Here is a 72,089-nt window from a genome sequence, read left to right on the forward strand (position 1 = left end):
CGGTGAAGGGCCATAGGAAGAATGAAAGCAGGATAGTCGCAAATACATGTGGCCAGATGGCTTAACATGAATCGTTCTGTTTCTCGGATGTGGCGACAGTTTATAGAAACGCAAACTGCACCCCGAAGACCAGGGCAGGGTAGACCAAATGTGGCATCAGAAAGAGAGGACCATTATTTGGTTGTAAGGGCACGATGGTACTGCCTTGGTACTGCGCAGCAGTTGCAATCGGACCTCGCAGCACCCACTGGACGTGTTGTACTGAGACAAAGGGTGTAGAGAAGGCTTTTACAGAGGGTCGTTTACTGTCGGAGACCTGCTGTATGTGTTCCTCGGTCGCGTCTTCACAGAAGGGAATGTCCAAAGTGGAGTCGTCAACATTCCACCTGGATATGCTAAGAGTAGAACGATGGTCTTTTCACAGGTAAGTCACGATTTGGCTTGGAGAGTGATTCGCGACGGATTTGCATGTGAAGAAAATGTGGACCACGATTTCGAGACGCGAACATCGTGAAAAGAGACCGATATCGAGGAGCATTAGAGATTACGTTGACTACTCGAACGCCTGCTCATGAATTTGTATGGGTGATTTGAAAAGGTTTTGAGCCGTGTGAGGCTCGCGTTCATGCCGTTTGTTCTTTGGAATTTTGTCACATCTAGTGGCGTCTTGTGTCTTCCTTACTTACTGGTGTAACGAAGTAGCTGGCTTGCCTCCCTGAGTGGCATCAGCAGCGCTTATCGATACAAGCACTGTCGTACTATCTTTGGTGCGACAGCTAATATTTCCGGGTGGTGGTGGTGAGTGTGGTGGTCAGTCGGTTGGGATGGAGCAGGGAGGAAGTCTCTGTGGAACGTGCCCAGGCTGGGATCGCAGGTGGCGTGCACGAGCTGTCGGATTGTGATGTGCTAGCAGCGAGAGCGACGAAGTTTGTTGCCCAACGAACCTGGACTCTGAAGTTGAATGATCAGTTAACCTATTATGAAACCTCAATTACTGTGACATCTCTTCGTTCATTTACGAGTTGTTGCTCCCTGGGCCATTCGGGCTAGCAGCAACGTATGATGTGTTGGAGTCGGTGTAATCTTGCAGCCGTCTTCCTATATTGTGATTAATTATTAAATTGACTGTTACTTGCCAGTGAAGTGCACCAGCGGCATTTTCTACCCTATGGCCATTAACGCCCCAGTTACCTGCCCTGGTCATGAGTGTAGATTTCCAGCAGTGTGCCTTTCCTCGTCATGTTGATGCTCTCCAGCACGGTGTGTAGTTCGACAGCCATTTAAGATGTTTGGTTCATCTTTCGCTTAGAGTGATTATTGTTGCCTTGGCTGTTTTTAGATGCCAATTTCTGGAAACGTAGTGCTGTTCGTATCCTCGTCCTCGGCCGATATTTTCCATCGTTGTGCCGTTGGTCGGGCGGAAGGGAATTGGTTCAATTGTTGGTCGGTCCTTGGGCTGTCCCTAGTTTGGGTTGCCATCCGATTATTTCTACTCTTGGCTGCCTGCCTCACCTCACCTTACATTTGAGCTACCTTCACTGGTCAACGCTTGGAACACTTCTGAGCACCACTTGTTCTGATTTTCGTTTTAGTTTGAAGTATTATGCGAGGCTTTTGGCCATGTATTAATTCAGTTCATGTTTTTAAAAATTTTACGTAAAGGCCTTCGGCCTTGTTAAATTAAAATTTTGGAGATTAGTTTTATTTAAAAAAAAAAAGAAATTATTTTTTCTTAAAATTTTTTGTATCTGAAATTATTTGTAACCCAGCCCCTAAGCCGTTAGTTGTTCGATCTGTTATGTGTGGCCGTCAGCCAAGGATTTACGTGAACCCCTTTTCATAAGGCCTTCAGCCCTGTGTATTCTATAATGGAGAATTTTTATAAGAAGGAAGGGGTTTATTTTAGATTGTTTGTCTGACTTGGTGTTCAGGCCTTCAGCCATTGTTTCAAATTTGTTTGTGGCCTTCAGCCGTGCAATAAGTTAATATTTCATTAATTAGGCTTTCGGCCATTATTAATGTATTTTAATTATAGTTCAGACATGTAGTGTAGGCCTTCAGCCGCTAATTGTTTTCAATTGCATGTTTTTTTTAATTTTTTTCCTTCTATTTTTAATTGCTTTTGATTTCTAAGCCAGGCCTTTAGCTGTTCTCGTTTTTGATGTGGTTTGGGGCTTCAGCCCAGAAAGCATCTCAAGTTTTCTTTAATTAGGCCTTCAGCCATATTGTCTAACTGTGATCTTTTAAAGCAATATGTAAAAATGTGGTTCTCAGAAAAATAAAGTTGTGTGTTTGATTGTGCAACTCACAGTAACTGTTTAGGGTCACATCCACAATCTTAACCTTATCCTGTGCGCACTCTGAGTGCCTACCAACCAGGTTTCAGGTTGAACTGCTGTCAGATATCGTGAGAAGGTAGTGGGGCCTCATGTGCAGTTGTTGCGAGGTGCTGTTGGCCCAGACGTCGTACTGATGGGCGGCAGTGCTCGATCTCATACAGAACGAGTGGTTGATGTTTTCTTAGAAACGGAAGATAATGCACGCATGGCGTGGCCAGTCCGCTGTCCCTATATGAATCCCATAGAGCATGTCTGGAGTGCACTAGGGAGACAAGCTGCATCACGTCAATATCCACCAACCACGCTTGAAGACTTGCGTGCAGCTCCGCGGGAAGAATGGACACTATTGCCTCAAAATGAGATTGTGACGTTATTCGGAGCACGATCCATCGTTGTCGGGCCTGTATTGCTGTCAGAGGTGGTCACACTCCACAGTGAGCAAATCAACGAGTTGTCGCAATGCGTGTGGAAATCTGGTAAGTTGGAAAAATACTAAGAACATTTTCGTCTACTGTTTTTACGTTGCAGCTATTTACACTATGTATTCTTGACGTTGTTTCTACTTTTCTGTCACCTGTTTACACTATTTTCTAGCAGAGTAAACACAATCTTGCAGAATTTCCGTTTGCTGCTTCAATTCTGGACACTAGTGTATTATTATTGAAGGTAGCTCCCACCATATATTGGCCATTGAAGTATTTATTTAAGTGAATCCTTTTCCCAAGTATTCTATAAGTTCATGTAGACGTAAAATTCTGACTCTTACAATCAATCAACAGTGGACACTCATGAGCAACAAGATTAGAAACCCATATCTACATGATAATTACATTTTCTTTTACCTTGACCTCAGAAATACTGTGGAACCACCATGGTCCATAACTACCATCCCGCACCCAATTCTCTCAGAGATCGGTCCACGAAGAGAAAAACTGTCTGTACACAGTAGAATTAAGCTGAGGTAATCCACACCAACAGTCTCAAACATTTCATTACGATTCTAAAGACAACAGTGGATGTAGTAACAGCTTACTAGAATCAGTTGCGTCAACATCCAATTTCATCCGATGTGCCATGTCCGCCATTACGATGCTTGTGGTTCCAATATACCCTAAATTAACATCAGCTTTGGCGGAGTACAGCGTCTGTCCAGGCTATAAGCTACTCGTCTCGAGCACCCGAAGGATGCCTTAACGGTGACGCCTGTCAGAGCAGTTGCAACCTCTGGTATGTCTCCGTATCGGTGTATTGTTTTGGCACTATATAAAGTGAAAGTGAAGTGACTGCTCAGCCTCAGAGATGTAGTTTCCACAGTAGGTTTTTTTCGATATTGCTTAGTGTCTTCAACATCCTATATACAACTGTTATTTCAATAGTAAAGATACACACAATTTACGTAAATAGCGCTGATCAATCTGTTAACACAGAATGAAGGCAATGATTTTTATCAACGAACAGAAATTAATTATATGAAAGCAAAAACTACTTTGATATTCGGTGAAAATGACCTTAGGGTTATTTAGTACCGTAGCAGGATAACAAATAATGTAAACAAGTGAATTGTATACCTTCGTCCGTCACATATAGTTTTTTAACAAACAAATGTTAACATTTTAAAAGCTTTTTGTTGTAGACATTATTATTTATGTGTGCCATTTGCGACAAAGCCTGCGCAGGGTCAAATCGAACAGCACTTGCCACACGTATCTACAATAATTTAAATGCAATTTTCTTTATTGTAGGGCACGCATTTGTTTCACTTTACAAATTACTCGAGATAGTTGCATATGTTTCCTTGTTTAATGCAGAGAGGTTTGAAAAATTTTATTGCAGCTATAATTTATTTTTGCTTGTGAAACATTGATTTCCGGTGAAATACTGTGCCGCAGTTTCGTCTGATATGGGCGTCGAAAATCCGTGTGAGTTTGGCAGAGTGATAAGCAAAGAAGATATTTCAACGGAGCAATTCAGCTTGACTATGGTTCTCAACGCCGATTTGAATTTTTCTTAGTATAGTCTGTGATCACATAACGTAGTTTGCTGTTCTGTTCCGTAAACTACCTATAGTCAGGACGAATCAGAAAAACTTTTATCATGCAATACGTGAAAGTAGAATGAACTGCGAGTCGACAATAGCTTCTGAAATTTCATCATATTTTGAACTAAGTAATGTATCCACACGAATAAAAAACCACTGATGTGAAACAGACAAGTGGAAGAAAGGAAAGATAAAACTTGAATTACAGCGTAACTCCACGAAATTTTTATCATCAGTGGGCTCTAACCAACGATTTGAGGCATATAATGATTGAATTCGTAATTACGGAGGACGAGAGAAATAGTACAATTAGCCGTAGAGGATTGGAAAAAGAGCACAACCAAATACAGAGGAATAGAGAAAACTCCTACCAAATGGGACACTGACAAATAAATAAAATCAGCGGTCTATGTAAAACCAGAGCAGCGATGTAGCTTAAAGTGCTTGGTACTAAGGAACCAGTAATTAATGACTCCTGTAGAAATAGCAGAATTGGAAAATAATGTGGACATCTGAAACTTCAAATACGTCATACGCAGGATAGAGAAACTATTCACCTCTAAAAAGATGCTATATGCTGCAAGTAAGAAATAAATTTGCTCGTCATTCACCCCATGAAGTGAATTTGAGCACAGGAGAAAAGCAAATATATAACAATAATGCATCTAACGGTGATGTAACTGAGAAGGGTATGTACTAGCATAGCAGCGAAGAGATGAGGTAGTGAAGAAATATAGATTTGCAATACAAAAAAGAAGGCAAATTTCTGAAGTACACTGCTGCAAAACTATCGGAAACTCTGGGTCAATAATAATAAGAAAGCAGTTTTACGCCACGTAAACGAAAATAATCGATTAAATTTATCCGAGACATATAAAGGCAAACACAGAAAGTTTGAAAGCTTGAAAACTACGGTATCAGTGTTCAGATCAATCACGTGCTGTAAAGCAGTATTCTAATATCCTGAAGCTAAACTACTGAACGAATTTCAGGGACATGAGTTGGAAATATTAGAGCGTTTCGCAAGGGTTATGCGCAACTATGATGAACTCACAAACCTGTTTGCTATTTAAACGACATGAAAGGATCCCGTTATCCTAGTTCAACCTTCACACGTCAGCAAGAAACGTTACTGCTAATTGGCAACGTACCGGTCGGTCAAAAAAGGGAAGATGGTTTGCTATTTATGGAACAGGAGCGCATCATTGAGACGGAGGAACTGAAACATTATGTTCGCTTAACTGACTGCGGAAGTAGTAACTGATTTGGCCAGTACGGTGTGCATTTATCCAAATAAATTTTGAAGTGCAGTAGATTATATGCTGCCCAATACGTGAACGCAATGTACAATTAATCGATACAATGTCAGGATATGCAATATTTTTCCAACACTAATCTCCAGGAGCAAATTTGTGGTGTCCTCAAAGTTTCGAAGGTAGAGTCCGAAAACAGTCTGTTAGAGATAAAACTAAAATTAGAGGGTAACAAAAAGTTCTCAGAAAATTCAAAATATGGAAATTTTGACATATTTTGAGAAAAAATGCAACTTCACACGGTTCTAAAACATTTTGTGGAATGTAGAACGTCCATTTGCGATAGGACACTCAATACTAAACACAAATGTCACGTACACGTAGGTTGTTGTATGGGGGAATTCGGGGCTGACCGGCATACCTATTGTTAAACAATTTTTGTAAAAAAAGAAGCACAGGGAAACACACCTTGAACATATAAAAAATGGTCACCTTGTAGTATGACCTAACGTACCTTAAAATCACACAAACCTGTATGTTGTGTTTTTTATAAATTTTTTCAAAGAAGTTCTTGCGTAATTCCACTTATGCCCCCCCCCCCCCCCGTTCCCCACCCACACACACGGAGCATAATGGGATATGGCAGTTTTTGTGAAATTATTGCATAAACGTTGAAATTACTGGAAATATTTATTTAATGACTTGTTTAAACTAAGGAAAAGCCGGCCGGTGTGCGCCAGTGGTTCTAGGCTCTTCAGTCTGGAACCGCGCCACCGCTACGGTCGCAGGTTCGAATCCTGCCTCCGGCATGGATGTGTGTGCTGTCCTTATGTTAGTTATGTTTAACTAGTTCTAAGTTCTAGGAGACTGATGACCTCAGATGTTAAGTCCCATAGTGCTCAGAGCCATTTGAACCATTTGAAACAATGGAATATGGAATCTTCCAAATAACCGTTAACAATAAGAAAATATTTTAATATGATTTTGAAAAATGTACAATTGTTATTAGTGCTTAATATCAAGTAAATGTTCTGTTATTGTTACCTTATTGAGTGCCATCGTTCGTGCATTAGGTGTATTTTCTAGCATGCGAGTGGATCAATAGTTCTAAATTCTAGAATCGAGTCTGGCCTATCTAGACAAGTTTTTGTTAAACCTGTGTGGCAAGCCGTTTCTTTCTTCTAGCTTATAGGATGATGATCCGACGATGACATGTTTCACTGTTGGGTCAAAAAGCCTGCTCTTCATTGGCGTCAGGTACGCTACCAGCTATGTCTTTCTGTTCACCAGTGAACACATTTTCTTAAAATTTCCAATCTGTTTCGTCACCTCAGTAGTTGGGAAGGTTCTATGCTTCAAGAACCTATCATTGCAATGTTGATTTTAGTACGTCCTACTCCTTTTATGCTTTTAAAATTGCATATTTCAGGTCAACAATTTTTTTGGAGCATAGTAATTGATGCATTGAAACTCATTGTATAACTAACGTATACCGAATGCCATGCACTTTAAGATTGTAACTCATTTAATGGCGTACAATTAATAATTGATTTTACTTTTACATTCACAGGAAGTTACAAGAACACAACCTGAAAGACAATCGTTCGCCATCTCGTAAATGACGTGAGAACGGCTGTCGCACCTTCTCTTTCTCTGAGAGATATTATTACATGGCACTACAATATGACCCAGTATTCTCCAGTCTAGAAAACAGCACAATCCCATTAAGCCCCACGATCCCTTTCCTCCCGAGCTCTACTTCTTGTACCGTCTTAATACAAATTACGAAGAACTATATTGCTTGAAAGATTCGAAATTAATCGCCGTTATATTCTGACTACTGTAAAGTTGACCTACTTGTCTTGATAATAAATCAATTCCTGCAGGAGATTTTCTTGGATACCTCCAGGATTGAATTTTTAGCATATGCAGTACAACGCATACGGGTATGATTTTTCTTAGTCTGTTTTTAAATCCTGTGGCATGTCAAGGATATCCTCATGGATCTCAAAAGTATTTGCTAAATTGTCGTTTCCATTACAGCCCGCTAAATTCCGACGTCGCTATTACAACTCACATTCCATGAGTTCCGATCATCCAGTTTCCCAAATGGCTTTTTACTACCTGACAGTAATTTTGCATTCCCTTCCCGTTCACGTTTATTGGTACATAAATTCTTGACTGGGTTCTGTAACTGCACATATCCGTTGCAGGGGGCCAGTTTGTGTTATCTTGAGCTGGCAGTTTCTTAGCAGGTAAGTTACCTTGTTTGACGACTCCCGTCTTTCCGATGTCCTTTCGGACAGTTTTCGACGTCAACCCTACCGTTCAACAACTATCCCTTTAAACTCAGTAACTGAGAGACTTTGGAATGGGTTTGTGTAAAGGGTAACCCAAGCATCTCCAGTTTGGCATTTCAGTTCTTTGGGTTTCGTTCCTTAGTCGGAAAATTGGAGCCCTTATTGGATAACATGTGTGTGACCGTCTGTTAAGGCCCTTTCTTTCAGGGATATGTGAAGGTACCAAGTCGAATTTTTATGTCAAACATTTACGTCTAAGGTGTCTTGGCAGTGTAAAACATTTACACTACTGGCCATTAAAATTGCTACACCAAGAAGAAATGCAGACGATATACGGGTATGCATTGGACAAATATATTATACTAGAACTGACATGTGATTACATTATCACTCAATTTGGGTGCATGGATACTGAGAAATCAGTACCCAGAAAAAACCACCTCTGGCCGTAATTACGGCCTTGATACGCCTTGGGACTGATACAAACAGAAATTGGATGGCGTGTACAGATACAGCTGCCCATGCATCTTCAACACGATACCACAGTTCATCAAGAGTAGTGAATGGCGTATTGTCACGAGTCAGTTGCTCGTCCACCATCGACCAGACGTTTTCAGTTGGTGAGAGATCTGGAGAATGTGCTGGCCAGGCCAGCAGTCGAACATTTTCTATATCCAGAAAGGCCCGTACAGGACCTGCAACATGCGGTCGTGCATTACCCTGCTGAAATGTAGGATTTCGCAGGGAGCGAATGAAAGGTAGAGCCATGGGTCGTAACACATCTGAAATGTAACGTCACTGTTCAAAGTGCCGTCAATGCGATCAAGAGGTAACCGAGACGTGTAACCAATGGCACCCCATGCCATCACGATAAGTGATACGCCAGTACGGCGATGACGAATATACGCTTACAATGGCCGGCCGGTGTGGCTGTGCGGTTCTAGGCGCTTCAGTCTGGAACCGCATGACCACTACGGTAGCAGGTTCGAATCCTGCCTCGGGCATGGATGTGTGTGATGTCCGTAGGCTAGTTAGGTTTAAGTAGTTCTAAGTTCTAGGGGACTGATGACCACCGATGTTAAGTCCCATAGTGCTCAGAGCCATTTGAACGATTTTTGAACACTCTTCCAATGTGCGTTCACCGCGATGTCGCCAAACACGGATGCGACCATCATGATGCTGTAAACAGAACCTGGATTCATACGAAAAATGACGTTTTGCCATTCGTGCACCCAGGTTCGTCGTTGAGCACACCATCGCAGATGCTCCTGATGCAGCGTCAAGGGTAACCGCAGCCATGGTCTCCGAGCTGATAGTCCATGCTACTGCAAACGTCGTCGAACTGTTCGTGCAGATGGTTGTTCTCTTGCAAACGTCCCCATCTGTTGACTCAGGGATCGAGACGTCGCTGCACAATCCATTACAGCCACGCGGATAAGATGCCTGTCGTCTCGACTGCTAGTGATTACGAGGCCTTTGGGATCCAGCACGGCGTTCCGTATTACCATCCTGAACCCACCGATTCCATATTCTGCTAACAGTCATTGGATCTCAACCACCGCGATCAGCAATGTCGTGATACGATAAACCGCAATCGCGATAGGCTACAATCCGACCATTAACAAAGTCGGAAACGTGATGGTACGTATTTCTGCTCCTTATACGAGGCATCACAGCAACGTTTCACCAGGCAACGCCGGTCAACTGCTGTTTGTGTATGAGAAATCGGTTGGACACTTTCCGGATTCGGCACGTTGTTGGTGTCGCTACCGGCACCAACCTTGTGTGAAAGCTCCGAAAAGCTAAGCATTTTCATATCACAGCATCTTCTTCCTGTCGGTTAAATTTCGCGTCTGTAGCACGTCATCTTCGTGGTGAAGCAATTTTAATAGCCAGTAGTGTAAATTGTAAGGTGTCAGGCAAATCCAGCACTTTCTATGAAAGCCCTGACATGATAAGCAAATCCAGTAGTATGTCACATAGCTCCGAATAAATCGTGACTCATTACTTTGTCCTTTCCTCCTGCATTCGTTGTGCATGCCTCTGGTAATTCATCTTCCTCGTCAGTATTCTCCCAATTAATTTCGACCCAACACGATATTGTTATTTTCCTGTCTTCGTTTTCATCTGGTCCCTGCAGGATTTGTTTCTTCCTTCTTCTCTTCTCGTGATAAGGTATTTACTTCTGTGTTCAAGGTGCTGCAATTGTCCTGGGTCGGTGCGTCATTCTCTTTGGCATGCGCGCTTAGCTGTCAGTTCCAACGTTTATCGGGGTTTGGTGGTCTTACCTCCACCTCTTCTATCAGTATTCTCTTTTCTTGCTCCTCTTGTTGATATTGGTTTCTTTGTTGATAATTTGTCGGTCTATTGGTTCTCCAGTACCCGTTCCGGTTGTCGTTATTCCCTCTGTAATAGTTGTTGCCGTTCCTGGGTGAAATGAGCTATTTGAGATGGAAACCAGGGAAAGCGAATTCAATGAGGATAATGCGCAGTCGACAGAAGGTGAAAATAAGTTACTAGTGAGCACACAACCCAACGTATATAATGAAGGAAGTTATGAAGCGATAATCAGAGCATTTAGATGCAATTATGTGGAAGTAGCGACGAAGAAGGAGAAGATAGACGAGGATGAGGAAAAAGTACAGGATGTTGAAGAAAGCGTAAATGAAGGAAGAAATAGAGAAGAGGAAATAAAAGAGAGAGAAGTAGCAGTCGAAGCTTATCCTACAGAAAGTTCGAATTCACAAAGGGAAATTCCTGAAAACACTCATGTATGATTCAGTGAAGGATTCGTTGGTGCAAGAAGAAGAAGAACCGAAGCAACCCTTTCAAATTCAACCAATTGTGAAGGCCATGGTAAAGTATATCCCAGCCAATAATGTAATTGATAGCAGATGTGAACTGACTGCGATCTCAGAAAATTTATTCATGCAGTGTAATGCCAATCAGGAGTAGCCAGTTCTGAAAACACCTAAGATTAAAGTAAGAGGTCCTATTAGGAACATTGCTGCGGAAGTTACGAGACAAACAAGGTTAACTCTTTCGTGTCAAGGTCAAAAGATCGAAGCCAACTTCGTGATTATACCTAAACTAACTGTAGATTTGTTTATAGGTGCAGATTTTTTAAACGAGAAACGAGCGATAATAGATATGGGGAAAGGTAGCGTAACATTCGGAAATGTCACACTTTTCCTTGAGCAAAAGCTAAAATTAGAAGAAATACCAGTTATAAACAAACAATTAAGAATGACGCGAGATGCAGAGGTTGAAGAATTAGAATGGTTTGCACAAAAGGGGGAATCGCCTCAACTCATGTTAGAAGTCTATAAAGAAATCGACGAAAAATTGCAAGAAGTTCAATGTATTTCAGAACACAGTAAAAGAGAATTAGAGGGTATTTTAAGAGATAAAGCAGAGGTATTTTTACCTGAGACTGGCAGTAATAAACACTTTCAGTACAAGTTTGAAGTAAAACAGCACAAACCATTTAGAGTGCCACCCTATACAATCCCATTAAGCTACAGGAATAAAGTTTTCCAGGAGATATCTGAAATGATAGAGGACGATATTATTGAACCAGCTACCTCCACATATAACAGCCCGCTCCATATTGTACAAATACGAGATGGGAACATCAGCCTAGTGCCTGATTCCACACAGATCAAACATAATCACTGAGACAGATCGCCCAGAAAAATTAGAGGAATTGATACGAAACTTCCTCGGTGCTAAGATATTTTCATCAATTGATTTATGGAGTAGTTTCTGGCAAATAGAATTGGCCCCAGAATGTAGAAAATTTACAGCATTTATCGTATTCGATAGATGTTACCAGTTTAAACGATTGCCTCTTCGTTTAAACATATCCTCAGCAGCGTTTATTAGGGGATTTAATACTATACTGAGTCCTGAAATTTTTTAAAAAATTACTTGTTATGTTGATGATGTGATTATAGCAGAACCCTCTTGGCAACATCACAACGACACATTAAATCAGTTTTTACAGATCATGAAAGAGCATGGGGTCACAGTAAATATAACGAAATCCAAATTTGGAAGGCGAGAGGTCAAATTTCTACGACACATAATTTCAGAGAAAGGGGTAATGCCCGACCCAGAAAAAGTAACAGCAATAAAAGAATTCTGTACTCCATATAATAAGAAAACTCTCAGAGGATTTCTAGGTCTCACCGGATTCTATAAAAAATTTATTTGAATCGACTCTCTCGCAACACCACGCTTATGTGCATTGACAGGAAAAAACACGCCATGGGTATGGGATCAACAAGCCAATGAAGAATTTTTAAAAGTGAAAAACGCACTAACAACAGCACCGATTTTAGCACATCCTGATCTAACACAAAATTTTTGTATTGCCACTGATAGCGCGAAAACAGGTTCAGGAGTTGTTTTATTCCAAGAATACGAACAGGCAGGGCTAAGATCATATAGAACAATTGCATTTGCCAGTCGGGTACTCACAGAAAGCGAGAAAAACTATTCAGTCACGGAGCTGGAAGCATTGGCCATTGTATGGGGCTTCCAACGTTTTCGATACTTCCTATTCGGAAGAAAAACAAAAGTATACGCTGACCACAAAGCATTAGAATTTCTGTTATCCGCCAAACTAACTCATGGGAGGTTAGCCCGATGGATGTTAATACTATAAGAATTTGACTTCACTATTACACACATACCAGGACCAGCGAATGTATTAGCAGATGCTTTATCACAATGTCCACAGGGTGCATCCAATAACATAGGTTTGGAAGCAGCAGAAGACCAGTTTACAATGTACTATATGAAGCAAGTACTTTTCGAAAACTACATTACGACAGCACTGAAAAACATAGGCAAAGAACAGGACAAGGATCCCGAAATACTAGGAATCAAACACAAGTGGAGAAGTAAGGATTTTCCAGACATTCGACAGCACTATCTCGTAAAAAGCAATTAATAAGTACATATGGTATACACGTTTAAGTAAGGGCCACTTTGGACCAAAGAAATGCTTTTTAAAAATAAAACAAACAAGCATTTTTCCTAATATGGAAAGACGAATTAGGACAGTATTAGTAAAATGCAAAAATGTATGAGGGCTAAACATGGCACTTACCAAACCAAACCACCTATGTTTCCAATAATCCCTAAAAAATTAAAACAAATAGCTGCAACAGATTTGATGGGGCCCCTCCCATGCACAAAAAATGGATATACTTTCATATTTGTCGTTTTGGAACTTACTTCTAAATATGTTACCTTGACACCATTAAAATGGGCAACAGGTCTTACTATAAGTAAAGCATTTAGACAAGATTTTCTCAGACAAGTAGGTCGAGTGGAATAAATAATTTCGGATAATGGCCCACAATACAAATCAGTGCAATGGCAGAACATGTTAAAACAACACAAAACAAAACCCATCTACATATCTAAGTACAAACCTAGCGTAAATCCAGCAGAACGATCTATAAAGGACATAGGCACTTTATGTCGATTATATGCAGGCAAAAGACACAACACTTAGGATATATACCTTAAAGATTTTCACGAAGTAATAAATGAAATGCCACATAGCACTACACTACTACCTCCAGTTACTGTACTTAAAAATATTGAACCCCCAAAAATAACCAGATTGTTATGTTACCACGTAGACAGCACAAACAAGTCATAGCAACAACACTCTCCAACATCAGAAAGGCAGCCTTTAAATGAAAAAGAGAAGATAGAACAGCAATTAAAAGAACATCCTCAGTAGGCCAGAAAGTATTTGTAAAAACACACCATCTCTCCAGCAAACAGAAACACAAAATACATAAGTTTTACACTGCATACAAAGGACCTGTCATAATTAGCCGAATTGCTCATGATAATGCTGTGGAACTAATGAACCCAAAAACAGGCAATTCACCATGTGAGCCATATCAAAAAGTTTGAAAATTAATTTTATTACTGGTAAACAATCAGCACAACATTTCAAGATTATGTTGCAGATAAGATCGTCAGGAGAAAGAAGAATGAAGTGAGAGGAAGGTGGGAAAAAGAAAGTAGTTTCAATAAAAACAAAAACAAAAATAACACCAATAGTACCATAGATTAAGGTGAAGGGATAAAACGTAGATAGTCTAACAGCATGAAATACTAAAATGCTACACACCAGGACACTACACAAAAATAAAAAACGATTTTGAGGATTCTTGTAGAAGTTAAGACCCAAAATATCTTAGAATTGTAACATGGAAAGGGTGCCGAAATTTGTAAAGCTTTTTAAGAAGGCGTAAAACAATGTAGGTACTAAACATATGTTAGATGATTATAAGTAAAACTTTTTGTAGGAACCATTGTAAAAACTCCAGCAAAGACCAGATGCAACGACCCACAAGTTGCAACGTGAGAAGTATCAAGAAAGAAAAGGACGTAATTAGCAAGACACGATTCCTACAAGGCAGATGCGTCGAGAGAAGGGAAAGGACAGCGAGACCAACAGAGGGCCCTTCTTATTGTAGAAGTGGGCAGTAACTCTGTGAACCACAGGGTGGCGGAACCCTGCTGGGACAGAACATGGAACCACAGAGTGAGTGTCTTGGAGCACCCCGACTCAGTGGAGCGAGCAAAAAACGGCCCGACGAGAAGACCACTTGGGCAAGACACCCCTGGCAAAAAAATATGTGTAAAAGTCACAATACTGCTATTAAAGAGCACGCTGATGCATGAAACTGAAGAAAACTTCCACAAAGTAAAAATGACACGCCCAAATAATTTATCAAACTGTTACTAAGAGGAGAACATCAAAGCGACTAGTTATCAATAAATATTTCGATAACCTGCCCAGAGGAGAAACAAGAAGCAAGTAAGAAGCAGAGAAAAAGCAGGAAGAACAGAAGTTGAAGATTCACAAGGTTGAGACCAAGAAAGAAGATGGGCGAAGAATAGACGACATACCTTCCCAAATCCCTATCCTACTGTAAACTAGTCGTCTGCGAAGTATTACAACGAGAAACGACCGCTTTCAGCGACACATAACGATGACTTTCACACATACAAAGCCAGTAAACCATGGGATTCTGCACTCACAGCTCCATTCCATTATGGGACCTCTACAACAGCAACACACTGTTACAAAGCCAACAAGGGATGACAAACAAAGCTGTACATCAAATACTTGCCCACATCCATCTCCTCAAGTCCATCACCTTCGTGTAAAAACATTCGCCAACCTCATGCTTAAACATTCATAGGATTGTGTGAATGTGTGAAATCAAATTATGTGATGTAGGAATTGTGCAAAAGAAAGGTGTGAAAAACTAAATAAGTTAAGCACACCAGACAGCTAATAAACTACAAAATAACAGTCATCGACTGTAGACTTAAGTAAAAAATAGACTGTCGATATAAATAAGTCATTAGTTCTGAAATGGACAGTATATAAAGAATAAAAGTAAGGTATAATAAACACTAAAACTATATGCCACTTATTTTCTCCTCATAAAAATAAAAGAATAACTATATTTTACTTATTTTCTCCTTATAAAAACAAAGAGTAAAAAATTATCTTGTTGGATGTTTTCCCTTTTTTTTAACATTTGTACGATTTGTTAGGATAATATCTCAACACCTGTGTATGTATATTTCTTTGTCAAAGCAATTCTTGGAAATAATTCTTATTTGTTAGTGTAACAATGTTGAAATGAGTGCCTAGAAACAAAAACATTTTACTTGTACATGATATTTAGAAAATGTGTTAGGAATAGATTTTACTTAATTACTACATTGATAAAAAAACAATTCTAAGAAAATCGATGTGAAAGACTCCTCACTTTTGATAACAAACTTCTTAAAAAAACAAACTTCACACTTAAATAAAGAAAGAAAGTAATTAAAAAATAATAATAATAATAGAATAAAAATATTCTTCTCTTTTCAATATAAACATATTTTTGAGAATAATGTGAAAGAATATAAAAATATAAATTAGTTATACAAACTAGCATAGAACCAGAATAACATAGCTGAACAGTAGGCAACATAATTTAGATAAAGGAATAATTTTTGGCTGGCTTAGACAACAATTCAATCATTGCCTAACTTCAGTGCAAAAATTAAGTTCGAAGGGTGGTGATATGTAAGGTGTCAGGCAAATCCAACACCTTCCATGAAAACCCTGCCATGATAAGCAAATCCAGTAGTATGTCACATAGCTCCGAATAAATCGTGACATTAAATTAAGCAAAGTAATACGAGTAATGAGTGAGCAAATGGAATACCACAGACTAACACAAGAAGGCACAAATGCATGTCATACCTTCCCACTGTGAGACAGACGCAGTTCCGAGGGGAGAAATGAGAACAGAAGCCGATAGCAGAACCGTGTTAAGCTAGAAGGCCCTATGATAAGGGACGGACACCCACGTCGCCCGCTAACCGACAGGTCCCTGGTTCAAACTATTCAATTCTCTAAAAAAACATGCTCAGAGCGTCGTTGGGCGAAAGTGGTAGGGAGACACGACTTAGAACAGACAGAAACCATGCAGAATGTTAGAAAATTCAACACAGTCAGAAGGTACGGCCGCTTAGGTCACGTTTTTTGACACGCGCGAACTCGCTCATCGAAACCTATGAGGTACTTTCAGTTGACCTAGGATCATGACATTTGGTAAGAAGAAAGGTTTCACATTAAATGTATATGGGAAAGAGCTTAAAATTGTAACTTTGTATTTACATCACGTAAAACGTATTTTTTTCCCATTTGATATCCATCTGTCATCAACATTTTTTTTCCATTTGTTATCCATCTGTCAACCTCTCCGACTGTTAAAACTCCTTTTTCCCAACAATGGCTGCAGGTATCAAATTGACACCTATATCAAATACTACAATCTGCGGTGTAAAAAAGTTAATAATGCAATCAACATATATTGGCACATATTTCATACATTTTGATACTCGCACTCCAATTCGGCAAAACCTAACGACGAATTTTCTTTAAACATAATGAAGATTGTACAGAACCCTCAGAGAGCAAGTCCTACAAGCATTCGTCCATATTTTAGAAATATGTGTAAAATTGTATGTTCTTTCTATATGTTATTATTATAGAGACATCATTTAATAGCTAATTTGATAATGTAGAACAAAATACTTTTATTCGTAGGAAGCATTTTTTGCCACGTTCCACACAGATTCGCATAGAGTACATGTACAGATGTACTCTTGGGATGCTGGACAACAAAAACAACCTGTGAGCAGCAGTATGGACAAAATTAACTCAGTGCTATGTGGTACACAAGCCAATGCAACAAACATGACACCCAAGGCACATCTACAGTCACACAGGTCATCATGGACGAATGAACGCCGTCTGTGGCGGCACTGGATGCTCAATATGTTCAAAGAAGTTACCTCAGCGTAGTGGTATGCGTTGGCATACTCTAAAGGCAGAGGCACGCGTACGTCGAAAACCAAAAATGAATTCCAGTTGCCAACGGGCAACTCTCATGCTGGTGGTGGAGATACGCTAGTCTGAAGATACAGTGGTCCTCCGAGTCGTCTGTCAACTTCTCCTATTAACAAGTGTGATAGAACTTCACTTTTTGATGATATGGGGAAAACAGAAGATAGATCTTTGCAGATGCAGTAAGAGCATGACTCCTACAGGTGTCACAATAGCTCCAGGAGCGCTTCAGGAATGATGAAGAAATTGAAGAAATGTATGATGAAATCAAAGAAGTTATTCAGATAGTGAAGGGAGACGAAAATTTAATAGTGATGGGTGATTGGAATTCAGTAGTAGGAAAAGGGAGAGAAGGAAACGTAGTAGGTGAATATGGATTGGGGCTAAGAAATGAAAGTGGAAGCGACCTGGTAGAATTTTGCACAGAGCACAACTTAATAATAGCTAACACTTGGTTCAAGAATCATAAAAGAAGCCGGCTGTATACATGGAAGAAGCCTGGAGATACTGATAGGTTTCAGATAGATTATGTAATGGTATGACAGAGATTTAGGAACCAGGTCTTAAATTGTAAGACATTTCCAGGGGCAGATGTGGACTCTGACCACAAGCTGTTGGTTATGAACTGTAGATTAAAACTGAAGAAACTGCAAAAAGTTAGGAATTTACGGAGATAGGACCTGGATAAACTGACTAAACCAGAGGTTGTACAGAGTTTCAGGGAGAGCATAAGGGAACGGTTGACAGGAATGGGAGAAAGAAATACAGTAGAAGAAGAATGGGTAGCATTGAGGGATGAAGTAGTGAAGGCGGCAGAGGATAAAGTAGGTAAAAAGACAAGTACTAGTAGAATTCCTTCGGTAACAGAAGAAATATTGAATTTAATTGATAAAAGGAGACAATATAAAAATGCAATAAATGAAGCAGGCAAAAGGAATACAAACGGCTCAAAAATGTGATCGACAGGAAGTGCAAAATTGCTAAGCAGGGATGGCTAGAGGACAAATGTAAGGATGTAGAGGCTTATCTCACTAGGGGTAAGATAGATACTGCCTACAGGAAAATTAAAGAGACCTTTGGAGAAAAGAGAACCTCAACTGTCATAGAGGTTGTGTTGGAGAACAAGCGTGTGAAACCAGGACGCAGTATATCCGTAATGTACCGTTGTGTTTCTGGAGTTCCTCAATAGCGCGTGACGTGAAATCATTCCCGATAGCTCCCCACACCATGACGCCAAGAGTAACATGGATGGTCATCCGGGTTAGTGCCGAACCGTAACTCACCGTGAATACACTATGACGTGCCATACACCACCAGTCCATGCTTCCCAATCAAAGTACCATTCTAAACACAGCCTTTGTGATGAATTAATCGCAGCCTACGCATGGGATGGTAATTCTCTAGTCCAGCTGTCTCTGACAAACCGTGCAGAATGACACAGAATGTTTCAGGGAGTCCATTACTAATTCTCGTATGATAGGTGAAAATTGGAAATGGTTACCATGCACCTGGAGGGAAGTACGACGATCCTATTTTGTAGAGGGCCAACGGCCTTGTCGCAGTGGTACCTGTCCAAAAGAAGTCTACTAATGTCAAATATCGGCCTTAATTTGAGGAAGAAATTTCTGAGAATGTACGTCTGGAGTACGGCATTGTATGGTAGTGAAACATGGACTGTGGGAAAACCGGAACAGAAGAGAATCGAAGCATTTGAGATGTGGTGTTATAGACGAACGTTGAATATTAGGTGAACTAGTAAGGTAAGGATTGAGGAGGTTTGCGCAGAATCGGAGAGGAAATGAATTTGTGGAAAATACTGATAAGTAGAAAACAGGCTAGTAGGACGTCTGTTAAGACATCTTGGAGTGACTTCCATGGAACTAGAGGGAGCTGTAGAGGTAAAAACTGTAGAGGAAGGCCGAGACTGGAATACATCCAGCAAATAATTGAGGACGTAGGTTACAAGTGCTACTCTGAGATGAAAAGGTTAGCACAGGAGAGGAATTCGTGGCCGGCTGCATCAAACAAACAAAAATTCTTGTCACAATGAAGAAAATCAGCTCATTCTAGTGAACCCTCTTCCGCTTTCTCCCTACAGTCACAACCTCCGACTACCACCTTGTTCGTAGAGATGTGATCAAACTACGAGACGGATGAGCATATCCAGATATCTCTCCGTCAGGGCCTTCGTACAGCAAGAACTGAGCTCTGTCGTAAGGGTATTTTCAAACCTGATAAGCGATAGGAAGATGTTAGCAAAGAAATTGATCATATGTTGAAATGTGAGAGAAAAGTCTGTAGATTACACACCGTGTACTTGGTTTCTCTACAAAATGCTCAGTATGACCCTCGGTTGCCGGCCGTGGTGGCCAAGCGGTTAAAGGCGCTACAGTCTGGAGCCGCGCGGCCGCTGCGGTCGCAGGTTCGAATCCTGCCTCGGGCATGGATGTGTGTGATGTCCTTAGGTTAGTTAGGTTTAAGTAGTTCTAAGTTCTAGGGGACTGATGACCTTAGAAGTTAAGTCCCATAGTGCTCAGAGCCATTTGAACCATTTTTTTTTGACCCTCGGTTAATGTGACCGGTTTTGGTACCAACACATGTTCTGTTTTTTCGCAACACATCTCATTTCTGTTAAAAATCACGATGAGTATTGATCCATGACAAAGGTGCTCTGAACCGAAGTTTCTGTTTGGAACCAGAGCTCATTTTTGACTCTATAATGCCTTTCCTTTTCCCCGCACGCCCACTGAAAAGGAAATAAGTCGTCGTTTTTTTTCCTGTTACTTTTCTCACCTTGCCTAAGCTTTCGCCATTACTTCCACAAGAAGCTATTCCTCATTCTTTTTCTAGCAGTCCCGCTTGCAAATGTCTATTGGTAAACTGATCCGGCCATGTCTGTCGATTATCTCTACCTTTTCTGGCAGCCCCACTTACAAATGTCTGTCCGTGAACTGATGCGGCTAATTCTGTTCGATTACCTCTAGGTGTTTTATTTTGTTCACGGTTATGTTGTCATGGACACCAAATCGAAACATACATAAACACAAAAATATTATATTCATCAGAGGCTGATTTCAACTGCATTATAGAATATGTTCACCTGTGGTCTAGAGATAGCGTTCTGATTAATAATCAGAGCGTCCTCGGTCCTGGGCTCGAACCCCACCACTGTACCATTTTAAATAATAATCATCATCGATGGTGGCCGAAGACTTCCGGCATAAGAAGTCATTCTCATTCTGCTAAAGACCTTGTCAGAGAGGGCGAAGGAGCGAACAGATGTTCAGGGCACTCTCTTCCCCTTGGAGTGCGAACCTGCCCATAAGAGGAGGAGAAATCAGCAATGATCAATTGCATGAGGATGCAGAAGGCAGTGAAAACCACTGCATTAGAAGCACATACTATGTAGCCACAGGACATGTGGCCTGTAATTGAAAAAGTGTCATGATGATGTCTCCATTGGCAAAAGATTCTGCACAAATCTCCCATTCGGATCTTCGGGAGGGGACTGCCAAGAGCAAGATGGCAGTGAGAAAAACACTGAATAACCAACGAAAGGATAACGTTCTTATAGTCGGGTCTTAGAATGTAAAAATTTTGAACGTGGTAGGGAGGCTAGAAATTCTAAATAGGAGAATGTTACGGCTCAGTGGAGATCAGTGAAGTGAAATGGAAAGAAGGCAAAGGATTTCTGCTCATATGAGTACAGGGTAATGTCAACAGCAGCAGTAAACGAATAACGGGAGAAGGATTCGTCATGGATATGAAGGTAGGGCATAGACAGAGTTACTGTGAACAGTTTAGTGATAGGATTATTTTTATCAGAATCGACAGTACACCAACACTGACAACGACAGTTCAGGTATACAAGCCGACGTGACAAGCAGAAGACGAATAGACGGAGAAAGTATACGAGGATGTTAATGGGTAATGCAGTAAGTAAAGAGAAAAGAAAATCTACTTGTCATGGGAGATTTGAACACGATAGCAGGGGAAAGAGTAAGAAATGGTTACAGAAGAATATGGGCTTGGGACAATGAATGAGAGAGTAGAAATACTAATTGAGCTCTGTAATAAATTTCAGTAAGTAATAGCGAACACTTTGTTCAAGAACCACAAAGGAGGAGATATACCTGGAGAACGCCGGTTAATACGGGAAGATTTCAGTTAGATTACTTCATCGTCAGACAGAGATTCCGAAACCAGATACTGGACCGTATGGTGTACCCAGGAGGAGAAAAAGACTCAGACAGCACCGTAGGCTGACGTTTAAAAGACTTATCAGGAAAAATCAAAGCGCTAAAAAGTACTAAGGAATGAAGGCTATAGATCTCTCAAATGGCTCTGAGCACTATGGGACTTAACTGCTGTGGTTATCAGTCCCCTATAACTTAGAAGTACTTAAACCTAACTAACCTAAGGACATCACACACATATATTCCCGAGGCAGGATTCGAACCTGCGGCCGTAGCGATCGCGCGGTGCCAGACTGTAGCGCCTAGAACCGCTCGGACACTCTGGCCGGCGAAGGCTGTAGATACCGCGATAAGTAATAGCTCAGTAACTAGCTCAGTTGATTAGGAATGGGAATTTCTAAATAGGGTAATCAGAGAAGTTACTATTAAGTAACTGTTAAGAAACTATTGGTAACAGAAGAAATACTTCAATTGACAGATGAAACAAGGAAGTACAAAAATGTTCATGGAAATTCGAGAATAAAATATACAAGCCCGTTAGGACCAAAATAATAGGAAGCGCAGGAATGCTAAGACGAAATGGTTGGATGAAAAATGTGATGAAAGCGAATAGGAAATAATTGTCGGAAAGACTGATTCAGCCTACAGTAAAGTCAAAACGATCTACGGTGAAATAAAAAGTAAGGGTGGGAACATTGAGAATGCGCTTTTAAATTCAGAGGAGAGAACTGATAGATGGAAATAGTACATCGAAAGCCCCTGTGATGTGGCAGATTTGTCTGATGACGTGATGAAAGAGTAAACAAGAGTCGATACATAGAAGTTACGCGATCCAGTACTAGAATCAGAATCTTAAGGAACATTGAAAGATGTAAAATCGAATAAAGCAGTAGTGATAGATAACATTTCGCCAGAATTTCTAAAATCACTGGGAGAAATGGCAACAGAATGATTAATGAGGCTGGTGTGTAGAATTTAGGAGTCTGGCGATATACCATCTGACATTCGCAAAAATATTCCGAAGAGCTGGCAAGTGCGACAATTACCGCACAATCAGCTCATGTATCTAAGAAGAATGGAAAAAAAATCGAGGATGTGTTAGGTGAGGATCAGTTTGGCTTTAGGAAAGGCAAAGGCACCAGAGAGGCAAATCTGAAGTTGCGATTGCTAATGGAAGCAATAGTAAATAAAAATCAAGACACGTTCGTAGGATTTGTCGACCAGAAAAACCTTTCGACAATGTCAAATGGAGCAAGTTGTTCGAAGTTCTCACAAAAATAGGGGTAGGCCTTAGGGAAAGACGGCTAATGTGCAATATGTACATGAGCAAAGAGGGAATAATAAGAGTGGACAATCAAGAATGATGTATTCGGGTAAAAAAGTGTGTAAGACAGGGATGTATTCTCTCGCCCCTACTGTTCAGTCCGTACGTTGAAGAGGCAATGACGGAAGAAAGAGGTTCAAGAGTAGAATTAAAATTCCTCGTGAAAGGATATAATGAGACGAGGTACTGGCAGAAGTAAAGCTGTGAGTACCTGGCGTGAGTCGTGCTTCGGTAGCTCAGTTGGTAGAGCATTTGCCCGCGAAAGGCAAAGGTCCCGAGTTCGAGTCTCGGTCGGGCACACAGTTTTAATCCGCCAGGAAGTTTCATGAATGATACGGTTCGCTCATGACGTTACTATCCTCAGTGAAAGTGAACAAGTATTACAGGATCTGCTGAATGGAATGAACAAAGCAGTCAGTACAGAAAATGAATCGGGAGTATCGTGAAGAAAGACGAAGGCGATGAAAAGTAGCATAAATGAAAAGAACGAGAAAGTGAAGATCAGGACTGGTGAACAAGAAAGTAGATCGCATTCCTTGCAAAGACAAATCTTATTAGTACAAAACGTCGGAGTTAATCTGAGGAATTTGTTTCTGAGAATGTACTTTTGGATCACAGCACTGCACGGCAGTGAATCAACGATTGTGGGGAAGCCGGAACAGAAGAGAATCGAAGCATTTGAGATGTCACCCTACAGAAGACAGTTGAAATTTAGGTGGACTAAATGGCTCTGAGCACTATGCGACTTAACTTCTGAGGTCATCAGTCGCCTAGAACTTAGAACTAATTAAACCTAACTAACCTAAGGACATCACACACATCAATGCCCGAGGCAGGATTCGAACCTGCGGCCGTAGCGGTCACGCGGTTCCAGACTGAAGCGCCTAGAACCGCACGTCCACACCGGCCGGCCTTAGGTGGACTCATAAAGTAAGTAATGAGAAGATTCTCCGCAGAGTCGACGAGGAAGGAAACACATGGAAAACTGACAAGAATAAGCGACAGTATGGTAGGACATCGTTAATAAGTGAGGAAATAACTTCTGTGGTACTAGCTTGAGGTGTAGAGGTTAATAACTGAAGAGAAAGGTAGGTATCGGAATATATGCAGCAAATGATTGAGGCCATAGATTGCAACTGCTACTCTGAGATGAAGAGGTTGGCACAGGAAAGGAATCGTGGTGTGCCGCATCAAAGCAGGCAGAAGACTAATAACTAAAAAGGAAGTTTTCAGAGTAGCTGTGTGAGTAATCAGAAATTTATTTACATAGTTTATAAACTACGCAGGTAATCCATTCGCACAGGATAGATTAGATTGGTGGGGCTTAGATTCTAGTAAAATTATTAATAATAATAAGAAGAAGAAGAAGAAAAAGAAGACGAAGAAAAAGAAGACGTTGTCGAAAACTAATATGCTAAATTACTGTTAGATTTCCGAATGATGTAAAACAATATACTAGAGTTCACAATTATGGTAAAACAGAAGGTGGGGATCACTGATATGGCCATCCCAGGTAGTAGAGGAATCGACGAGAAACCCCTTGAAAATCGTGGCCCATACGAGCATTTCGAAATCTAGCTACTGCAACTCTGACGTAAATCAATGAAAGTAATCCCAGTACTTCTTTGCACACTGAGGGCAGTCCCTAAAGATCTTATTGGGCACCTGGAAACCATCTGCCAGCTACAAAAAGCCGCTTTACTGAGATCTCCTCTCCTTCGTCCTCCTAGGCGCTTGGTAAGTGTCAGACTACTGATAAAATACGAAATTCTTGGTAGTGAAATTATTTGCTGTGTTTACAGTTACAATAACAATTTTTTATTGGTGTCATTAATACTATTATGATTATCGTAATCGTTATTGTTAAATAGCATGCTATTTTATCACTACTGTTTTTCTTCTGGTTGTATTTAATCCAATAGCAAGCTGAAAAAATACTCCGCATTACCTATTAATTTTGTCATGGAGTATTACGATGAATGTAGATATTTGTCTACCAGACAGGCGTTTGACCCCTGAAATTTTGCTACTTGTGAACAAATGCTCTCCCTACGCAGCCACCCAGGCGTGAGTCACTATGTGCTCTTAAAGCTTTACTTCCTCCAATTCCTTTCCGCTGAATTCCAAACTTCATAGGCGTTCTCCCGCATACCTTGCAGGACATGCGAGTGGTGCAGGAATTTGCGTAGACACAGAAATATAGGACTGTTTCCACGCTGAATTATCATTCTGCAGCAGAGTTTCAGCTCTCCGTGGATAGCTCAGTCTTTAGGCCATTTGTCCGCGAAAGGAAAGGTTCAGGGTTCATAACCCGGTCGGGCACACATCTTTCATCCGGGAAACTTAAAACCAGCGCACATTCCTCTAATTGATAATGCCCCATTATCTCTTACTGGATTTCGTAGCTATGAAGTACACTACTGGCCATTAAAATTGCTACACCAAGAAGAAATGCAGATGATATAGGGGTATTCATTGGACAAATATATTATACTAGAACTGACATCTTATTACATTTTCACGCAACTTGCGTGCATAGATGCTGAGAAATCAGTACCGAGAACAACCACCTCTGGCCGTAATAACGGCCTTGATACGCCTGGGCATTGAGTCAAACAGAGCTTGGATGGCGTGTACAGGTACAGCTGCCCATGCAGCTTCAGCACGATACCACAGTTCATCAAGAGTAGTGACTGGCGTATTGTGACAAACCAGTTGCTAGGTCACCATTGATCAGACGCTTTGAATTGGTGAGAGATCTGGAGAATGTGCTGTCCAGGGCAGCAGTCGAACATTTTCTGTATCAAGAAAGGCCCGTGCAGGACCTGCAATATGCGGTAGCGCATAATCCTGCTGAAATTTTGGGTTTCGCAGGGATCGAATGAAGGGTAGAGCCACGGGTCGTAACACATCTGAAATGTAACGTCCACTGTTAGAAGTGCCGTCAATACGAACAAGAAGTGACCGAGACGTGTAACCAATGGCACCCCATACCATCACGCCGGGTGATACCCCAGTATGGTGATGACGAATACACGCTTACAATGTGCCTTCACCGCGATGTTGCCAAAAACGGGTGCTACCATCATGATGCTGCTAATAGAACCTGGATTCATCAGAAAAAATGACGTTTTGCCATTCGTGCATCCAGGTTCGTCGTTGAGTACACCATGGCAGGCGCTCCTGTCTATGATGCTGCGTCTAGGGTAACCGCAGCCATGGTCTCCGAGCTGATAGTCCATGCTGCTGCAAACGTCTTCGAACCCTCCTGAACGCACCGATTCCATATTCTGCTAACGGTCATTGGATCTCGATCAACGCGAGCAGCAATGTCGCGATACGATAAACCGCAATCGCGATAGGCTACAATCCGACCTTTATCAAAGTCGGAAACGTGATGGTACGCATTTCTCCTCCTTACACGAGGCATCACAACAACGTTTCATCAGGCAACGCCGGTCAACTGCTGTGTGTGTATGAGAAATCGGTTGGAAACTTTCCTCATGTCAGCACGTTGTAGTTGTCGCCACCGGCGCCAACCTTGTGAGAATGCTCTGAACAGCATCTCCTTCCTGTCGGTTAAATTTCGCGTCTGTAGCACGTCATCTTCGTGGTGTAGCAATTTTAATGGCCAGTAGTGTATTTATCAAAATTGCAACAGTCCTTTCATTGTAACTGCACCTTCCTCCCTTTCAGCTGACCACGTAATTTACAGCGCCCGTCACGTTATCGAAGAGGAGCACGGAGGCGGCATCGCACTGCGCTTCGCTGTGACAAGGCCGGCCGCTTTCCCTAGACCTTGCCACGGCGGCCTTCGCCGCTGCCCCAGAGACCACAAGAGGCGGGCGAACTGCGGCGACACGCGAGATCGCGCCGTTGGCGGCTAAACGAGTCTTGCGGGCGATCGAGAGAGTGACGCGCTCGACTGTCTCTGGAAGCTGCCCCCTTGTGAGGTCAGCAGCCTTGAGAAGAAGGCGCTAATGACGACCTCTGAGGGTTCGGCGCATACGCGTGGAAAATTCCAGCTCCAGAAAAACTCATCTCTTAACTAGGAGGAACGTCCTTCACTACGGCCCGTTAGACAGCTCAGTTTAGAAGGCGAGCGGTACAGGTGCATTAATGCAACATTATTAGTGTTAGCGCACGCAACCGTTGCTAGGGTTGACAACACCAGTATGTTACTGTTACGTAAACATTGTGGTGGACAAAAAGCGTTATTTATGATATTTATCCCATGAAGCCGGCCGGTGTGGCCGTGCGGTTCTAAGCGCTTCTGTTTGAAACCGCTTGACCGCTACGGTCGCAGGTTCGAATCCTGCCTCGGGCATGGATGTGTGTGATGTCCTTAGGTTAGTTAGGTTTAAGTAGTTCTAAGCTCCAGGGGACTGATGACCTCAGAAGTTAAGTCCCATAGTGCTCAGAGCCATTTGAACCATTTATCCCATGGAGGAAGTATTTTTATCTGCTGCTGCCTTCCGATCCATTTTTATTTATGCAATAGTCTCTGATTAATACATTTCTTTTCAACGACTTTTTTTCATTGTAGTAATTAATTAAATATTTGTGTTTCAATAAGAGTTATATTAACAGTTCAAAAATGTTCAAATGTGTGTGAAATCTAATGGGACTTATCTGCTAAGGTCATCAGTCCCTAAGCTTTACTTAACCTAAATTATCCTAAGGACAAACACAGACACCCATGCCCGAGGGAGGCCTCGAACCTCCGCCGGGACCAGCCGTAAAGTCTGTGACTGCAGCGCCTTAGAACGCTCGGCTAATCCCGCGCGGCTATAATAACAGTAACAGTGATTAATTATCACTAAATGAAATGGTCGTAAAATCAATTGGCGCAACGTATTTATGCATTTTGCCTAAAATAAGGAAATTGGAAGTTCAAAAAGAAGAATCAATACAAGACAGATAAAAGTCATCAGTAAAAACCAACTTAAACAGGATTCTAAACAAGAGAGCTCAGGTCAGGAACGAAACTGCTAAATACCATTATAATAGTGTATGAAAGACCATAATACACTGCCCAGTTACATAAATGCGGCGATCTGTGAAAAGGCTGAGTAAACAGTTCTTGCAGGGCGGATCGCTGCGATACGTGCGGGAAGACACTCAGTGCGGCTCTGGAAGGTTCAGACGGGGGTGTCGATCCATGCCTTCTCCAATACCGTGGCCACCTGCGCCTGGTTTCTCAGCTGTGGGTACATGGAGCGAACAGCTTGATCGAGGTGATCCCGCTGAATCTCGATTGGGCTTAAATCCGGGGAGTTACGGTGCTCAGTTGAGTACGGTAAACTCAGTGTGTGCTGTGCGACTCGTTCCATGGTGCTGCTCATAGGTGCCATTACAAATGTGTCCCGAACCAAGACTCGAAACTTTGCCTTTCGCGGACAAGTGCTCTACCATCTGAGCTACCCAAGCACGACTGACGGCCCGTCCCCACAGCTTCCAGTACCTCGTCTCCTGCCTTCCAAACTTCACAGAAGCTCTTCTGCGAATCTTGCAGAACTAGCACTTCTGGAAGAAAGGATATTGCGAAGACTTGGCTTAGCCACAGCCTGGGGGATGTTTCCAGAATGAGATTTTCACTCTGCAGCGGAGTGTGCACTGATATGAACCTTCCTGGCGGATTAAAACTTTGTGCCGGACCAAGACTCAAACTCTGGACCTCTGTCTTTCGCGGGTAAGGTAGGGCAGAATAGAAGCTGTGAGGATGGGTCGTGAGCCGTGCTTGGGTAGATCAGATGCTAGAGCACTTGCCCGCGAAAGGCAAAGGTCCCGAGTTCGAGTCTCGGTCCGGCACACAGTTTTAATCTGCCAGGAAGTTTCATATCAGCGCACACACCACTGCAGAGTGTAAATCTCATTCTTATCAAACTTCATGTGGGAATTGACACAGTTCCCAAGGACAGATGCTTCCATGTGTTGACTCGCTGTGCCTCCCAGAAGACGAGACCACCCAGAGAATCTCACAGAGACATACCCCACACACTATAATGTTCTATTCTCTGGTTTGGACCCTTTTGACGATTGTTTCAGGGCCGTGCACGCCAACGGCCATCTGTCCGAGGGAGCTTTAAACGTGATCCATCTGAAAGGTCATCTGTCGCCAGTCAGTGGACGTCCAAATTCTGTACTGGTGTGCCAATTCCAGTCTTCGTCGCCGACGGACAACATTGAGCACGGGTGCATCAACAGGCGCCTGCTCCGGACGCCCATTAACTGCAACGTTTGCTCAACGGTCGCTGAGGAGACACTGTTGCTAGCCACTTGGTTCATTTGGGCGGTCAGCTGCTCAACAGTACCACGTCTATTCGCCCATACACGTTTCCCCACCCTTGCGCCGAATTCCAATGATCATGCTGTTTTGGAAGTCAGGTAAATCGTTCTGTTTCCGCATTACGACAACAAATGAATTGTTATCCACATCCCCCCCCCCCCCCCCCCCCCCGACACGATTTAGGTATCCTCCAAAACTAGTGCTGCCATCTGCAATCTGTGAGTGGTTATTGCACATGGAAGTCGTACTAAGGCTGTTGTCACATTAGTGTGACTGGACTGTGTACAAGCATTCTGCCAAATGAGTTAAGTTTCAGTTTTGTTGCTCATTTATCAGTTTTATTTGATCTTCTGATGATCGACTACAAATGAAACAAGAAAGGAAATAAATATTTTGACAAGAAGTAGAGCCGCTGTTAGTAGCGACCGAATAGCGCAGTGACAAAAGGAGTGCTCATTATTCGGTGGAGTTCCAGATTTGTGGATCATATCGTCACTACAATTATTCCCCACGCATCTCTGCTCCACTTGTACGATTTCCTCGCACGGTACGTTACCGCAACGCCTGCAGGTCAAAAGAGGAACCTCCGCGACACCACACTAAATATGATCTTATATGTCATAAACCTATTTTCTCCTTACCACATCGTTTGGTGGTGCATAAGTTCATAGCCTTTTCCCGTAAGTTTCATAAAGACAACAGATACACATAAGCTAGACATAAGTCATTAATGATGTATCCTCCTTCACTTATTGAAATTATTCAAACAGTGTGCCAGCGCTGGGTTAACTTTTCGATTCTGCCACCGTAGAAATCACGTGGTTTTGAGGTGAACAACTCGTCGAACTAAGTTCGTAGTGCATTTTCATCAGGAAAGAAAGTTTCTGAAGGTTGTTCGATAGAGATCGGAAAAGGTGAAAATCTGAGGATGCAAGATCATGTGGATAGAGGTAGGTGCGCTCGCGGAGTAGCATCAGTCGACGCAGCCGACTGCGTCCGCAAAGTCCCAGTTGTTGACAACATACGCCAACAGTGATGGCTACACCTCGGGGAAGCAATTCGTACTACAACACACCGTCACTGTTCCACCAGGTGCATAATACCGTCTTTTGTGTATGCGCGCAGGTCTTTGTATGGGAAGTTGCTGCTCTATTTCGGCTCAGCATCACTTCCCGTGACCAGTAACGATAAATAATCGGCATCGTTCACAAGCCAATCGATAACGAACCAGCAGAGTGCACACATGGCCAACCGCTGATTTATTTAATTTTTGCTTAGAGCGTGTGGCACCCATACAGCCGATTTTTGAGCCTTCCCCGTGCATGCAAATGTCGAACGATGGTGAAATGACCACAGTTCATAACATTCGTCAGTTCTCGAGGGATCATTGTGGCTTAATGCGTTTTAAAGACCTTCGTCAAATCCCGAATCTCTTGCAGAAAGTGGAAAGTTACTAATGTCAAAACGATCTCCCATAAAAAGAGAAAACAGTTTTCTTTCCGTCCTCTGTATAACGGCATTGTCGTTGTACAAGGTGCAAATGTATCAGTCTGCATCCGCTGCTCTCACTCCTTTATGGAACTCGAACGGAACAATTTATTTGAAATGTTCCGATCTCTCCACTTGGCACTCCATTATCTAGCGTCCAGAGCTACAGTCACTATCTCCAAATGACAAAATGAGAAGGTATAAACTCAAATAGTAACGTTGAACTATAAATAAAAATGACAATCGATAAATAAACCCATAGCAACCGGAACAGCAACTAGCAAAACAAAAATGCTACGAACCTATCCCTCAACGTAACACATTTCAGAAATTAATGCAATGATTTTTAAATGTAGCGAAATACAACCTTCACATAAACTTCATATACAGGGTGATTCAAAAATGCATGTAAATATTTTAAGGGTGTATTTGTGAGGTAAATATAAGACAAAAATGTTCTATAAATGTTTTTCCATAAACGTTTAATTCCAGAGTTATCGTTAAATACGAAAGTCATGTCCGTATACAAACGACGGCAGTGCAAGCAGCAGGATGCCATATTCTGGTACGTAATTCACATACGTATCTCTCAACAGTTGATTCGAAACTGCATGAATAGTGTTTGTTTTTGTTTGCACGTGATGTTTACTCCTACTGTACGGAAGATGGCGCTGATGTTGTTGGTAACGGAAAAGTACGTCCTGTCGTTCATTCATCGTCGGAAGGCTAAAGGTTTCGTGCACATGATGTACTCAAACAGTGAGTATGCTGATATGCACCTTGTGTATGGTGCAGCAGATGGAAATGCACTTCCAGCAAGACGAAGGTACAGTGAGCTGTTTCCAGGAAGACGGTTACCAAGTCATCAGACGTTTGTATCTGTGGACAGACGTATGCGGGAGTATGGCATTCGTCCTGGGCCACATTCAGGTCGACCACTTGAGCATGCAGTGAACGTCGAGGAACATGTTTTGGACCTGGTAGACCAAGATCCATCTATCAGTACGAGACAAATTAGTGCAGCTGTACGACTTCCACAATCTACTGTATGGCGGCTGCTTCGGAGACAACAGTTGCATCCATTTCACCTGCAAAAAGTGCACGAATTGACACCTGAAGACTATCCTCGCCGTCAGCAATTCTGCCAGTGGTTACAAGAGCGTCATTTGAATGATCCAATGTTCATTCGGCGGATATTATTCACAGATGAGGCCATGTTTACTCGTGCGGGTGTAATCAATTCGCATAATATGCACCAGTGGGCTGTCGAGAATCCCGGCGCGAGAATTGTGCGTGGATATCAGCATCAATTCTCCATAAACATTTGGTGTGGTATTGTGGGGAATTACTTACTCGGACCTCATGTTCTGCCTCCAAGGCTGAATGGGCACGCGTACTGCGAATTTTTGGAGGGAGACTTGCCTGGATTGTTATAGGATGTCCCTCTTGCAACACGAGCCACCATGTGGTTTATGCACGATGGTGCTCCCGCCCATTACAGCCGCAACGTAAGGGCGTACCTCAATTCTGCGTATCCACATCGATGGATAGGTCGCGGAGGACCAATTGCTTGGCCAGCCAGATCACCTGACCTGAACCCTTTAGACTTTTATTTATGGGGCCGACTAAAGACATTGGTGTATTCTTCTGCAGTACCGAACAGAGAAGTGCTACAACAAAGAATTGAAGGTGGTTGTGAAATTATTCGTGGAGAGTTGAACGGACTGTGTAATGTGCAGAGATCATTGATGCGACGAGCACGGGTCTGTCTGCAAGTTCAGGGACAGCATTTTGAACATGCATTGCATTAAGATTTGTGCAAATACAGTACAGTACAGTACAGTCTGTAAAATGCTTCAATTTTCCTTAGTTATTGTGCATTGCTGTAGTTCAATCAACAGGACCTAAATTAATACAGTGTTCGCGAGGAATTGTTTCAGTTTGTTACGTCACGTTTATTTATCAGTTTGCGTTGTTAGTCCAAATGCACTGTAATTAAACTGTGAACTCTGGGAATTAAATACCTTACGTTGTATTGAATGTATTATCCTGTTTTGTTCATAACTCTGTAATAAGCCAAGTATGGAAAAAATTGTATAGAACATTTTTGTCTTATATTTACCTCACAAATACACCCTTGAAATATTTACATGCATTTTTGAATCACCCTGTATTCATCTCATTTAAGAAAAGAGATAGCTCCCTTCAGCACGCATGGTTCTTGTGAAATCTGTGACTGTTTACAGAAACGCTATGAAAACTCGCATTCATCTAAGTATTTATTCTGTAGTTCACTCTCAAATGTTTAACAGATCCTCCGAGCTCTGATTTATTTTATTACGACGATCTTTTCATTATATGTAGGTGAGACTCACCAAAATGTTTTGCCATTCGCTGGAGAAAGCTGATGGTTGCAATTTCGTGAAAAGATCTCAACGTAACGAAATCACCGTCGTTTCAATGGTGGTCACCCCGATTCGCTTTTCACGTCCGTGGCATTTATTACCCTAATAAAAAAGGAGCTACATTTATTTTAACTTCTTCGATGTCCTCCGTCAATCCTAAGTGGTAAGTATTCCTTACCGCGCAGCAATACTCGAAATGATGAAGCGCAAGCGTAGTGTAGGCGGGTATTTTGTGACATTCGTGGAGATAACACAATTCTTCATGAACTTTACTTACTACCTCTACACAAGAAACCCAGACTCTTTGCACGAGTATGAAATCCTCTGTCACCTATTACTGTATGACAGTTTTTCTTTGAGTTACCAGTCTTCGGATTGGTTTGATGCGGGCCACCTGGAATTCTTCTCCTATGGAATTCTTTTCATGTCAGAGTGGCGCTTACAATCTACGTCCTCAGTTATTTGATGCATCTAGTCCAATCTCTGTCTTCTACAGTTTTTACCTTCTACAGCTCACTTTAGTACTATGGAAGTTATTCCCTAATGTCTGAACAAGTGTTCTCTCATCCTGTCTCTTTTTATTTTCATCGTTTCCACATTTTCCTTTCCTCGCTGATTTTGCTGGGAACCTCCTCATTTCTTACATTATACTGCCACCTAATTTTCGTCTGTAGCTCACATCTCAAATGCTTCAATTCTTTTCTTTTCCGGTTTTCCCACTATCCATGATTCACTGCCATCTTATGCTGTGCTCTAAACGCACGTTCATGGAAACTTCTTTCTCAAATTAAGACATACGTTTGATACTAGCAGATTTCTCTTGGCCAAAAATGCCCTTTTTGCAGTGCTAGTGTGCTTTTATGTCGTCTTTTCTCCATCCATGATAGGTTAATTTGCGCTTCAAGGTGAAACTGTTACTGAAAGTGCTACTTTATAAAAATGACAAGACGGGAGCAACCACGACAGAATCAACGTCTCACCTTATAGCTGATTTAACGAAATGGGCTATTTCATAATTTTTGCTAAAGAGAGCTACAGATTTAGAACTGTTATTGAATTGTGTAAGCCATAATATTTCCAAAGGTTACACCTCTTATAAGAAAGCTGTACTTGCAGTAAAAAGATATCCGTAAAGATTCGATGTTCTTTTTCACACTGTGCTCACTATTTTCCCTCCAAGTGCCTATTTTTTCAATTGGCTTTACAGTCGCAGTTCATAGGGCCCTTTGAACGTTCACGGTACAACTATCAGCTGTAATGCTGTCTCGATATTCCACTCAACACGTCAATATTCTCAGACCAATATGTGTATAACTGTCAACTACTAAACCAACGCACATTCTTCTCGGCGTTCACACTATGAAGTTGTTCCCAATAAGCCGCTGGCAGTCCGAACTGCAACTATGTGCAACCACTTCGTTGACTCCGATTTGCCGCACGTACGTACAAAGCAAATTTGGATTAGCGAAACGGTTCGATGTCGTTCGTTAGTCTAGTATGTACCTGACCTATTACAAGAAGAAGGGAAGAATGAAAGGACGTGCGTTTAAATATGAGGTAATAATTTCGACTGCTCGAGAGGGAGCAGTTGAAGGTAAAAACTCTAGGGAAAGACAGATATTCGAGTACATCGAACTGCTAATTGAGAACGTAGCTTGCAAGTGGTACTCAGAGATGAAGAGGCTAGCACATGAGAGAAATTCGTGGCAGGTTGCATAAAACCAGTCATGGTACTGATGACCTCCAAAAAAAAAGTACTGTCTGTTTAATTTATGCGCAAATTGCATAAATTACTTGCAAATTTTAAACTTCCCTCAAGGTATTGCGTAATATTATGTTCCCACACGAGCATGGGCATCGAAAAGAAGTACACTACTAGGTCTCAAGAGAACTTTCGTAGAAGAGCTTGTACAGGTTCCAGTAAAGTAGAAACCGACGTTTTGTCGTGACTCTGTGGGTGAAGTATTGGCAGAGATCGGCAGCCAACATCGATGAGACATATTAACACAAGGAAAGGCTTCTTTCTTCTGGCCGTTCAGCTCGCAGTCGTGATGTACTGCAGCGTATGGTGTAATCGTCGCCTTTCCCACGCTCGGGACGAGTTCGTAACACGACAGAAGTGAAGAGCGGCCGCATCCGAGAATGTGAGCGAGGTCACGATGACGGCGCCTCTTCTGCAGGCGGGGAGCGAAGCCGAGAACCCGAGCCGCACCTGACAACCCGCGCGCAGCAGGATAGGACAGCCGTGGGCAGTTTGATGTAACGGACGTGCGTACCAGCCGGCTCATGTGGGGCTGTGATGCAAGCCGGCAGCCATCCACGTTGCGACACGACGCTCGCTCCAACCCGTAATCACCTGCTTTTGACCGCGTCGTTGCAAATGACTGGTGACACGTGTTCCTTCGCACCGTCTTTGCCGTCGTGCCATGTTACGGGTTCTTCCTCACATGTGGAGCTCAAAGTTCTTCCACTGTACTGAGGTTTTGTGGAGACACTGTAGCGCCCTGGAAACTGAACACGTACTGTAGTGGGTCAGGGTAAGAGACCTTGTCATCTACATAGTTGTGCATTTCTTCCATACATTTCATTCACACATTACTGCCTTCCAGGTATCACTTATAGCTAAATAATCATAATGAATGAATAAACACCGCGTGTCCACGCGGGATTAGCCGAGCGGTCTAAGGCGCTGCAGTTATGGACTGTGCGACTGGTCCCGGCGGAGGTTCGAGTCCTCCCTCGGGCATGGGTGTGTGTGATTGTGCTTAGGATAATTTAGGTTAAGTAGTGTGTAAGCTTAGGGATTGATGACCTCAGCAGTGAAGTCCCATAAGATTTCACACGCATTTGAACATTTTTTGAAACATCGCGTGCATTACTATTTTCCTTGCTAATATTTACAGGTTTCGATTTGCCTAGCAGATTATCATGTCAGCGATGCAAGATCCTGTCAACTGTTGACAAACTGCTCCTCGCTGAAGACGATCTGCTGGGAATTAATAAAAAAAAAAGCACTCCGTCTTCAGACCACGAGTGGCCTACCGGGACCATCCGACCGCCATGTCATCCTCAGTAAGGATTCGGATAGGAGGGGCGTGGGGTCAGCACACCGCTCTCCCGGACGGTATGATGGCATTCTTGACCAAAGCCGCTACTATTCGGTCGAGTAGCTCCTCAATTGGCATCAAGAAGCTGAGTGCACCCCGAAAAATGGCAACAGCGCATGGCGGCCTGGATCGTCACCCATCCAAGTGCCGACCACGCCCGACAGCGCTTAACTTCGGTGGTCTCATGGGAACCGGTGTAGCCGCTGCGGCAAGGCCGTTGCCAGGAATTAATAAAAGAAATAGTAATCGAGACTGTATCTGTTCATTCATTATAACAACGGGGATCGCGGTTCCCTAGACTTGGTGTCAAATATTGACATCTTTAGTACGCTCATGTGAATGGACAAAAGCTGATCGAGCTGCCCCTGCCAATGGGTTTTAAGCAACCAGCAATGCCTTCAAATACCACGTGCAAGATTTTCGTGTTCTCTTGCTCACTTTGCGCAAACTATCAGCCCTATAAAATGAACATGACCTTTTGGGAAGAAATTTTATCTAGAGAAATTTTTTACAGGGATACGTGTTTGTTAGACCGTAGTTTTCGAATTGTTCGAAAGAAGGGCGGATCGTTTTGTACGGAAAAATGGAAATGAGCGTTTGGCGTCATTGGCCGGGAGGCCCCTTACGGGGCAGGTCCGGCTGCCTTGGTGCAGGTCTTATTACATTCGACGCCACATTGGGCAATCTGCGCGCCGGATGGGGATGAAATGATGATGAAGACAACACAACAACCAGTATCTGAGCGGAGAAAATCCCCAACCCAACCGGGAATCGAACCCGGGCCACTTAGGACGGCAGTCCGTCACGCTGAAAATTTAGCTATCGGGAAGGACATCGTTTTGTATTATCCCGAAATAGGGGAGATAGTGCTATAAACATGATGCGTGAATTGGAGTGGCAATCATTAAAACAAAAGCGTTTATCGTTTCGACGGAATCTTCTCATGAAATTTCAATCAGCAGTTTTCTCCTCCGATTGCGAAAACATTCTGTTCGCACCCACCTGCATAGGGAGAAATGATCATCACGATAAAGTAAGAGAAGTCAGAGCAAGCACATAAAAATTTAGGTGCTCGTTCTTCCCGTGCACCGTTCGAGAGAGAACCGTAGAGAGACAGCTTGAAGGTGGTTCATTGTACCCTCTGCCAAGCACTTTATTGTAAATAGCAGAGTAATCAAGTAGATGTAGATGTAGATTGAAGGAAAACCTACAGAAATTCAGAAAGCGACCTTAACGCATTTTTCTTGAGTAATTCGAAAACCGTGGCCTCCAGCGAAATCGTATTCCGGTACAAAATTTAACTACACTAAATTTGCTACAGAAAGGCCCTGTTCATTTTTAGTGCCGGACTAACAGTTGGCGCGTAGCGAGCGAGAGAATATGAAGATCTCGAACTTGGTGTTTCAACGCTCCGCAGCTTGCATAAATCCTATCAGTGGAGCCGTCTGAAATACCATGTGTAAAGAGCACAAGTAGCATATAATGATAATAATGGCCACACGGTGCCAGGTGGATGCGGTCTGGAATGCCATGGAGTCAGCACGGCACTGTGCGGCTATTGTCGACTTTTCAAACTTTGAAGTCTCTATTTCCCATTCAACTAGGTCCTCAACCCAATGGACCAGGTTCCATTCCTCCAGGGACCAGAACACTTACCTACACAGGCGGAAAACACTAACAACATTAGTAATATTAATAATGCATAGTCATGAATGAGGGGATTAGTTTAAGAAATGAAACACACAGTAAATCAGTTTTGGTATTTGCGAAACAACATAACAGATGATGGTCGAAGTAGAGAGGATACAAAATGTAAATCGCCTGTGACAAGAAAAGCAGTTCTGAAGAAGAGAAATATGTCGATATCGAGTTTATATTTAAGTGTCAGGAAGTCTTTCCTGAAAGTATTTGTATGGAGTGTAGCCAAGTACGGAAGTGAAACACGGGCGATAAACAGTGTAGAGAAGAAGAGAATAGAACTTTCGAAATGTGGTGCAACCGTGGAATACTGACGATCGATGGGTAGATCATGTAAATAATGAGGACGTACTGAATAGGATTGGGGAGAAGAGGAATTTGTAGCACAACTTGACTGAAAGAAGTGAGGCATCAAGAGCTCACCAATTTAATATTGGAGGAAAGCGTGGAGGGTAAAAGTCGTAGAGGGAGACCAAGAGATGAATACACTAAGCAGATTCAGCAGGATGTAGGTTTGCATTAGTTACACGGAGATGAAGAGACTTGCACAGGATAGAGTAGCATGAGGAGCAGCATCAAAACAGTTTCTAGACTGAAGACCACTACAACACATAGTAATGAAAATGTGTAATTTAAGAAACGTCAGTCTTATTAACAGCCGGCCGCGGTGGTCTAGCGTTTATAGGCGCTCAGTCCGGAACCGCGCGACTGCTACAGTCGCAGGTTCGAATCCTGCCTCTTTCATGGATGTGTGTGATGTCCTTAGGTTAGTTAGGTTTAAGTAGTTCTAAGTTCTAGGGCACTGATGATCACAGATGTTAAGTCCCATAGTGCTCAGAGCCATTTGAACCATTTTTTCGTATTAACAGTAAGCAAGTTTCTCGTTACGTTGTACCTTGGTATACGTTTCAGGCTTCCACCTCCAGCACAGTAATAGAAAATTAACATACACTGAAGAGTCGAAGAAACTGGTATACCTGCCTAATATCGTGTAGGGTCACCGTGAGCACGCATAAGTGCCACAACACGACGTGGCATAGAATCGACTAATGTCTGAAGTATTGCCGGTGGGAACTGACACCATAAATCCTGCAGGGCTGTCCATAAATCCGTAAGAGTACGAGACCGTGGAGATCTCTTCTGAGTAGCACGTTGCAAGGTATCCCAGATATGCTCAATCATGCTAATGTCTGGGGAGTCTGGTGGCCAGAGGAAGTGTGTAAACTCGAGAGAGTGGTCCTGGAGCCACTCTGTAGCAATTGTGGACGTAGTTGTGTCGCGTTGTCCTGCTGGAATTGATCAAGCCCATCAGAATGCACAATGGATATGAATGGATGCAGGTGATCAGACAGGATGCTTACGTAGGTTATCTAGGACGTATCAGGGGTCCCATATTACTCCAACTGCACACGCCCCACACCGTTACAGAGCGTCCACCAGCTTAAACAGTGGCCTGCTGACATGCAGGGTCCTTGGATTTATGAAGCTGTCTCTATACCCGTACACGTCCATCCACTCGATATAATTTGAAGCGAGATTTTTTAGACCAGGCAACATGTTTCCAGTCATCAACAGTCCAATGTCGGTTTTGACGGGCCCAGGTATCATGCGGTCATCAAGGGTACAAGAGTGGGCCATTGGCTCCGAAAGCCCATATCGACGATGTTTCGTTGAATGGTTCGCAAGCTAACACTTGTTGATGGCTAAGCACTGAAATCCTCAGCAATTTGCTGAAGCGTTGCGCATCTGTCACGTAGAACGATTCTCTTTTGTCTTCGTCGGTACTGTTCTTGGAGGATCTTTTCCTGGCCTCAAAGATTTCGGCGATTTTCTGTTTTATCGGATTAATTATACTCACGGTACACTAGTGAAATGATTGTTCGGGTAAATCCCCATTTCATCGCTACCTCTGAGATGCCGTGCCCCATCACTCGTGCGCCGACTACACTTCAAACTCACTTAAATCTTGATAACCTGCCATGGTATCAGCAGTAACCGATCCAACAATTGCTGCAGACACTAGTTGTCTTATAAAGGCATTACAGACCGAATCACTGTATTCTGCCTGTTTACATATCTCTGTATTTGAATACCCATGCCTATACCAGTTTCTTTGGCTCCTCATTGTATTTCTTCTTCCTTCATTTTTAAATGATGGCATTCGCTTTTTGTTTGCTGCTGTCTTCTTCCTTGACTACAAAAATTACCTGAGAAAATTAACGTCTTTTCAAATGTGAAAACATGTTCCAAGGTACGATATGATCACGTACCCAGGAACAAGTATTCTATTGGAATTTAAAACCGTTGCAATCGAGAAAACCGCCTTATTATTGTACTTAATGGTCCGTCTGTTATATTATTACTGATCCCCACAACAGTGATCAGTAAGTGAAATCAATTTAAGCAGGAGAACTGAAAAAAAACCAGTAGCAAATTAAATAAATTTTGGAAATGAAGATGTAGGAAATTAATACCAACTTGCATTTTCAAAGCACGTAAAACTGTTAGGGCATTAAAGAAATTTATGTGCAAGGATCACAAGTTCGACGGTAAAAACCTTTTTTGTGTTTCAAAGTGCAAGTTGGTTCATGGTAGACAAAGTGTAGCTTAACTCTCCACATGTGACCTATGTTGTTGTTGTTGTGGTCTTCAGTCCTGAGACTGGTTTGATGCAGCTCTCCATGCTACTCTATCCTGTGCAAGCTTCTTCATCTCCCAGTACCTACTGCAACCTACATCCTTCTCTATCTGTTTAGTGTATTCATCTCTTGGTCTCCCCCTACTATTTTTATCCTCCACGCTGCCCTCCAATACTAAATTGGTGATCCCCTGATGCCTCAGAACATGTCCTACCAACCGATCCCTTCTACTGGTCAAGTTGTGCCACAAGCTTCTCTTCTCCCCAATCCTATTCAATACTTCCTCATTAGTTATGTGATCTACCCATCTAATCTTCAGCATTCTTCTGTAGCACCACATTTCGAAAGCTTCTATTCTATTCTTGTCCAAACTATTTACCGTCCATGTTTCACTTCCATACATGGCTACACTCCATACAAATACTTTCAGAAATGACTTCCTGACACTTAAATCTATACTCGAAGTTAACAAATTTCTCTTCTTCAGAAACGCTTTCCTTGCCATTGCCAGTCTACATTTTATATCCTCTCTACTTCGACCATCATCAGTTATTTTGCTCCCCAAATAGCAAAACTCCTTTACTATTTTAAGTGTCTTATTTCCTAATCCAATTTTCTCAACATCACCCGACTTAATTCGACTACATTCCATTATACTCGTTTTGCTTTTGTTGATGTTCATCTTATAGCCTCCCTTCAAGACACTGTCCATTCCGTTCAACTGCTCTTCCAAGTCCTTTGCTGTCTCTGACAGAATTACAATGTCATCGGCGAACCTCAAAGTTTTTACTTCTTCTCCATGGATTTTAATACCTACTCCGAATTTTTCTTTTGTTTCCTTTACTGCTTGCTCAATATACAGATTGAATAACATCGGGGAGAGGCTACAACCCTGTCTCACTCCTTTCCCAACCACTGCTTCCCTTTCATGCCCCTCGACTCTTATAAATGCCATCTGATTTCTGTACAAATTGTAAATAGCCTTTCGCTCCCTGTATTTTATACCTGCCACCTTCAGAATTTGAAAGAGAGTATTCCAGTTAACATTGTCAAAAGCTTTCTCTAAGTCTAGAAATGCTAGAAACGTAGGTTTGCCGTTTCTTAATCTTTCTTCTAAGATAAGTCGTAAGGTCAGTATTGCCTCACGTGTTCCAGTATTTCTACGGAATCCAAACTCATCTTCCCCGAGGTCGGCTTCTACTGGTTTTTCCATTCGTCTGTAAAGAATTCGTGTTAGTATTTTGCAGCTGTGGCTTATTAAACTGATTGTTCGGTAATTTTCACATCTGTCAACACCTGCTTTCTTTGAGATTTGTATTATTATATTCTTCTTGAAGTCTGACGGTACTTCGCCTGTTTCCTACCTGTGACCTAATAGTTCTGAAAATACATAACACCTTACTCATCAAAAAATTCTGTGCCTTAAGCATTATCAATTTATCCCAAATAGCTTTAACACACACTGGCGTCCAAAACGTAAAAACGAAAGTAACATTGGAATTATGCACCATTGCCAAGTAACGTAGGTAGACCACATGTATGAACAACTACTGCAGCATCATACGTAAGGTAAATGAAAGAAATAGTGAGAAACGTATATGACTCTTTCATTCAAAGACAATAATTACAATGAAATAACCACGATTTACGATTATGGTCCAATGGACATTACAATACGCTGGTTTTCTTGAGCTAGGGCTTTCTTCTCCTCCAACAATGTGTTCACAAATGTTGAATGGTCATTGGTGGATATGAATGAGCTTCAATGCTTCTCCCCAACGCGTCCCACAGGTGCCCTATGACGTCTAAGTCGTGAAAGGACAGTCCAGTCCAGTTGCCGGGTAACCTTTCGTTGAAAGAGCTCCTCTCCTCCGCCAGTGCAGTTTGATGCAGTTGCACGAATTCATCCATAAAAATGAAGTCATGACAGAACACCCTCTGGGAAAATCACACATGGGAAAGGAGTACAGTGTCACAGAAGCCTTCAATGGTAAGTATACGGTTTTCAAGGATTTCGAGGTCAGTGCGCCCATGCAACTTATGACCCGCCACACAACAGCATATGGACCACCAAAAAGATAATATTCGACAATGTTCCTTGGTGCATTACGGGTTCCCACATCTCGCCTTGTGAGGGTACGTCCAGAAATCTGAATCTGTTCTCATCCAAGAACAGCGCCCGATCCTATTCTTCGTCGGTGCAGTTCTCGTACTCTTGATACCATTCCAAATAATTTCGCCGCTGTGCGTGCGTAAACGGAACACAACGTACTGGTTGGTCGGGCAGAGACACCATTTTCAGGCAGTCGCATACCTCACTGTCCTGCCAATTGTGTTTGCAATGAGACCTGGTGTTTGACGTTGCTCCCTTCTTGCCTGTTGCACTATACATGTGTCATCTGCTGCAGTAACTGGCCAAGGTCGACCAGCTAATCTTCTGAGGGCAAAAATGCCGGTGGTTCGGAACGTTCTCCATGCACGCGAAAAAATTCTGTGATTGGTACTACCCAAGCCACACTTCATCCTACTTCCTTTTTCCCGATGATTCTTCCCCGTCTAAAGTCATCCAGATGCTATCCCTCGGCCATATCCTAAGGAAAAACACCACAATACACTGCAACTGCTCGCTGATTGAAGCACACACTTCATGCCATTCCTTCAACTGTCCCGTGTTACGAGGCCACCGTATTTGCTGCTGTTGTCACCCTGTCGTCACCATTCTGTGCACGACGGAAGACCTCTGGCAACACGCTGTCGCACATTCATTCGGTTTCACCGAGTAGATAGTCCGCAGCTCGTGGTCTTGCGGTAGCGTTCTCGCTTCGCGCGCACGCGGTCCTGGGTTCGATTCCCGGCGGAGCCAGGGATTTTCTCTGCCTCGTGATGACTGGGTGTTGTGTGTCTTTCATCATCATTTCATCCCCATCGACACGCAAGTCGCCGAAGTGGCGTCAACTCGAAAGACTTGCACCAGGCGAACGGTCTACCCGACCGGAGGCCCTAGCCACACGGCATTTCCATTTCCATTTACCGAGTAGATAAAATTTTATGGCACTTTTCCTATCACAAAAAATGTTCAAATGTGTGTGAAATCTTATGGGACTTAACTGCTAAGGTCATCAGTCCCTAAACTTACACACTACTTAACCTAAATTGTCCTAAGTACAAACACACACACCCATGCCCTAGGGAGGACTCGAACCTCCGCCGGGACCAGCCGCACAGCCCATGACTGCAGCGACTTAGACCACTCGGCTAATCCCGCGCGGCTTCCTATCTCAACTTTAAATTTTGCGCACCAGTGTATTATACAGCACATAACAGTACAGAACGCGAAATATTTACGAATGATGTGTGAAACACAACATCGTATCTGTCAAAAAAAAAGAACTGCAGAAAATGGGACCTACTGAAGGCGGTTTCTAGTGCGCGTTCCTTCATGTAATTCTAAAATAAGTCACAAGACTGAACTACCGGCCAACAGACCTCGTGCGTTCGTAGATACATTATCCTCGAAGTTGAAGCTCTCCCCAACTTACACCTTAAAAAAGTGTGACAACAGGACAGAAGGAATCAATTAAGAGAAGCGAGAATTAATAGGGCAATTTCAGCAGATGAGGTGACGATAAGAAAAGAGAAATAGAAAGGGATGAGAAAAACAACCCGACGGAGATACTGGTTCCGGTTTGGACAGAAAGGCTGCAGCTAGGATGCGCCGAGAGTTTATATGTTCTTTTTATTCTTATTTATTTATTTATTTATTTTTTAGGCACCAATCTTGCGAATGGTTTCATGACCGCCACGCTTTCCTCTCCTGTGCTCATCTCATTCCATCTCTATGTTTGGTTGGATGCATTACAATCTCTTTCTGGCCCTACGATTTTTATCCTCTACAGCTCCCTCTAGTACCAAGGAAGTTATTACCTTACGTCGTAACACATGTCCTATGATCCTGAACCTTTTACTTGACATTGTTTTTCGTGTATTCCTTTCGTCGGAGATTCTGTCGAGAACCTCTTCAACCATTCCAGCTTAACCCTTAGCTTACTAATCCACCTTTTGCTATATCCTTATATAGCATCAAATCTGACTATCCGCTGTTCTTATTTTCCATTTTCCCGTGAATTTGTCGTTCGCTTCTGTACAGCGCTGTCACACACGTATATTCCAAGAATTCCTTCCCGAAATCAAGGCCAGTATTGGATACTAGTAAACTTAAGTTGGCCTTGAATATTTGTGTTAACCTACTTTTATGACCTACTTGCTTTGACCGTAAACTCTTATGTTTCTTCCAACGCAGCGGAATTATTGTACTTCTACTGCTTCGCGGTTTCCCCTTTTGATGTTAAGCTTCTTGTTAATCTAATTTCTGTAACTGCTCATCACTTTAGTCTAGAAGCAGAGCAGATGACGAAAGATAAAGCTTTGATTTTTTCTTGAATATAGGGTGGTTTTCCATAAAAATCAGGGTAGTTTGTTCCAGAGTCGTACGACTGAAATGAAGGAGGAGATGGAGAAGGATTTAGCGTTATGCAAAGTTACAATCAATAGAATAGACGTATCCCAGCTGGTGTTGCTGTTCTGGTTTTAATTATACTGTAGATATCGGAAATGTGAGGATAGTTGGGGACATCAGTCGCTAGGAAACCAATGATAATACCAGATCATTTGAAAATCACGTAGCCTATACAGTGCATCCATCTCAACAGAGCATATGGAAGACTTACATGCATTCATGGCTAGCTTGAGTCGCCTAAAGTTTTCACTATCGTAGTAGAAGTAATTTAGGAGGAATAAATCTTGAGAAACTTCTTCTTATTTTTTGAAATTTTTAGAGTCATATGTAAGCAAGAGAGTTATATCCTACTGGCTGTAAGAATGTATTCCTCCCAATTTAGAAGCTCACCCTAGATTATTCCGTTATCAAATAGTATTTTTTGATAAAGTAATTGGATATCATCAGTGACAATAAGAGGAACTGTATCATGAAAATACTTGCTGATCGACTTTCGGTATAATGTGAGGATGGCTGATGACTTTTTACGGCTTATCTCAAAACCCCGTTTTGTGTTTCCCGTGATACTGAACGAACGTCGTTATTCACGCATGGTACAGCTGCAGCAATATTTATGGAGCTTGTGCATAAACACAACAGCACGCTATAAGCATATACAGGTAAGAGATAGTTACTAGAATGAAGTACGAATTAAATGTTAGTTACATACATCAAAAAAAAAACAATGGACAGAGGACTGAATGCTAGAGACACTAGCCAGCTTCGATGGTTTCGACGACCTACGGATGATACGTTGACATCTATTCTTGAGGTAACCGTCGAACCACATTACTGCACTGTTTAAGAAAAAGTAGCTTTCGTTATTGTGCACATGAATTAACTTTAACGAGCCATAACGTGTCTGTTGGCAAATAACTTTTTGCGTTAAATATCGATCTTCTGCGCAAGTTTTGTCAATTTTTTCCAACAGAAACGTCCGGAAATGGCTATTCATAAGAGTGGAACAAGAAACTGTGATGCACCTAAAAGTGATGATGGCATTTGTATTTCGTTAGGGTTACGTTTTCTGACGCTACTGAATACAGTCCATTAAAAATAATACATAATAAATTGTACAGGCTTTAGGTATGGAAGAGCAGACAGCCGTCAGATGTCTTCATCTATAGCTGTCGTATAGCGTTACGCCAACTTAAGAGCGACTGCACTCCTTTGAAGACGACTGGAGGTGACCGGTCTTTGTACTTCTTTGTGAAAGACGAGTGACGGATGTTCGCTCGTTCCGTTCTCAGATGAGCGCTCCATCTAAGGAGGTGCCAGCCTTGGGTCGTGCTATTGGTTCTGCGGCGACAGCCAGACTCCAGCTCAGGCCGTGTCGTCCATCATGAGCTGCGAACCATTGTGAAGCTCTGCCACCGAGGCCGGGTGAGGTTTTTGCTCTTTCAACTGTCACAAGCGACCTCACCGACATCGCCATAAATCAAATGTACGTTCGAAGCGCATTGCCTCATCTTCGCTTTCAGTTACCAGCACAGTAAATTATTTGACGGTAACTATTCGTGCCTCAGTTTACTAATAAAATCATTCGGTTGTTATTTCGACATAATGGGTGATTGTAATTTAAAGTTACAGTTCAAAACACTGTAAAAGAAGAAGCAGTTCTCAGAATGGCGTCAAATTTGAATGATGTACTATGTAAGAAGGAGGAAACGTTATGGATACAAAAAAAAATAGATAGTGCTGTAAGATGTAGAACAAAAGACATGAGGTAAACGGCTGTTCCTCAGTTTGCGTTGGGGACGATCGGCATGGATGTGAATGTAGGATCGCGTGCTGCTGGCAAAGATCTTTTACAAGAACGGTGACTGTGGGCCAGTAGATCTGCTGAAGTTCCTGACACTCAAGGGTACGAAAAAAGCCGTCTCTTAAATCGGACCAGGTTCGAAAAAATGGTTCAAATGGCTCTAAGCACTATGGGACTTAACATCTGAGGTTATGAGTCCCCTAGAATTAGAACTACTTAAACCTAACTAACTTAAGGACAACACACACATCCATGCCCGAGGCAGGATTCGAAGCTGCGACCGTAGCAGCAGCGCGGTTCCGGACTGAAGCACCTAGAATCGCTCTGCCACAGCGGCCGGCGGACCAGGTTTTCACACATACAGTAATTTCTTTACATCATACTTGTCCAGGAAATAACATTTTTAATATAACAAGTAGTATAAAATAATCTGAGTGTCTACATGACACTGTGAGTAAATGATTCTAATTATGAACTAATAAAGTTAACACTGGAAGCATTTCTGCTACAATTACTACTGCCACTAATAGTGATAACAGTAATAATAATAATGGTAATAATAATGTCAACAGTAATGATAACAATAAGAATAACGGTAGCCACAGATTTAAGACTTTCGCCGCGGCTGACGCTTGTAAGCGTCACAGGTCACGAGCCAGTGCGGCTGACTCTTATAAGCGTCCGCACTCACTGTCGGATTACTGAGTCTAGTTGCAGCGTCTAAACTAGCATCAAAGCGTGTAAACTTTTGTTTTGTGTGGTCAGTTATCGAACGTATATTGTTCGTAATGGCGGCTAATGAACCGACACCTGGACCTTCCAATGTGAAAAAGAGCCGGAATAGTGTTAAACTGACAAAGGAACGGTAAATGGAAATGTCGTGTGGCTAGGGCCTCCCGTCGGGTAGACCGTTCGCTTGGTGCAGGTTTTTCGATTTGACGCCACTTCGGCGAGCTGCGCGTCGATGGGGATGAAATGATGATGATTAGGACAACACAACACCCAGTCCCTGAGCGGAGAAAATTTCCGACTCAGCCGGGAATCGAACCCGGGCCCTTAGAATTGACAGTTTGTCACGCTGACCACTCAGCTACCGGGGCGAACTTGTTTACTTAGTGTACTAGACGACAGTGATTTTCTGTGTAGTGAGGACGAGGCATAGCACGGAGATTGCCATTTAGAGGCTGCAGCAGAATTGCAGAGTGATGATAGCGTGGAAGCACAGCTTTCGAACATTTTTCGTGACAGTTCCTAATCTGACGATATGGATCACAACGATTGTGTGGAAATCGACGACGAAAAAGTACCCGACCTGTCACACGGTGATAATCCAGGTGATTCCTGGCATAAAGAACCACCTAATATCATCCATTTACGAAGGAAGAAGTTTTGCAAATTCATCCTATGGATTTCAGATTATTGGTAACAGACGAATTGTTACAACTTGTAGTTGACGAAACGAACGATAACGCAGTCAACATATTGTTGAGCGAAAATATAAAAGTGGGATCTATGATCTGTAAACCTCTAAGTATAGGTGAATTACTAGTTTTCCTGGGTGTTTCGTTACATATGGGTAACGTTAAATATCCGCGATTACAAGACTGCTGGAAGAAAGAACCGCTGTTCGAGAATAGAGGCATAGCGACGAGTATAAGAAGACCGGTATTTGATCATATTAAGCTCTCTCCATTTTGCAAAAAATCCACTTGCAGGAAACCCGAAACCAGACGATCGTTTATATAAGATACGACCTATATTGGATTATTTTAACACGAGAATGTCTCAAGTGTATTACCCGGGAAGAGATTTATCAATAGATGAATCAATGATTCTTTGGAGGGGAAGATTATCATTTAGACAGTACATAAAAAGCAAACGTAATAAATATGGCATTAAGATGTACATGCTCAACAATCCAGACGGTTTCACAAATAAGTGCGCTGTGTACACGGGGAAGTAGTGGTGATACGGGAGGGGGGGGGGGGGGGGAACGGTCACGCTGAAAAGGTCGTTTTGTATTCGATGGCAGAAAAGCTGCATGTTAGTCTTCACATTTACTTGGACAATTATTATAACAGTTTTCATTTAGCTACAACTCTGTTGAACCTAAAAACACTTTCCACAGGTACTCTGAAGTTAAGACGTTGTATCGGCAAAACTTGTGAAAGGAGAGACAATTGCGCGGTATTCTAATGGAGTTATGATTGGTTAATGGAAGGATCGACGAGAGGTTTCCTACATTTCCACAGAACATCTAAATGTTATGGAGCAAGTGGCGAATGCGCGCCAGCAAATAGTCACGAAACCTTTGTCTGTTATTAGGTACAATGCGTGTATGTCTGGGACTGATAAACAAGATCAGATGTTATCGTATTATTTATGTGAAAGAAAGACCATCCGCTGGCCGAAAAAACTACTCTTTCATGCCATTGACGTTCTAGTTTTCAAATCTCTATATCCGTCAACAAATACTCAGGAAATAAAATGACGTTGTACGATTACAGAATGGAGATTATAAAGGGCTTCCTTCCACCAATGGACGCTCCACGAAATGTGAGCAAGAAACATCACAATTACACGTTGTGCAAAAGCGGGAAGCTACTGCAGGGAAGAAGCAAGTTGTGAGGAAGCGGTGTAAGAAGTGCGCGGAACAAGGCAAGCGCACTGATACACCATAGGAGTGTACAACCTGCCCAGACAAACTTGGAGACTGCTTGAACTGCTTTATAATTTCTCATAAGTAGCAGAAACCCGATAATATCGGGGAAATTCCGATTATCAAAGACAACTTTTATTTCTTTTGACATTGCATGATTTCTTTTTATGATGTGAAAGGTTAGAACTTTTTTCATGATACTCAGAAAATGAGTTTTCCTATTGTGCTTAGTCGACTTATTTCTTATTGCGTTGTAAAGCGTTCAGTTCACTTTTTTTGCGAATGAATTTGTTGTGCTAAATTTGTTTTAATAGCATCTAAACTGAAGTGATGGGGGACACGAGAGAAGCCTCCACGTAGGGTGTGTTTCGCTTACTAATTTCTACACATCCTGGCTTCCCCTAGGAGTCTATGATGAATGTAGACGGCTAATTCTCTCATACCAGGAGCTAATATACTACTAAATTGACGACCTGTATCAGAGTCAATCTTAAAAATGCGCATTTGAAGTAAATATAATTTCAAATGAATCCAGTTTCAATTTTTTTCTTTCTTAAGAATTAGCTTTTTGGAATGCAAATTTTTCCTGAATGCATTGGATTTGTTGCTTTTTTGAATTGTATTTTTTGTTAAATTATCAACAAATCACGAAAATTTGAATGACGCCTGTGACCCCTTTAGGTGTCAGACAGCAAACACACTTTAAAACATGACCATAATACAGTCGAAGCATATTTGAAGTAATGCATCTAAGGTGACATCATTAAGTCAGTATAGAACATGATCCTACATGTCTTACAAGGTCTTGACGTCAGCCTGTAGCTCAGGTGTTCTTGGGAGCGTCGGCTCCGAGCGGTAGCTGCCGTTTCAGAGCGTTACCGGCCCGCCCCCGCACGTTGCCGGGCCGCACTGGAGAGTTGCGCGCTTGCACCGATGCCGCAGCGAAAGTGTTAAAAGAACTGATAGACGTACAAGATAGACATTTTCTGATATAGCGACTTCTTGGCGACACCAGCTAAAAATACTGGGAAATGTGGAAGATCTGGTTGTAAAGAAAGATGAGCAAGGGTAACGAGTGCGTACAGGGACAATGGTAGTAATTATTGTTGGTTTAGTAGATGTGTCATTAGCTGTCTTCTGGTGCTGGAGATGTTATCTAGTTCTCTAATACAACACAGAGGCTATTCCAGAGCCATGTTCTTGCTACTGAGGAGGACGTCCAGAAAGTATCTGTACGATGGAGTGCGGCAAAAGGAAAAGCTCTGTCAGGTGCGAGGATTTTAGCAAGAGTGTTAAGATAGAGGAGAAGTATAGGGGACAGTTTATAAGGCAGTAGAGTAGGCGATATGGAAATCTCAGCGCTTCACTGCACGCAGGCAGGATACCTGTGCATATGATGGTAAAACACGATCAAAGATTCGAGCATCACAGATACACTCTCCAACCTCATTAACGTGATCACCTGTCAAAAACCTGAATAACCACCTTCCACAGTGGGAGGCATGCAGTGAAAGAGTCACTGAGCTCCTGGAAGGTACGGAGAGGGCTGTCGAACCACGCCGACAACCATGTCGTGGCCATCTATGCTGGGCTTTTCGGTTGAGAATCCACGGCGCGTTTAAATCCGGGGAGTCTGATAGCCAGGGGAGTACAGTAAAGTCAACCAGGTGAATCTATTGAAACACATACGTACATTGCGAGTGGCCTACTGGTATATGCCATCGTGCCGGGAAAAAGTAAATTGCGTGTAGGGATGGATATTGTTTGCAGAGTGTTATCTTTTAAACGATTCACGCCGTACACGCCAACGGCAGTTGAATGAAGTATAACACTTGATTCATCTGAAAATGCCACTTATAACAACTCGTCCAGTTGCGTTACTGGCGTGCAAATTCCAGCCGTCCTCACAGATGAACACCAATCAGCTTCGGTGAATGTACCAGTTGCAGAGGCCCGTACGCAGCAACTTCCGCTGAACAGTCGTTGAGGAGACATTGTTGATAGCCCGTTCGTTCATCTGGGCGGTCACTTGGTCAATAGTTGCACATCGTTGTTTCGTATGCATCCCCGCAGTCACCTATGGTCCGTGGTGCACTACAGTTGCCTCCGTGCCAGGTTTCGTAAGCCTAACTTAACGATGCACAGTATACTTTAACCTCGGTGGCACCCGAATATGCGAACAGTTTACAAATTTAGCCGTTTCGGAAATGCTTCCAGCCTTTGTCCGAAAGCCAATGATCCTGCCCTTTTGGGCATTACATAAAAAGCTCTGTTACCAGATTACGACAGCGACTGCACAGTTTTCCGCTACCTCTCGGCATGCTTCATTTACCCTTCACTGCCAGTGCTGCCGTCTGCCGCCTGTGAGTGGTATTGCACATTGACGTCAAACATAGACGACGGTCGCATTAATGTGACTGGACCGCGTATAGAGAACATAGGCACTCGTAATCAGTTCCAGGCTCTATGAGCAATCTGAGAAATGCCTTGTAGGATAACATAACTTTTTCTGGTGAAAAGGTAGGGCTTTTATATTCTCGTACTGTATGGAGAGATGATCCTGGCTTCTTACTCACTACAGTTACATACTCAGTCCAACCTACATTTTCAACTGTTGTTACTCCTAAGTTCTTTGCTGAGGGAGAGAAGTTGATATTTGTCCCATTTAGGGTTAAAGATGGTATGGATTCCGGATATTTCACGCTAATGGGTGTAGAATGACCAACTGGTATCGCTTGGGTTTTCTATTGGTTGTGCTTTAACCGTATACCTTGCGCCCATTTTTATAGTGCACACAGGTCGGTATTAGGTACAACTAGACGTCATCACCGTACATGTGGTATTTCCAATAGGATAAAACTGATGGCACACCATTGACATACAAACGAAGGAGTAGAGGGCCGTATACCGAACTCTGGAGGGGTCTGACGTTAGCTGCCTCTATTATGACTTCGTGGTGGCGGAGATGTCGCACTCCTCGCGATACGTCTGGTGTGAGCGAAACCACTGCACGGCACTTGGCGAGATATTTAGGCGGTTAGTTTGGCAAGTAAAATATCAAAGTCGCCTGTGGAAAAGGCTTTGCTGAAGTCTAGGATGGACGTCGCAGTCGCCTCTTCTCTATCCATGGCAAACGTCGTGTGTCACCTTTATTAAGATAGATGTTGTGCTGCGATGTTTACGGAAACTTGTTTGGTATTGGTCTAGCAAGCTGTTTGTAGTTAGCTAGTGTACTATATATTCTAGGGCCTTGGACAGTTCACGAAGAATGCAAATAAGTCGACAAACAGCGGATGCTCTGGTAACGTCCTTTTTCGGTAGTGCATTAACTAGCCCCTTTTTCCACGCCTCACGGAAAACTATCGTGGTTAAGGAATCATTAAAGACATCTGTTTAGTGGGCAGTAATCGTTCAGTAATTAGCCTCATTATTTGGAATGTGATGGCACTGTGTCCCTTAGATGGCTTTTTGATGGTACTGCAAGTAACCGGCCTTAGACTGAACTCTTAGTGCCTTCAGTAGTTTATCCACATAATCAGTAAGTCTGTTCGATTTGTGGTCAAATAATAGTTATAGGAAATGAGACAATGGGATCAGTTACAGCTTTTACTTTGCCAGCACTAAGACCAAGGTTTCTCCATAGGATAGCTAGTCTATGTCTGTTGTCGGTTAAAGCCTGGGCGTATCTGAGTTTTACGTTTCTCACAGCTTGACTGAGTCTGTTCCGCTTCTGCTTGCAATCAATATGATTTTTAGGCGTAAGGAGCGGCTTTTCTGCTCGATGTGCAACTACGCTGAGCTGTTAAGTTCTTTAATTAGTCAAAGTGCAGACTCCCTTCGTACTTATTCGGTCTTTGGGAGAGCACTTTTGTAATACACTTGAGTAAGTTTCTTAGTAAATTCATGAAGTTTTTCACTTATGTCCGAGAAGGGAACAGAAGACACCCACTAACTATTTCTTGCACCTCAGTCGCAAGCTTCGATAAATTAATCCGTTTGAATTCTCGATATGTAGTAAGCTGTGGTTTTCTTCTGGAGCATTATAGCGAGTACGTCGTGAAAATTATATTATGAACAGACATGCCACATGCAAATATTTGAGAGGTACGATTTAATTTGTTTGAGGATTTCGTTACAAATGTACTTGTGAGAATGTGACTAATGTTCGGTGAAGAGCTACTAGCTAAGTATGGCCACCTTAGATGACGCCAGTTATATAACATCACATATGACCTACGGAAAACGTAGTTTATCGTTTCAAAACCAAATAGTGGTGGTTTGTATTTATAATTGTTCGATATAGATTCAATCGAGAGAGGATAATTTTACGTTTACTGTTAGTGGAATCGACGAGATGTGTGTCAGCTTCAACAGGGTCTGGAATACTCCTTTCGAATATATTCCTTGTGTGATAAGTAATTTCTTTTTCCAAATTCCACCTATACAATGAAATACTTCACTTCGGGCACTATTCAAAGGATTTCTTTCAATGTAGCTGAAGCTTTTCTAGTTATTAGTAGGCGAAATTACTACGAGTGGTACTCCCACGTAAGTAGCAGCATCGAACTGCTAATTATTAATGGAAGAGGAGGAAGTCAATATTTCTGCAGTCTTTGTCCGCCTGGCTGGAAGGCTTCAATGTTTAACAAAATTACTGGAGTTGCTCGCAGCTCGCTACAGCTTGGTAAAGTTCTGTGAATCTTCACTGAGCGCAACAGGCAGTTTCAGGGGGTGAAGTGTTATTAGCAGTTTCGAGCCATCAGATAGCAAAGTGAGTAATTTTGTGGCTGCAGTTTTGCCCTAGTGTTTTCTGTTCAAGAGTTTCATATTTAAAATTGTACAATGCTTTTGTGTAACCCATCTGTATTATTCAGGGGAAGCTTTGCATTAGACTGGAAAAGTGATAGTTGGATTTATTTCTGTTTTTGTGGCAGTTTACTAGTACACAGCGTCACCTGTTCAGATCCGATCCCACAGTCTCGGTGTACAAGTGACAGGGGACTCAAAGCAACAGCTGAATAACAGCCGAGCATAACACGTTGAAGGTGTGGCGGTGAATTTTAAGTTCCGTGCCACCCTCCGACGGCGGAAGTACAGAGGAGGGGTGCAGTAATGCGCCAACTCTATGGTAAAAAAAAAAGGTAAAATAAAAAAAATAAAAAGAAGTGGCTGGACGAAAACAGGCCACTGCTAGTGACTGTACGAAAACGGACAGAAAAACGTGGTCGTATTGGGCCTATCGTCAGTCATAATCCGAATCCGAGTCCTCCAGGATGGTGAGAGAAACGGGGTGTCGGTGCCAGCGCCGTAGTGTCGGTGGTTTGCAGTCCAGCGACCGTGTCACGGAGGGCGTTCACTTTACTGTATAGCTGGCGAGCCTTACGGCGAATGGTCGTCCTGAGAAGGGCTGTATTTCTCTCCTCATGCAGGGTGACAATCCTGGTGAGCAGAGGGGCGTGAAGACTCCACCTGAGAACTTTATTCTGTAGGCGCTGAAGCGTCAGCATCCGGGACTTACTAATCGTGGCCCACGCAGAGGAACCATACGTTAGTGAGGGTAGGACAACGGAGTGATTCAGCCGGAGCTTGGTGTCTAAATTCTGTTCTCGACTGGAAAAGAGCGGGTACAAGGCCTTTGTCAACTTTAACCCTTTATGGGTGACGTATTTTGCGTGGCGGTGGAAGAAACGTTTCTTATCCAACCAGACCACGAGATACTTGGCAGCTTGGGCCCACGGGACCCGGACGCCACCGATTGGGATGTTGTTGTGGCGTATAGGGCGCCGTTTAGTGAAATACACAGCCATTGTTTTGGAGGCATTGAGGGCCATTTTATTGGAGCGACACCAGATGACCTTTGCGTCCACTTGCCTTTGGAGTCGAGCAATGAGTTGATGAGGATTGCGGCCGTTTGTATAAAGTGCCGCCTCATTGGCGTATTGAGCCAAATGGCAGTGACAGAGGACAGGCATGTCATTGACGTAGATATTAAAAAGAAGAGGGTACAGCACAGAGCCCTGAGGGGTACCCATTGGCATGTGCCGTACACTGGAGCGCTTGCCCCGCTGAACAACGAGGAAGGTCCTCTGGTGAAGGAAATCATCCACGATCTTAACGTAGATGTCAGGGATGGGCGTTTGCGTCAGCGCCTTATACACCATGTTGTCTTGCCAAATCTTATCATAAGCATTCTGCACATCCAAGAAGACCGCTGCCGTCGTCATGTTGGAGACTCCAGGACGTTCGCCATGGTGTGCAAAAGACTGACAGGCCTGTTATTGATAGTTGGAGTACTGCTTTGCCAATATGTAGCAGCCATTTGCGTCATCCTATATCAGTACGATGATCATAATTGTGAACCAGCAGAACTTCTTCCATGATATGTTAGTTCAGAATCTTATTAACAGCAATTGAGTATATTGGTTGTTTTGAATTTACAAGGAAAATAAGTTTCAAGGGGTAGAGCCTGCCTTCCGCAAACCGTAGTATTCAGTGAACTGTGGACAAAGACCGACCAACAGGCATTACATGCATGGAGCGAAAATAATAGTGGTATGTAATATACAAACCATATGAGTTAAGCCATTACTTGTAACTTTTCATGACATCATCTAACTATGTACTTCTTGTATTCTTAGCATTAAGAATGGCTTGCTTCTAGCCGAAATCTAGATCTGCACATTAAAATTTAAAAAGGATTATTGATCGCTGCAATCTATAATTTAAAAGTTAATGTAACAGTCGCTGAGTGCAACAGCTTTCGTGAATGGAAGGTAACCTGATGAAAAACGTCTATGTTGTTGGGCAGCGACATGTTTCCTCTACACGATCAAGTTTTCTACAATTCTGCCGAGATTCTTCAGGATATTGCTAAAGAATATCGCAGCAGGTGAGTCGAAATGTCTGTCTTGTAGGAGAGACATGATGCGGTCCAACAACATAGACGATTTGGCATTATTAAGGGTTTTATAATATTCCCTGGGTCAAAGCTAGCTTACCACATCAACAAAAATGTATAATGTAGACGTGTAGAGAATATCAATTTTTCAACGACAGTGTGATTTTCTGCATCTTAAAGGTCTTAAACGTGGGCTTAAACATGCTTTCCCTATCATACGAACCTATCAGAAATCAAAGAAAGCAAAGGGCCTACTACAACTTGCTTTGGATCTGTTCCATATACATCTTGTGCATCTAAGTAGAAACCATTAATGCGTCCGCCTCCCCTCCCCCCACCCTCCCCCCCTCCCCACCGACGTTGATCCTACCTGAGATTTATTAATAAACCAGGGCTTATTAACTACTCCGATCGACTATGCCTGTGTGATAAGCTGAAATGAATGCGTAACACACGGACACTCAACGATCTTCCGAACTAGTAACCACTCACGTCTATCGAAACTGTGGTCAAAATAATGCTCTGGGTCAAAAGGCGTCGGTTCTTGTTTGCGAGGTTGGACAGGAATATTGTGACCGTGGAACGATTCCGTAGCTTGATGACGTATGGGGACTGATGCTTGGGCTGCTCATGCAAAAATTTTGAAAAGAGGAAGTCACGTAAAAAAGATACATATTCTTAATGAACATTAATTCACAATCTGTAATGATTAGAAGTAAGAGAATTCGTTTGGATTTTGGAGAAATCATAGGAGAGTTATCCTGAGCATTGTCATACTGTTTTGCAGCTACGACAGAGACATCAGTGGCACGTGGTCCCCAAGTCGCAAGCAGAGGCTCAAATTATTCGAAGACCGTAATACTACACGTCTGCTCCATAGCGCTTTTTGTCTTGAAGTGACCACTTGTGGGAACACGAACAGTATATCACTTTCTTCAACTACCAACCTAGCAAGTAGGCACGCTCCTCCTTAAGGAATGACAAAGACTAGAAGCAATTATACGTATCTATTAAGGCTCCCTAGTAAATTCAATTATGCATGATGCCTGAGACTAATATTATCCTTGTCTTCTCCATCGACATTGAGATTACTTTCATCGCGGGGGCGTAGCATCTGGCTTGATGTTATGGGATGCTATTGTCCACTAAACGCTATAACCTCTGGTTCGCATAGCCGTCAATTTCGACAGCAGACGTTACATTTCTGATCTTTTAAGTGCGGTGTCTGTGCCGTATTTTCGAGATACAAGCGAGTCTTTCAACAAGATAAAGCAAGAACTCGTGTTGGCTATGCTGTCCTGAACTACTGCGATACGGATAATGTGCGTCTATTGCCTTGGTCAGTACCTACTTCTGGTATCTCATCCCTGACAACATCTGGTCAAGTGCACAGCAGACATTAACTTTAATTATTAATGAAATTCACCACTGTATTATGTTACGTTTGTGATTCGTTTCTTTGAACATCTTCAGACACAACTTCACAACTTGATTAGGTTCAACTAAATGAAACCGGTCATAACACGAAAAATGCATAACAGAACAGCAGCGGAGGCTTTAATTAACCATCAACTTGATAACTTCAGTTTGAACGCGAAAGCCGCTGGTTGTTTCTCATGATTACTATAGTTTTAAACGTTACTACTTTTGCTTTCCTTATGTGTGTGTTTCTCTTTTTCCGCGCGTTATGGCATGCCTAGCGCTACCGAAGTAAGACGAAAGCTGTACGCTACACATTCTCTGTAATGAAGGAACAACTAGGTAACATTTTGCGTTTATCAGATTTATTACGTTTCACACAAAGATTGCTAAAATTATGACACTTCCTGATATACTGAAATTGTGTGCCGGACTGAGAGTCGAACTCGTGACCTTTACCTTTCGCGGGAAAGTGCTCTGGTAGAGTACCTCTCCAGGAAAGGCAAAGGTCTAGAGTTCAAGCCTCGGTCCGGCACACAGTTTTAATCTGCCAGGAAGTTTATACCAGTGCACACTCCACTACAGAATGTTAAGATCGTTCTGAGGCTAAAAGTAATTTTTAGTACCTGTCTTGCGAATTTTTGTAAAGTGGCGGTAGGTTCCAGTTCGATGTTCTTTCAGTAACTGTAAAATAATTTAGTATCAGTGACGACGTAATTAGTTTAGTAATTATGACAACAGAATCGTACGCTCTCTATACAGATTTACGTGCTAGCATTAAACTAACTCTGAACGAGGAATGAACTTCCTATCAAATAAATCAATTATGCATTTCACCTGAATGAGAAAGACACCAGGGTTATTTCTCAGTGTTCCAGTGATTCTGAAAGATTGCAGTTATTTTCGTGCTTGTGAATTATTTGTGGTCTTTTAAAGACGCCAGACCACAAAAGATTTGTCCTAATGGCAATGAACGTGTCATTATAATTTATGAAAATATACCTCACCCTTTTTGAGACTTCTTCTCTTAAAATTAAGTATAAATAACTCAAAATTGTGTCATTGATAAGTGAGTTTCAAAATTAATGTAAATATACTGCGTTTTGTAATATCAAGCACTGTAGGCTTTCTTGCTTAGTGGAAACCCAAAGCAGTTCTAGCTTAATAATAGATTAGGCCTACAGTTTACGGAGTGTTATACGGTATTGCACTATACGCAGACCTGTAGCATAAGCCATTTACAAATATCATTTTATGCCTGATGTGGTGTCCACTGAAAGAATAAAACTGATACTCACTTAGTGTAAATCACGAACTATCAGATGACGAAGCAACCAAAACGTATAGAATATATAGCATACGAATGAAATTACTAGTGCCTGACACCATCAAAAATTTGAGAAGCATAATTATTTCCTCTTCACATAAGGTGACACCGCGTAATTTGCATAAATTTTGGAATATGTGTGAGTTCTCAGCTGATTGACACGTTTGCAAGTTGTACTTATGTGTTAGTACGTTACGGACGCAGGACGGTATCACTTTTACCTACAGCTGAGTACTGTTTTGGCCAGTGACATATAAAAAAGTATAATGAAACTGTGTCTTCGCCTCAATGTGGGCAACCCGTATATGTGACACGTCAACTAGGCTGCATAATCTGTAGGCGCGCAAACTGTCCCTGTGGTCTGTATTACTGCATCAGTTCATCGTCATCTTTACCATCTAATCGAGGTTACAGCTTTGGCTAACGCACTACTCTGAACCTCTTCGATCGGTTTATAATATCTAACACTGGTGTAACACCTCTGATCCTGAAGGCTCTACAAGTGTCCACGTTTCCTTTACAGACTTGAGCTCCGAATATTCAAGGTTTCATATTAATAACTATCATCCAGTGCTTGTTCTCAATTTAGATCGTGATAGAGAGTTATAGGTTTTGAAATAAACGATTCCTATTTTTTTATGATCGATGAATCTAGAGATATTTTTCTGCATCAAGACCTGTACCATGATCAACCTTTCACTATTCCATGCTCTACTGCAATAAAATTGGTATTGCCGTTTTGATTATCATCAGCATCCACCATAAATGGAGTTTAATTTTAAAATATGGGGTAGACCTCTTTGAAAATTTAAAAAAAATTGGTTTTGTTTGCCTAAAATGTTCTCTGTGATGTCTGCTTTATTGTAGTATTCATCCCGATTTGACCAGAATCTCCGTTACCGAGTTACATGACGATTTGTGTAAAAATGTCTCTGACAGCCATTCACGGCGGGAAAAAAATAGTCGACATCGAGGCCACGTGGCAGCATGTAATTTTAACGCCGGCCTGACAACCATTATGGATATGATGAATGTCCTAGGACTTGAGATTGGACTAGCCTGTTACAATGTCTGGACAAAACCGGACGGAAAGCTTATCGAGCGGGCACGGAAGCGGATGACGCTAGCTGTCAAAGAGGCCTGCAGGAACACCACGGCCACGATGGAAAACGACCTCCTTTCGGATCTGCCAGGACAGCTGATTAGAGGTATGTTGGACTTAAACACGACAAATATAATTCAAGACTTTAAAAGCATTTTTCTTGAAACTTAGTTGCCAAACTCACAAGAAGCATAACATGATGCCGATATTTTAAAATGGATTCTCTATTAGCGTCCTTAACTCTTTTGCAGTACCTTGAAAAGTATATTTTGGGGCATGCTTTTGTCTCGATGCTTTATGCGAAACAGTCATTTGTTTCAACAAATGACTCAACAAAATTAATTTGTTACAGGTTCAATAGAAGGGCTTCGGGAATTCCGGACTGCAAGCGGTTCTTACACCTGGTGCAGCGGCTATAGGGAGTGCCCGACGTAGACACAACAATAACTTCTCAAAGACATAACAGGTGTAAGTGTAAGGAATAAATCAGTATCATAACATTTAACATTACTTCTTATTTTACCTGAAAAATAAATCACGAAAATCACCTATTTTCCGTGCGGTCGACGAAGGTTACTCTCTCCTTATACTACCTCGCAGTATATTTTGATTTCACTGTAACTTTTCCATTAGCACTGTATAACTAAAGACAACTTCATACTTAATAACAATCAACGGATGACGATGTAAATCAACGACTAAAATCTGCGAAGTCCTGTCGTCAAAATCAAACAACAAGAAATTATGACGACACACATGCATTTCTGAGAGAGTGCTACCTTACGTAAATGACCTGACAGAAATGTGAGCACTACACTCAGATTCTCCACCATCTGACTTCCACTATTACTCTCTATATCACTTCAACAAACGGAAGTCCTTGTATATATGTATTAATCCGATAAAAAAGTGTCTATAGCATGCCACTTCATAAAATTACTTCCTTATGCAGTATCAAGCGAAATTTGCGATCCTATTGAAGAGGAAATAACTTGACTTGTGCCCCAAGGAGGTGTACTGGGATCATTGTTGTTCAGGAAGTTGTTTATTAATGTCCTTGCAGACAGTACATATATTAAAGTCTGACTTTTCACAAGTCATGCAGTTATCTTTCTGTAAATACTGTCTGAAAGAAAGCTGCATAAATAGTCACACCTCGATATGATATCCAAGTGGTGTTTGGAAACAAGTTTCAAATAAACATGTAGAACTTTGCACTTCATAAAACAAAAACAAAAAAAGTAGTACCTTAGCTGGAATCAGTCACGTCATACGAATCCTTCAGTGTAACAATTGAAGGAGATGCCTAACTGAATGATCACATCTGCTCATTCGTAGGTAAGGCAAATGGGAGACTGCGGTTGATTGATAGGATATTGTGGTGCTACAAAGGAAACTGATTACAAAACACACGCGTCAGCTGTCTCATTATTTGTTCAGATGTGTGGAAACCCTATCAAATAGAACTACTAACTGATATTCAAAGTATACAAAGAAGCACAGCACCGAGTGTCACATGTTTCTGCGACAAACGGAAGGGCATCACGGAACTGTCAGAAGCCTACTTACAAAGTTCCAGAAATCACATTTATGCGATGAATCTGCGAATATACTACAGCCCCTACATATCACTCGCGCAGCGATCGCGAAGACAGGATGAGCTTAGTTACTGGATGCACAAAGGCGTTTCAGCAACTGCTTGCCCGCACTGCTTGAATCTGGAAGAAACGCTGAAAACTGGTACAATGGGAAACAGTGGTTTGTAGAGTGGAGATATAAGTGTAGATGTGGATATAGATTATTGCTACAGCTACAACCCACTGATATTGTTACGGTGTGTAGTTCTCCTATATTATTACTTCCACGATGCTCTCTTTCACGGCAGGAAACTATATCAGTTCATGAAGATGTGATACAACTCCATTACTCCGCATTCAGATATTCATATTTATAGTCGTGAAAAAGTACAATAAATATGCAATCCAGTTATTGTAGTGTCAGGTTGTCTTAAGCGATTTTAGACGTGTATTATGAGTCCTTTAAAGTGTGTGCTAATTATTCCATGTACGAGGTGGGCACAGCGTTACGGTGGCGCTGAACACTTAATAGTAAGATTCTTCCAGAGGTGAGGCGAACGGCACGGAATCGTTGGGAGCTGACGAAGCCTGCTGCACTCTCGGAGGCCATGTCGTGCCATCTGTTGAGAGCCGGCAGAACTGCTAGAAGACTGGTTCTCCGCTCGAAGGGCAATGAACCACAGCAGGTTCTAAACCTCGGCTGCAATCAACTTCCTGGAATGTATCATGCTCACATTTTTTCATATTGTGTGCAACCAAAAAAAAAAAATCCACTTCGAAAAATTTACAGAGTAATTTTAGAAGTGGTAATTGCTCCAAATTACATCACGTTTCTCCGTCTCGTTCGTCCATAAACGTCACAACTCTGTTCCGTAGAGAATATCTACAACTTTTTAACGTACTTATTGCGTAGCCAAATCGTTGGAAAGAGAAGGAAAGTAAATAAACCTCCAGCTCTGTTGAGTTTATTTTATTTTATTTTATTGTGCTGCATTTTGTCGCCCTATTGCGTGTAATTTTATTCATTTACTAATTTCTTGTAGATGAAGGTAATACCTTTTACGGCTTGAAACAAATGCTTAACTCTTTCTCATTTAAATGTTTGTGTAAGTCAAGTCAAAACTTGAAACATATCATGTATTTCTATTGATATAATATACAAAAAGATGCTTCATTACACTGAGCTGAGAATATATTAGATTATAACATCATAGTTACTGGTACGGCAATAGTAATCTATTTTCTATAATATTTACATATTTTGCATAGATCCAAAGTGTTTGTGAATCTGTTGTATCATAGCGTAGTTCATGTGGGAAATCGAAATAGACTAAGTATGCAAGAAATAATCCGTGTCTGCTTTATCAGCAGCCACGTAAAACTGAATAATCAATTACTATACAGCATTTTAGACGTATATATACCAACGTTATGTACAGGGTGCCCAGAAAAATTTTACATTTCGAAAAATTTGTAGAAACAAAACGGTACAACCTTTTCGCTTCAAACCTTGTTTCTCGAAGTTATATTAAATTTTACAGTGACGTCGAGAACATATTCATACTCTTCTCAAACCTTGTGAAATACCGTAGCTGCCTTCCTCACAGTGACCTATTCTCGTTGATCTTCAGTGAAGGAATGAGAGTTTTCTACTCCCAAAGAACTATCATTTTTATCGATTAACTTTTACCATTGGTATTTAATGTTCCTTCGACGCAATTTATTAACCTCTTTCACGTGTCACTGTCGCTGTGCAGGCTTGCGAACTTCTCAGTTAGGATGTTCGTGCAGCATAATCGCCTGAAATAGAACGTTTTTCTTGACACAAGTGGCCGATGAGGACGTTTGCCTCTCCAAATACCGCCCCTCTGTTCGAACTGTTTGTACCGTAGGCGAAGGCAGATGCCGCTGGATGTCTCCTGGTGAAAATATTGCGAAATGCTCGTTGAACAGGAGTTGCCGACCAAATTTTACTAACTGAAGGACACACCAACTCTTCTGTTGTTGTTTAGGTACCATTTTCTACACTAGCACTCTCTGTTGGTTGTTTCCTGCAACAAAAGATTTCCACCCTTACCTAAGAAAATAATTTATTAACAGGTTAAGGGTTGATGTATGTGTATCATTTCTTTTGTATGAGTACTTGAGTGTAAAGTTGTTTGTGCTCACCCTATATACTCATTTCCCACATTAACCGAAATACGCTTTATGAAGCAGGAATAGTGTATGTATCTGGGAAATTCGGTGACAGGGTAATGCTTTATTGTGGAAAAATTAGTGTTGCACTTTCAAGTAGACTAAACATTATCTGTTCAAAAATGGTTCAAATGGCTCTGAGCACTATGGGACTTAACACCTGAGGTCATCAGTCTCCTAGAACTTAGAACTACTTAAACGTAATTAACCTAAGGACAGCACACACATCCATGCCCAAGTCAGGATTCGAACGTGCGACCGTAGCGGTCGTTCAGTTCCAGACTGAAGCGCCTAGAACCGCACGGCCACACCAGCGGCAGTATTATCTGTCCTAAGAATAAAGTGGGCAACAAATGCTAGATGTAATTGTATTACCTACGGTCAATCTTATTTGTACACTTCAAATTACAAATCCTATGACTGCGTGTCGCGGAAATTTTCTCGTGTGATAGGAATTTTCTTTATCAAATGCATGTGCCATCTAGATTTCTCAACAGCGATATAGTATAGCAAATACTATGTTACATCACATACGCGTCACCGTAATGTGGATGCCTTCTGTATCTTCGTTTTTGTAAGCAAAGGCAAAACTGAATGGCTCGCGAGTGGAAGCGCTTCTCTTCACCTAGCTGCAGCGCCGTAGCGCCGTAGTGTTGTATAACTCGACGGTAGATGGCGTTGGCGTCTTCATTTTGGACGTAGGTCAGCCTTTTAGTTCTTTCTTATCCAAAGCAGAAAGAAAATTTTACTTAGGCACACAAAATTATCTTCGGAACAATCTGAGACTTTGATTTTATTGGTCAGGCGTGCTGTAATGTCCTTCCAGGTTGCGCATTGCCATCGGAAGACAAGTATCATGATTAGAATTTCGGTCCACGTAGTCTGTCAAGTGCATTCATACAAAAGAATTTTCATTTTGGTACACACCAGACATAGGGAATAGCTTAGAATGACAACTCATTAGATAATCCGAAAGTATGTAGCTTTGTAATTTCTCTGAATCTGCGGCGCAGCTTCTTTCGTACTGCTTGACACAAAGTAAGACGTGTCATACACCATATCCGATTAGAATGGGGACTGTCAGTGTGTTACTCTGTTGACCATTAAAACTACAACACCATGGAAGATAATAAATAGCCAAATTAAATTTTTTATGCATAGACAGCCCGGTAGCAAAAAGGCATGTTTAAATTTGTAGGCGGTTTGGGCGACATGTTGTTGTTGTTGTTGTTGTTGTGGTCTTCAGTCCTGAGACTGGTTTGATGCAGCTCTCCATGCTACTCTATCCTGTGCAAGCTTCTTCATCTCCCAGTACCTACTGCAACCTACATCCTTCTGAATCTGCTTAGTGTATTCATCTCTTGGTCTCCCCCTACGATTTTTACCCTCCACGCTGCCCTCCAATACTAGATTGGTGATCCCTTGATGCCTCAGAAAATGTCCTACCAACCGATCCCTTCTTCTGGTCAAGTTGTGCCACAAACTCCTCTTCTCCCCAATCCTATTGAGTACCTCCTCATTAGTTATGTGTCTACCCATCTAATCTTCAGCATTCTTCTGTAGCACCATATTTCGAAAGCTTCTATTCTCTTCTTGTCCAAACTATTTACCGTCCATGTTTCACTTCCATACATGGCTACACTCCATACAAATACTTTCAGAAATGACTTCCTGACAAATCTACACTCGATGTTAACAAATTTCTCTTCTTCAGAAACGCTTTCCTTGCCATTGCCAGTCTACATTTTATATCCTCTCTACTTCGACCATCATCAATTATTTTGCTCCCCAAATTGCAAAACTCCTTTATTACTTTAAGTGTCTCATTTCCTAATCTAATACCCTCAACATCACCCGACTTAATTCGACTACATTCCATTATCCTCATTTTGCTTTTGTTGATGTTCATCTTATATCCTCCCTTCAAGACACCATCCATTCCGTTCAACTACTTTTGCAAGTCCTTTGCTGTCTCTGACAGAATTACAATGTCATCGGCGAACCTCAACGTTTTTATTTCTTCTCCATGGATTTTAATACCTACTCCGAATTTTTCTTTTGTTTCCTTTACTGCTTGCTCAATATACAGATTGAATAACTTCGGGGAGGGGCTACATGCCTGTCTTACTCCCTTTCCAACCACTGCTTCCCTTTCATGTCCCTCGACTCTTATAAATGCTATCTGGTTTCTGTACAAATTGTAAATAGCCTTTCGCTCCCTGTATTTTACCCCTGCCACCTTTAGAATTTGAAAGAGAGTATTCCAGTCAACATTGTGAAAAGCTTTCTCTTACAAATGCTAGAAACGTAGGTTTGACTTTCCTTAATCTTTCTTCTAAGATAAGTCGTAAGGTTAGTATTGCCTCACGTGTTCCAGTATTTCTACGGATTCCCAACTGATCTTCCCCGAGGTCGGCTTCTACTAGTTTTTCCATTCGTCTGTAAAGAATTCGTGTTAGTATTTTGCAGCTGTGGCTTATTAAACTGATTCTTCGGTAATTCTCACATCTGTCAAAACCTGCTTTCTTTGGGATTGGAATTATTATATTCTTCTTGAAGTCTGAGGGTATTTCGCCTGTTTCATACATCTTGCTCACCAGATGGTAAAGTTTTGTCAGGACTGGCTCTCCCAACGCCGTCAGTGGTTCCAATGGAATGTTGTCTACTCCGGGGGCCTTGTTTCGACTCAGGTCTTTCAGTGCTCTGTCAAACTCTTCACGCAGTATCGTATCTCCCATTTCATCTTCATCTACATCCTCTTTCATTTCTATAATATTGTCCTCAAGTACATCGCCGTTGTATAGACCCTCTATATACTCCTTCCACCTTTCTGCTTTCCCTTCTATGCTTAGAACTGGGTTTCCATCTGAGCTCTTGATGTTCATACAAGTGGTCTTCTTATCTCCAAAGGTCTCTTTAATTTTCCTGTAGGCAGTATCTATCTTACCCCTAGTGAGATAAGCCTCTACATCCTTACATTTGTCCTCTAGCCATCCCTGCTTAGCCATTTTGCACTTCCTGTCGATCTCATTTTTGAGACGTTTGTATTCCTTTTTGCCTGCTTCATTTACTGCATTTTTATATTTTCTCCTTTCATCAATTAAATTCAATATTTCTTCTTTACCCAAGGATTTCTACTAGCCCTAGTCTTTTTACCTACTTGATCCTCTGCTGCCTTCACTACTTCATCCCTCAAAGCTACCCATTCTTCTTCTACTGTATTTCTTTCCCCCATTCCTGTCAATTGTTCCCTTATGCTCTCCCTGAAACTCTGTACAACCTCTGGTTCTTTCAGTTTATCCAGGTCCCATCTCCTTAAATTCCCACCTTTTTGCAGTTTCTTCAGTTTTAATCTACAGGTCATAACCAATAGATTGTGGTCAGAGTCCACATCTGCCCCTGGAAATGTCTTACAATTTAAAACCTGGTTCCTAAATCTCTGTCTTACCATTATATAATCTATCTTATACCTTTTAGTATCTCCAGGGTTCTTCCATGTATACAACCTTCTATCATGATATTTAAACCAGGTGTTAGCTATGATTAAGTTGTGCTCTGTGCAAAATTCTACCAGGCGGCTTCCTCTTTCATTTCTTAGCCCCAATCCCTATTCACCTACTACGTTTCCTTCCCTCCCTTTTCCTACACCCGAATTCCAGTCACCCATGGATATTAAATTTTCGTCTCCCTTCACTATCTGAATAATTTCTTTTATTTCATCATACATTTCTTCAATTTCGTCGTCATCTGCAGAGCTAGTTGGCATATACACTTGTACTACTGTAGTAGGTGTGGGCTTCGTGTCTATCTTGGCCACAATAATGCGTTCACTAAGCTGTTTGTAGTAGCTTACCCGTGTTCCTATTTTCCTATTCATTATTAAACCTACTCCTGCATTACCCCTATTTGACTTTGTGTTTATAACCCTGTAGTCACCTGACCAGAAGTCTTGTTCCTCCTGCCACCGAACTTCACTAATTCCCACTATATCTAACTTTTACCTATCCATTTCCCTTTTCAAATTTTCTAACCTACCTGCCCGATTAAGGGACCTGACATTCCAGCTCCGATCCGTAGAACGCCAGTTTTCTTTCTCCTGATAACGACATCCTCTTGAGTAGTCCCCGCACGGAGATCCGAATGGGGGACTATTTTACCTCCGGAATATTTTACCCAAGAGGACGCCATCATCATTTAATCATACAGTAAAGCTGCATGCCCTCGGGAAAAATTACGGCCGTAGTTTCCCCTTGCTTTCAGCCGTTCGCAGTACCAGCACAGCAATGCCGTTTTGGTTATTGTTACAAGGCCAGATCAGTCAATCATTCAGACTGTTGCCCTTGCAACTACTGAAAAGGCTGCTGCCCCTCTTCAGGAACCACACGTTTGTCTGGCCTCTCAACAGATACCCCTCCGTTGTGGTTGTACCTACGGTACGGCTATCTGTATCGCTGAGGCACGCAAGCCTCCCCACCAACGGCAAGGTCCATGGTTCATGGGGGGCAACATAGAAGGTGCAATATTAGTACACAGAACTGACACCTCAGCGAGGAAAAAATGGCTGTAACCCAGGTGGGCATCGGATCGAACTGATCTGAATGACAGCTACGCGTAGGTCATTCCCTGCTGCCTCAACTCTACACTAGTCCTTCTCGGTAGCTGCCAAGTCAGCACAGCGGTCTAATAAGTGAATCGGCCCGGGTTAGATCTCTAGCTGGTTTGGAGCTTCTCCGCGTCGGAGACTGGGTGTTTTTGTCCTCACGTTCGCATCGTTGGAATTGACCTTACTGTTGAGGTGACTGAATTGGGGCGACCCGAAAGCCAATACAATTAAAAAAAAAAAAAACTGAAAACTCTGCTTTAGAATTTATCGGTGGTAGTGACTGGCGAGTTGTAAACTGCCTGTCGTTCGACAACACATGACCATCATTTCTCATTGGGCCAAAGGTCAGAAGAACGTATTAGCCAGGGCTACAATCACTGAGATACACTACCCTCCATAAGTTTGGAACCACTATGCTGCGTATTACAACGGAGCAAGATGGAAGTGATCTACGTGAGTTATTGGTTAGAATACGGAATAGCAAGCTCAAATAACTGTTAATAATGACACGTACAGTATTGTACACTTAATTATTGTACATATACATACATACTGGAACATACTAGTGTTGCTCCATTTGCCGTGTGGGATTATCCAAGCGGTCTAAGGCGCTGCAGTCATGTACTGTGCGGCTGGTCCCGGCGGAGGTTCGACTCCTCCATCAGGCATGGGTGTGTTTGTCCTTATGATAATTTAGGTTAAGGAATGTGTAAGATTAGGGACTGATGACCTTAGCAGTTAAGTCCCATAAGATTTCACACACATTTGAACATTTTTTATTTCTCCGTTTTACGTAAACCGACGTTACCAGTCCAAGCAGTTCTACTAAACACGCCAGGTGGCGCGAGTTGACCGCATAGCTATGTCGAGGTACGATGTTTACATTTCTGTTCACTTGTAGTTGCGTTTGCATGGAGGTATAACACGCCGCGAAAGTAACTGAAAATGGCCCCAGAGTGCCAGATTCCTTATGAATGCACGGGTAATGATAATCATTTTGCACGAAGAAAACAATAGTGTCCGACAAACAGCAAAGAAACATATAATTTCCATCAGCGGAGTTGTCAAAACAATACACAGGCATCGAGAAACAGGCTCCTACGGAAATCGTCCTAGCTCAGGAACACCCAGGAAAATATCAGAACGGCAGGAAACCTATTTGGCAGTGACCAGTAAACGTAACAGATTAAAAACTGCCCATGAATTGACTGCTGAACTAAACGCAAAGGGGGATACACCGGTGAGTGAGTCAACAGTGAGACGACGCCTGGTAGACAAACTCCGAGGTTATGTAGCAACAAGGAAACCACTGTTGCACCCTGTTAACAAGACGAAAAGACTTCAGTAGGCTAAGACACGCCAACATTGGACAGCGGGGGATTGGGAAAGAGTCTTATTCGATGAATAATCCGAGTTTGAAATATTTGGAAGTGAATGCCGTCAATTTGTACGCCGTTTACCCCATGAACGCTTGAATCCTCATTGCGTACTTCCAAGTGTAAAGCATGGAGGGTATTCTGTGATGGTGTGGGACTCTTTTGGAGGGAATAATGTCGAAGGTTTGGTGAAAATAGATGGAAAAATGAACCAAAAGGATTATCATGCCATTCACCAGCGACATGTTAAGACATCTGGTTTACGTCTGATTGGGAATGGGTTTGTCTTGCAGGAAGACAACGACCCGAAACATACGTCTCGCTTGTATGAGAACTATGTGAAGTCTCTAGAGGTTGGTAAAATATTCAAAAACATGGAATAGCCGCCCCAATCCCCTGATTGTAACCCAAACAACTGTTATGGGATAAATTGGACAGGAGAATCCGAAATCGGGAAATCATGAGTGGGTGACAGTTGTGGGACGTCCTGCAGAAAGAATGAGATTAATTCCAACTGAAATCTTGGCAAAAGTGACGCAGCGGATGCCGAGAGTGTGCAAGGCAGTGATGAAAGCAAAGGGTGGCTATTTTGAGGAATCGAAAATTTAATTTTTGCATCCTCTTGTGTATTATCTGAGCTTAATAAACATTTGGAAAACAAAAATATGCATTTTTATATTGTATTTCCTTTCCATTGTCTGTCATTACTAGCGTATCTGAAGATATACTTCACTGAACTGACGAACAAGGAAGCGCGAAAGTGTCGTAAAAAAGAAGAAAAAAGAAATACAGCATTATAGTCCACTTAATAATGAAATAAATAGGAGAGGTATAGAATCTAAAGCAGAAAGGCTGCAGGAAGAATCCAAAGAAATCGAAAAAGAAAAGCACAGGTTCAGCCCACACAAAAATCAAAAAAACATTTGACAAATTTAGAAGGAGAAACTGGCCACCAAACGACTATTCAAGTTCGTGTGTAGAATCTATGAGACAGAGGGATACCACTGAACTTTCGGAAAATGTAATCCTCACAATACCGAAGACAGCACAGGCAGAGAAGTACTAGAACTTTCACAAAACCAAGTTAACATATCATGCATCCAAGTTGCTGAGAAGAATAATGTTCAGAAAATTGCAAAGGAACGTTGAGGATCTGTTCGATGAAGATCAGTTTGGCTTTAGGAATCATAAAAACACCGTAGAGATAGTTCTGAGTTGCAACTGGCACTGGAAACAAGATAGTGAATCCTAAACTATGGGAAAATAGGAAAAGAGGGGAATCGAAGTGTCTGACATGAGATGCTACATAAGGAGCAATCAGCTCAACTATCACATTAGAAATGAGAATCTGTTCTGCGGAACCGGCCGGGAAAGAGACGTATGGTTAACACATATTAGGAGGGACAAGATGATATGACTTGTGATAAGATGTTAGGAAATAACTTCCATGGTACTAGCGGGAGCTTTGGTGAGTAGAAACTGTGGAAGAAGACAGAGACTGGAATATCCACCCAAATTAATGAGCACGTTGCCTGCATGTACTACTGTGAGCTGACTGGGTTGACATAGGAGAGGAAGGTGTGATGGGTCGCAAGAACGACCAGAAGAACGATGACTCAAAAAAATTGCGTTATTACAAAGGGAGACTCGAACTTCCCTGGTTGTTAGTGGCGAAGCTTGAGTTGGGAACAAGTAACTTCCAAAGTACATGAAAAGAACAAGCGTGATCCTGTATTCAAAACAAGTGCCTATTACTCCGTAAATGTCACGTGGTACGCCGGTACTAGTGTGTGAACGCCTCAGTAATAATGGAAGAAACTCAAGCAAAATCGAGAAATTCTCATAGAATTTGTTGACCTCATGTGAGAATTAAATAATTGTAAGCAATAACAAAAGTCGCTTAATATGCATTATATACAAGAACCAAGAGGAAACAATAGGAATGAAGGCAAAGGAAGAACAGTATGGATTGAATAGGGCGTAAAACAAGTGCGTAAGCTGTATTTCCTAGATGTGACACTGCTCTTCCAAATCCAAAACCCCCCGGACACACTGTAACCTCCCAACAGAAAAATTCTATAATAA

The 72,089-nt window shown here is 42.1% G+C and overlaps 1 non-coding gene and 1 pseudogene across 1 annotated transcript; one reads left to right on the forward strand and one right to left on the reverse strand.

Annotated features, from left to right (window-relative positions):
* Nucleotides 1-23,128: 23,128 nt before the first annotated feature.
* Trnas-cga (transfer RNA serine (anticodon CGA)) lies at nt 23,129-23,203 on the forward strand. The gene has a single exon. It is a non-coding gene; the product is annotated as a tRNA-Ser (tRNA).
* A 13,094-nt stretch (nt 23,204-36,297) lies between these two features.
* On the reverse strand, nt 36,298-36,415 carry LOC126420212 (5S ribosomal RNA; annotated as a pseudogene).
* Between the last annotated feature and the right edge of the window lie 35,674 nt (nt 36,416-72,089).

The sequence above is a fragment of the Schistocerca serialis genome, chromosome 9, assembly GCF_023864345.2.
Source record: "Schistocerca serialis cubense isolate TAMUIC-IGC-003099 chromosome 9, iqSchSeri2.2, whole genome shotgun sequence".
Taxonomy (NCBI): domain Eukaryota; kingdom Metazoa; phylum Arthropoda; class Insecta; order Orthoptera; family Acrididae; genus Schistocerca; species Schistocerca serialis.